Source organism: Dryas octopetala, chromosome 1 (assembly GCF_963921425.1).
Source record: "Dryas octopetala chromosome 1, drDryOcto1.1, whole genome shotgun sequence".
NCBI lineage: Eukaryota > Viridiplantae > Streptophyta > Magnoliopsida > Rosales > Rosaceae > Dryas > Dryas octopetala.
This window is the reverse complement of record NC_141366.1, coordinates 28,738,494-28,805,197: the sequence shown is the minus strand read 5'-3', so window position 1 is coordinate 28,805,197 and position 66,704 is coordinate 28,738,494. Positions and strand designations below refer to the sequence as shown.

At 34.7% G+C, this 66,704-nt stretch overlaps 3 protein-coding genes and 1 pseudogene across 5 annotated transcripts; all 4 read right to left on the bottom strand.

Moving 5' to 3' along the window:
* Nucleotides 1-6,245: 6,245 nt before the first annotated feature.
* On the bottom strand, nt 6,246-16,266 carry LOC147299556 (uncharacterized; annotated as a pseudogene).
* A 5,622-nt stretch (nt 16,267-21,888) lies between these two features.
* NADK1 (NAD kinase 1) lies at nt 21,889-47,975 on the bottom strand. 3 transcript variants are annotated; one of them, XM_086230243.1, is made up of 12 exons: nt 47,777-47,975; nt 46,512-46,724; nt 46,274-46,393; nt 41,190-41,349; nt 40,078-40,253; nt 39,146-39,259; nt 32,074-32,168; nt 31,286-31,392; nt 28,497-28,570; nt 25,880-25,958; nt 24,152-24,459; nt 21,889-22,564 (listed from the first exon to the last, which is right to left on the bottom strand). In XM_086230243.1, the coding sequence occupies exons 3-12, from the start codon at nt 46,313-46,315 to the stop codon at nt 22,256-22,258; spliced, it is 1,464 nt and encodes a 487-aa protein (XP_086086369.1). In that variant the 5' UTR covers nt 46,316-46,393; nt 46,512-46,724; nt 47,777-47,975; the 3' UTR covers nt 21,889-22,255. The 3 variants fall into 3 exon arrangements, with proteins under 3 accessions (XP_086086369.1, XP_086086367.1, XP_086086368.1); XM_086230241.1 differs by having other exon boundaries at nt 41,190-41,327; nt 46,512-46,665; XM_086230242.1 differs by lacking the exon at nt 41,190-41,349 and having other exon boundaries at nt 46,512-46,665; nt 47,777-47,973.
* A 1,083-nt stretch (nt 47,976-49,058) lies between these two features.
* LOC147299553 (uncharacterized) lies at nt 49,059-52,175 on the bottom strand. The gene is made up of 2 exons (XM_086229257.1): nt 52,059-52,175; nt 49,059-51,938 (listed from the first exon to the last, which is right to left on the bottom strand). Exon 2 carries the CDS (start codon nt 50,614-50,616, stop codon nt 49,189-49,191), a length of 1,428 nt encoding a protein of 475 aa, XP_086085383.1. The 5' UTR covers nt 50,617-51,938; nt 52,059-52,175; the 3' UTR covers nt 49,059-49,188.
* On the bottom strand, nt 50,788-51,681 carry LOC147299554 (uncharacterized). The gene has a single exon (XM_086231103.1). It carries the CDS (start codon nt 51,679-51,681, stop codon nt 50,788-50,790), a length of 894 nt encoding a protein of 297 aa, XP_086087229.1.
* Nucleotides 52,176-66,704: the final 14,529 nt, after the last annotated feature.

Genomic DNA, 66,704 nt, shown 5'->3' with positions numbered 1-66,704 from the left:
TTGGGTGCAAAAGATGAATTTGCAGAGCCAATATCAAAGGAATTAGGCGTGCTCTTCTTTAGTCACTTCGCCTTCAGTCTTGGTAAAGGTATTTATTCATGATTCATAACTTAGAGTTTTGTCGTGGGCATACTTCAGTGCCACATCATACTCATAGTCGTTAACTCTGATATCAGCAATGTTGCCGTATGCACGAAGGCCAAAAATCGCGACCATATAGAGAACAATTGAGGTCATTTGCCCAAATATGAGGTTAAGAGTTTTGGTCATCGAGGATGAGAAACATAATGCCGCCAAAAGCAAGGCGCGATCAACGGGCATTTATCCTGTTCACATCATGATCAAGTCCCTGATTCCAAGTCTGCCCCACAAGTCGCCGTGAGCAGACTCCATCCTTAAGACCCATTTCTGTTAGTCAGTCTTGATTGTAGGCCATTGTTGTTGTGGCTGTGATACGCTCCACCCAGACTAGTCAGCATACTTGAAAAATCAGGAGTCATCGGGCCAGAGTCTGGTAAGAACATCCTTTACGCCTTCAGGAAGGTTCCCGGCGAAGATTGTGCCAAGACAGCGTGTCTCACCTTTGTTAACATGCATCTTACTGTTTTTGTAACGTTTAGTTAAGAAATTATGTGTTTCAGTTTTCTGGGAGGGCATCTACGGCGTTGGACAAAGCTTCCTCAAATTTGGCAAAACGGGCAGCGATAGTTTTCTGGAGTGACTTAGGCATACTCTCCATAATCACAACAGAGCCCACCATTAAGGGGATAGGTGTAGAGGCGGTGGTTCCGCTGATGGTAGGAGCAGTTTAGGTAACCTCAGGGGAGGCGATTGTAGTGGACACAGAAGTGGAAGAGGTGACAGAAGATGAAGATGCCATTGACGATTGATCACAGAGAGAAAGTCGAAAGGAAAGATAAAAGTTTTTAGAAATCGCAAGATTGCAGAGAGAAAAGCTTGAGAGTTCTTTGGGTTTTCTGAATGTTTGGAAGTGTAAATGAAGAAAGTGAGAGAGAATGGCTTTTATATGGTCTGAAGATAGGGAGTTTCTGAGTGAGGTTTGGTGGTATTTTGCATTTTTGAATTTTAATTGAATTTTTGAAGATTAAGGAATATTAATCACAGTTATTGAGGCATTTTTGGTGGCTGGTTTCAGTTTGATGATTATAGTTTACCTAGGGTTTTGTGAAGAGATGCGTCGTCAAGTCATTCATGTGATGGTGGTGGTTGAGCCCATTTAATGCCAAGATTTTAGGCATATTCGCGTCAATGCCCTCTGAAAGTAACTTCGATTTTCAATTTGCCCTCTGAAATTTCATTCCTCCTACTTTGCCCCTCAAACTTTACAAAATACCATATTTCGTTAAGTCTGTCTATGAGTCCCTCAAAAAAGCCTACGTGGCGCTTATGTGGAAGGGGCAATAAATTGCCACGTAAGCTTATTTGACGGAGCTTGTAACGGACTTGACGAAATATGATATTTTGTAAAGTTCGTGGGGTAAAGTGGGAAGAATGAAGTTTCAAGGGGCAAATTGAAAATCAAAGTTACTTTCAGGGGGCATTGGCGTGAATAAGCCTAAATTGTCGTGTGGAAAATCTTATCCTTTGATCTTTTGAGTAAATCACGGCTGAAAGATGAATGTTTCTAGAAAATTGGCAAGTGTTGAAAGTTTGGCGGATTCGCCGAGCCCGACTTAAATTATAAATAAGTGTTCAGAAGAGAATTATTGATAAGCATTGACATTTCCTTAACCAACTCGGCGATTATTACCGAAAATCAAGGAAATGAAGGGGATATGCTTACACCCTAAATTAGATTTGGGCCGAATGCACGGCCGAGCCCAGGAGTAAACCATAAGAACTCAAGTGAAGGTCCAAGTTCTAGCCTTGGAAAAGCCTAAACCCACATCCAAAAGTCCAATTTTGTCGCGGCTCAGGCCGAGTTCAAGTTCATGGCCCATGGCAAGAAGGTTCCAGGAGCTAACCAAAATCAACAAGTGCTTTTAAAAAAAGAATCCAATTGTGCCGAGAGTCCTTGGTAAGCTAGGAATTCAATTTAGGTAAGTCTTGGGAGGAAAGAAAGAAGAGTCCTAGTGCAACTTGAAGAAAGTTTTCCTGAAAAACCGAGGGTCTTCATCATTATAAATAGGAGGCATCATATGAAGAAAGGCTCTCTCAACACATATATTCAACACAACCTAACAGAAGTCTCAGATCAAGCATCTTGATTTCTCAAGTTCTTCAAGCCCTCAAGCAAACTTTTTCCTTTGTTTTAGCTCTGCTAGAATTTCATTGTTCTTAGTATCGATTTATTGGTTTAATCCTTGTTTTTCATGACTTTTCATTATGAGATTTTTTGTTAGTACTACGATTGTTACCTAATTTCGTGATAATAAGATTACTCACACCTTTTTCATCAAAATCCATTATTTTTCTTTGCACCCAATTTCACAAGTTGTTATTCATCACATCTTTAACTTTGAACATACAGTCATCGTTTCACCAAGTGAGTAAAGTCCTTGAGGATCAAGGCAATTGAACCTAGCTAGGCGAGGTAGTTGTTCCTTACTCGCCGCGCAATTGTTTGGTAAGAAGTAAGTTAGTTCACAGCGTAAAATAAGAAATTCAATACAAAGTAATTAACCAACATCACATTCTACGAACCGGCCATCTCGGCCGTGCAGTGGCACTCCCGCAACCACTTAAAAGGACTAACAGTGTTCTAAGAAAATTTCCCTGTCAATCTTGTCGTGATTTTTATAGGCAACAGTTCTACACTTGTTTTTAGGGCATACCAGTCATTTGGAGCCAGACTGTGAGACCCTGTATTTTTCAAAGATTTATTCTAAATATTTTGATAATTTATTTTGATCATTTTGGAAATTTATTTGGAAAATAAAAAAGTTTTAGATTTATTTTTAATTTAAGTTTTAAATTTGGGTTTGACTAAAAGGTTGACTTTTTATTTAACGGGCTTTTGACTTCGAGTTTATGCTTGTTAGAAAGTTCTCGAGTCCACGAATTCGTAGACACGTAGTAGGCGTCGATCCGAGTTATGGTTTGAACGATACGGGTTTTTGAAAGGAGGGGTAATTTTGTAATTTTGCATGAATGGGTTTTAATTTCCCAAAAATCCATTTTTTTCTCTCATTCTCTCTCCTATCTCTGGTTCTCTCTCTCTCTCTCTCTCTTGCCCGTTCTGCACCATCGCCTGTTGCCGGTGCGTGGGCGCCCGTCCGGCGGCAGATGGAGGCAGACAAAAGCTCCCCGAGCTCGCCGTCTCTCCCTCTTCCTCCCCTTGGTCTCCGTTTAACCCAGAAAAGCCCCAGAACTCGAAAACCCAATTCAAGGCCAGTTTGAAGCTCCGGCGTTGACCCGACTTTTTTGGCGGATTCGAGGACGGCGACCAACCTCATCTTCTTCTTCTCGTCGAGCCGAGCACGGTGGTGTGCTCCAATCATCAACCCGACACTCCTTGACAGCGGATCGAGGCTAAGAAGGTTGGCGGCTTCTCCGGCCAGTTTCGAGCTTTTTCGGCAATAATTGACCGTCGACCTAGGTTGACCACCACGGATCATCGCGGATTCTGCCGTGTTTGGACGTGCCGATGACTTGAATTGTTGGTTTTTGGCCTCTGGCCAGTCACCCACGGGCTCGGGAAATCTTATTCTCGATGCCGTTATGCTGCTGGATTTGATATCCGAGCAATGGCGCCGTGAAGGGCATTTCGGTCATTTCACGTGTTTGCACTGTGAGTGAAATTTATTAGATTACAATATAGAGTACCGTTAGTGAATTGTCTGTTTTGTGTGTTTGTAGTTATATGTTAAAGAATGCTAAGTGTAGGATTTTGAATCATGAGAATGAATTGACGAGAATTTGAGGCTAAAGAATTAATTGAGAATTATAGAGTTGCCCTGAGAATAATTGCTGAATTAGAGAAGAAATGCTTATTATCGAGGATTAATGAATGATGATTAGGCAATTATTTTATAGAATAATCAAATTACTTATTGAGGAAGTGTTGGTATGATTTAAGTGGCAAACAAGTGAGGGGTTGTAAGTAGGAATCAACTTCGGAAAAGATTCGGCATAGTTCGGAGTAAACAGTGAGTGGACATTGTTTTAGAATTGTTTTAAGAATAAATTTTCTCACAGCATGTGTTGATGATGATGCATGTGTAGAGATGAATCTGAAAAGAAATACAAGGGGTATTAATCTATTGTTAAACAATGATAGTTATGAGTTAGTTTTGAGAATGTTGTGATTGAGGTTGTGCGAGAATACTTGTCTGCCTGTGCATCGATTTGCTCTGCACGAGAAGTGACGAGCCTAGTTATCTGTCTGCTCGTGTATAGATTCGCTCTGCACGAGAAGTGGTGAGCATTCCTGCCTGCTCGTGCATCGATTCGCACTGCACGAGAAGTGGTGAGCATCTCGGCCTACCCGTGCATTGATTCGCTCTGCACGGGAAGTGGCGAGTATACTTGCCTGCCCGTGCATCGATTCACTCTGCACGGGAAGTGGCGAACCTAGTTATCTGTCTGCTCGTGTATATGCACGGGATTTGGCAAGCTTAATCAATTCACTTTGCTCAGTGTATGACCAGCAGTTCCCCGGGTACTAGTGTGACATGAGATTTACAGTTTTGGAGATGATTTAGAAAGGTTTTACAAAAGGGTTTTAAAACTGGGTGATTTTCAAAGAGCGATGTGAGTGAAATTAGATAGTTGAATTGTTGCTTTGCTTGCGTGTATGCATTTGTTTGCTAGGACTTGGTTTGGCTAGGACTTGGTAAAGTCTAGGCTTGAATATTTGAGAATGGAAATGAGGATGATTATGCATTGAGATTATGGGTTAGGATGTGAATGGTTGAGGTTGAGGTTAATAGTTGACGTTTAGGCATTTGAATCGCCGAATTGATTTATTATTGGTGGATTTTATGTGAATTGAGGAATTATGATTATGTTGATGGTTGGATGTTTGGTGATGAAATTATTTTGTGATTGAGGAATTATGGATTTTATTGTCGATTATTTTTTAGCATGAAAATTGAGGAAATTATTGAGGTTAATTGTTTAAGTTATTTCACTCATAGGAGCTCTAGTGAGCTTACCGGGTTGTTTGTTTGAATGACCCGGTGTACCATGGATATAGTGCAGTGTGGTTATTTGTGTTTTGCAGGTTAAGCAGTCTGAGAAGGCAGTGAGGAGAAAACGAGGCAGTGGGACCCACTTTGATTTGTTTAATTGTTTTTATACAGAGGTTTTACATAAATATTTTATTTGAAAAGAATTTATTTATTTATATTATGTTCATGACTCAAAGAAAAGAGAAAACAGATTTAAAATGTTGATGTTTCAATGTTTTTATGGGCCCGAGGTTCGGGGTGTTACACCGACCGTAGTTTAAAATTTTGTTCATCCATTGGAACAAGCTTCTATTCTAGAAGTAGTTTCTAGTTTAATTTTTGGTTGGGTTGTCCTATAAGTGCCTATTAAGTTTTTTGCACTAAGAACATAACGACTAAACATTAGGCTAAACGTTGGGAATTTCTATCAGTTTTTCAATCACAAATTCTTTTTGCAGGATGTTCATTCTTTAACTAAAAAATAGACATGGGTATTTTTATGACATTTTGTCATTTTATGCCATTTTTTACAAGGTGTTCAACATGTTAGAGTATAAGGTTCTATATGTCAGAGTATAAAATTATTGTTCGAGGAACGGGAAGAGTTAAAACCCAAAATCTAACTGAGGAACGAGAACTCAAAATCATGAGAGTTAAAACCACATAATAGGTCTCGATTGATGATTTATATCCTAAATAATTAAATCATGCCAAGTTTAAGATCAAATGGTAAAAAAAAAAAAAAGTCAAAAAACATATGCATCTGTACTTAGTTAAAAACCAGATGTCCTGCAGTGAGAATTTCTATATATATGACTATCCACTAGTTTATATTTATTATAAATACTTAAAGTAATGTCGAAGAAAATTTGTAGTCCCCAAATTTTAAGGGTAACCTCCAAGTCATATTAGTGTTTGCCTATAAATAGGCATATTATTGAAGAAATGAAGTACCATCTTTCATTCATTCTCTCTTAGTCTAAGTATTCCTTAATTGCATCGATCCTCCCTCTCTTTATTTAGTTCTAAACTATCCAAATTTTCCAACAGAAGGTAAATTGTCAACAATTTTTCCTTACTTTTTCTTCTATTTTTGGGTGGGATGAACATCGATCAATTTGTGCGAAGTTGTATATGACTTGAGTAGTGTTGATTAATCTCAGTTTCATGTAATATATCGCAACAATCTTTCCCTCTGCCCTGAAAAAAAAAAAAAAAAAAAAAGAACTTATACCCTAAATAAATAATTAAATTAATATATACATACATAAATAAATATTGTTTTTCTAGATAGTCTAATGTTTTACTTTGTCAACATGCCAATCTAATTAATAATTATAATTCAACAACATAACATATATATTAGACTATCCAACAAGAAAATATTTTATATACATACACATATAAAAATTAGTTATGAATTAATTCTGATAGATTTTTGTTTTAATTGGAGCAATAAAATGAACGCATGCATGCATGGCAGTGACTAAGAAACTAACCTCCAAGGGTATTGCAGACCATGAGTGGACCTGAATTTTGGTGATGGAATCCGCAGAATGGTTTCCGGTCGAAGAACCAAGGTGGCAAACCACGCAGAGCTGCTCTAGAATAAGTTGTAACAGTTTGGTTGCCTTCAACACTTGGATCAATAGAACTAAAGAAAAACACGTGAGGGGATTCACATAAATCATTGGACGGCCTCCTGGTGTTGAACATGTAGTGTGGTACGTGGCCCAAATGTCTCGAAGGGTCTCCGTAAAACACTCCGAGGCATGATCGATGAGATGGAGAAAGACCAGTTTCTTGGTCTGTGGTAGCATATCGTCTGTTGAAGGAGACGAGAATGGCCGAGTTTTGCAGGCTTCATGAGGTGGTTGATGGAGTCTATACGGTGTCAAGGTGGTGGAGGAAAAGGAGAGGAGACTGTGGATGAGCTGATAGAAGACCTGATATGTCACCATGGAGATCGATCTGTAATTACAAACACCAAAGCAAGGCCTCATAATTTTTAATAGAAGAGGAAAATTTTTTAAGTTAAACATTTCTCTCGAGCTAATTTCTCTTGCCACAATAAATTACAGAAAGATTTTTGAAAAAGAATATTAAAGATGTCATGAACTCTTCTTTACAATTTTTTTTTTATCTAGATTTGAATTTTTATAATAAACATATAATGGTTGGAAATTAAAGACCATAATTAATTAAAGGCTTAATTATTGATTTACCACTCAATACTGTAACTCATTCTCACATTGCCACTTGAAAGATTTTTTGTCCCAGATTACCACCTGTAACTTACATCCGTGTCCCATTTTACCTTGTTCCGTCAACAACTCTGTTAAAAATGCTGACATGGCCATTAATACTGATGTGGGACGCTGGATGTGTACCACATGTCACATCTTTGCTTTTATTTTTGGATTTTTTTATTTTTCTATTTTTATAAACTTTAAAAATTAATTAAAAATAGCTGCAAACTTAGAAAAATACACGAAAAATTTCTACAGACTCGTCTTGACTAGCACTAATTTATTATAGGGTTAAATTACCAATTTGCCCTCTAAAATTTCCAAAAAAAATTGGAAAGTCTAAATTTATTTATAAAAAATTAAAATAAATTTCCCTCTATTAAATAAATTCTAGAATTTTCGTAACTCTTGGACGAATTCTCAAAAATATTACCAAAAGCCTATTTTAGAGAATTATTTCGAGACTTTACATAAATTCAAGAATTTTTCTAGAATTTATTTTATAGAGGGAAATTTTTTTTCCTCTAAGACCGAGGGGTCTTTTGGGTAGCAAGTGTTCATAAGAAAGGTATGGTTAGTTTTTAGAAGACTAATGGTGTAGACCTCGTATTTTTTAGAGTTCTGGAGATTATCTTATGAATTTCTAAAGAGTCTAAAGTATTTTAATTTTCTAGAAATAAGTTTGGACTTCCTAAATTTTCTTGAAATTTTTAGAGGAAAAATTGGTATTTTTACTTCATATTAAATTAGTACTAGTCAAGACGAGTTCGTAGGAATTTTCTGTGTATTTTTTTTTAGTTCGGAGCTATTTTTAATTAATTTTCAAAGTTTATAAAAATAGGAAAATCAAAAAATCAAAAAATACAAGAACATATGTGACACGTGGCGCACATCCAAAGCGTCACGTCAGCATTAACAGCCAAGTCAGCATTTTTAACAGTGTTGTTGACGGAACAAGGTAAAATGTGACACGAATGTAAGTTATAGGTAGTAATCTAGGACAAAAAAACTTTCATGTGGCAATGTGGGAATGAGTTACAGTTTTGGGTAGTAAACCAATAATTAAGCCTTGATTAAAATACAACATTCTATATATAATTGAATTGAGAGGAAATCTTCTATAAGTATAAGAAAGATGAAATTGCAAGATTTTAATAGGTATTTTGGAATCCAATGACTTATATTTTTCATGTTTTATTTATACTCACATTTCTCATATTTATAAGAATATTTTTTTTATTGAATTTAAAGAATTTTCTTATAAGCATGAGACATGTGAGCATGCATAAACTTTAAAAAGATAAGCAACTGCACCTCTTAATTACTCCCTTTACCTAAGATTATTTTGGCCCAATTCTTGTTCTTTAGTTAATATATAGTATTAAATATTAATTAAAGTTTTGTTCGGACCTATAAAATTGGTTTTATATAATTAATTTGTTCCATAATGACGTATTCACGAGCAGTGACGAATCCAGTTATCATGCCAATTTTTTTTTTTATTTAACAACCCATCCCAAATTAATATAACTTCATCTCATACTAGTTTCAAAACCTAGATTCTCCGTGTAACACGAGAAAGGTGTGAATCATGACATGCATAGCAAACCACATACATAATGAAATATAAAAACGGAAATTGCAAAAGTTGGAAGTGGCTTGGTATAGCATATATATTTTTTTTTTCTATAAGTTAATATTAATTAATTAGTATCCTGAATATGTATATATATATATATATTTTTTTTTTTTGTGTCTAGTAGTGAAAAAGAAATTCAAGTTAAGTACTGCTTGTACAAAATGTTCTCACAAAACAGCAAAAAGATTATTTTTTTCAATAAACAAACCAGTTAGTATTTTGTTGTAGAAATTAAGGTGATAATTACCTGGTGAAACCCTTTTTCTTGAGTTAGAGGAACTCCCAAATCAGCTAAATATGAGTGTAAAATAAAATCGCTGACCCACAAGCGTGGATATCTATCAATACACCCATCCCACTTTGTTGCCAATGCTGCATGCCATGCACTAATGGGTAGCTCAAAGCATAACCAGCACCACCAAATGCCATGTCAAACGAAAATTCACACTACTACAAAATGGGCTATTTTTGGCGGACAATGCTGGCTAATTAACTCCGTTCGCTATAAATGCTCAAGAAGTCTTGGCGGAGCCTTTAGTCCGCTAGGTTTGCTCTAATGTGGCAGATTAAACTACCATAAAAAAGATGCCATGGCGGTTTTATCGGACAAGAATAGTTAAGTGGGATAGGTCCTAGCCTAATTCCATGTAACTAGGAGTGGGCACGGTGCGGTTCGGCTTGGTTCACCCCCGAAACCGTGCGCCGCACCGGACGTTCCTATACGGTGCAGTTCGGTGCTAAAAACCGGAAAGGAAGGAGAAAAACCAAACCAAACCAAACCATTAAAGTGCGGTGCGGTTTGGTTCGGTTTGGTTCTCTACTACGGTTCTGGGTTTAATAAGTTATTATTTATATTGGCATTTTTGGGGAGATTGAGATTTCGTTTGGGGTTTGGGCAAATTTGGGTTAGAAATTATAACTATATATAAGATTATATATAGCTATTATAGAGTAATGAGTATAGTATATATATAACTATATACTACTATAGTATATATTAGTATACTACTATAATTATATATTACTTATATAGTTATATATAACTATTGTAGTATGTATACAACTATATACTAAGTTACTAACTATATAGTTATATATAACTAACTATACTAAGTTTATATATAACTCTATATGTATAAAACATTATTATATAGACTATAGACTATAGAGTATATAGCAATAGAATATACTAATTTTATTATATAAGATATAACTAAAATTATATACTAAAACATTATTATATATATAATATTAAACTCATAGGGTTATATAAAATATATTTTAGGGTCAAAAATAAAAATGTATAAAATGTGTTTAAAAATGTATAAAATGTGTACAAAAATGTATAAAATGTGCATAAAAATATATAATTATATTTTTTAAAAATTACACGGTTTGGTTTGGTTTGGTTCAGGTAAAATGAGCATGAAACCAAAACCGGAACCATCCATATACGGTTTGGTTCGGTTTTCTCTTACGGTGTTGACTTTTTGGTCAACTCGGTGTTTTTTCGATTTTTTTACGGTTGGTTTGGTTCGGTGTTTCGGTGCGCCGGTTATTATGCCCACCCCTACATGTAACTCTATGCCACTTCCCCTCATTTCATTTCTTCTTCTTCTTCTTTCCTTGCCGCGAATACAGGTGTGCATCTTCTTCTTCAATCTTCTGTTTTTCTTCTTTTCTTCTTCTTCTTTTTTCCGCGCGTCTTCTTATTCTACTCCTTCTCAGCCACAACTCTTTCATTATTCTTCCTCTTATTTTTTTTTACTTCTGTTCTTGGTGTAATTTGCAAATAGGGTGCAGTAGCTAGGTTGATTTTTCAGCCTTGGGACTTGATGTCAGCCTTTGGAACTCAATTTTGTTCAACAGCTAGGTTGATTTTTCAGTTCAAAATGTTTGGGTCTAATCTGATTTCTCATTTTTTATTTAAATTTAAAATTTGGTTTGTGTTTTATTTTTGCAAGCCAACCCACGGATTTCTTTTGGTGTAGCAGATCTGATTCTCGAAAATTTGATTTGGTTGAGGATTTTGATTTGGCAACTAGCTAGGTTTTTCTATAACCATGGTTGTTTTTAATTTTTTCTTTTTGGTGTTTGTATGTTAATGTGTTGATATATTATAGTTAGAAATTTGTAGATATTTGTCAGAGAAATATGTTAAAATATGTTAGTTATGTTAGATATGTTAGAAATTATTTATGCTTGATTTAATTGATATATATATATATATGTATATCTTAGATTTGCGTTCATTTCGTGCATTGCATGTTAGTAGTAGCGGGACCACCATAAATGAGGTGTTTTGTAGTAGTGGTGGTTGGAAAAAGTTATGGGTTCTTTTGTTTTAGCTTGCCGAGAGGGTGCAGGGTTCTTGGTATTTTTGGTGTTTTTCAAATATAATTGTATTTAATTTATTTTTTGAAGATATTATATGATTATGGCGGATATATTCATCATGAATTAGTATTTTCAGATATTATATTACTTTTCATATCGGTTTGGTCCGATGCGGATAGTAAATGCGCTGGCGGTTTCATCCGATGCAAATACTTTTTCTGTTGGATTTAAATCCTCATGCCTTGTCAGCACAATTTCCTGGCAGATTTAGTGACCTATCCACCAAGAATATAGTCTTTTCCTTGTGCCTTCAAACCCGTTGGACACCTTTTCGCCAGTGCTAAGCAATCTTGGCGGATTTTGCATTTTTTCTGCCAGGAACCCCATTTTGTTGGCGAATTGGGACCTCCATAAATGAAGTGTTTTGTAGTAGTATCGTCCCTAACTCAATCTGTTTATAATCGTGTCGTATTCAAGTTAACCCATAAATCTCGTGAACTAAAACTTAAACAAAATTTCTTTTATTTTTAAACTAAAGTAATTACTTATGCATTACCTTAAAAAAAAATATTTAATCATAATACTAAAAGAACCATATACAAATAAGTCATGATTATACGTACAATAGATCATATAATACATATTACAAAATGAGAAAAACTATTCATTAATTTTCTTCATATAATACTAGTTATACGTGTTTAGTGTGTCATAATTGTGTTACAATGCATGACACTAACTCGACCCTTTTATTATTCGTGTTTAGCGGGTAGTGTCATATTCGTGTTCGTATCAATAAATGGCCAACTTAAACCCACTAACTTTGTGTCAGGCTCGAATCATGTTATCGTGTCGTATCAAAATTTTCCAACCCTACTAAAAAATACATGTAGCTTATATAAGTTGGATTAATGGAGAGTCAAGCAGAATATTGGATATTCCCATTTTTCACCACTTCCCCACAGGGCTGGCCTAAGCATGGGCGGTAGGGGCGACCGCCTAGGGCCCGGCTTCTAGGGGGCCCAATATTTTTTTTATATATATATTATATAAAAAAATTATTAAAATAAAAATCTGATAGAAACCTATAGAAGTATCTGCATTAATAAAAGGCCTAACTTCTTTAAAGGCCCAATTTAACTAAATCAAAAAAATTATTTATATTTTAATTTTTAAATAGAATATCAAAATTCAGATAATTAACTTTTTTGTTAAACAAAATACAATGCTTTAGTTCTAGAAAGTAGGAAAATATCGTTTTTGTGATCTCTCTCTCTCTCTCTCTCTCTCTCTCTCTCTCTCTCTCTCTCTCTCTCTCTCTCTCTCTTCTCTTTCAGTCCCTTGTGTAGTCGCCTACTCCATCTTCTATCTTCAAGCTTTGATTCTTTCTCTCAAATCTCAATTTGGGAGTTCGCTTTCTCACATCCTCTCCAAGTCTTCATTCATTCCTCTCCCTCATTCTGGAAATCTCAATTCTCAAATTAGGTTTTCAAAGAAATTAGGGTTTAAAGTTTAAAAAAAAAATCCAAAGGGTACTTTTTTTTCCCCTTTTGTGTACTGCTATTTGTATTTGTGATATGTTTGGTTAATTGGTTGCCATAAATTGAAATTTATGATTATGTGTTGAAAATGATATGGATTGGCAATCTTATGTATTGAAAAGAATATCTTTGAAAATCTTGAAGTTGAAAAGGTTAATTGAGGATTTTGCTTCTAAACATGCTAGAAAAAGGCATTTTCATTGAATTTTTGGTACTCATTACCCCGTTGTATTGTTTTCCAGGGGTGCATAGCTGCTTTTTTGACATGGTTGCTCACATTGGTAAAGAATCTGGAGATGATTGATGAGCTACATTGTTTGACAAGTCCAAAGGCCTTCCACTTTTATTACTTTTTGTTCAAAGCTTGTAAGTCCAAAAAGGCAAAGACCCTACAACTTTAATTGATTTTTGTTTCAGCTTGTACAAACTCTGATATTGTTTCATATATAATGAAAGTATCATTTTCATGCAAAAATAAATGAAAAAGACTTCTATAAAATTTTATAATTTTTCTTTTGTAAAATTAAGATTATATACAAAAGGGCCCATTTTTTCCCTAAGCCTCCCAAAAGTCAGGGCTGGCCTTGCTTTCCCATAATCCGAACAGAGGATAAAATTGTATTAGGATGGGTAGAGTGAAAGTGAATTAAGAACTTAGGTTCAAATATTTATATAATTAAGTATATCCCATAATTGATGTTCTTAAAGTCAACCAGATATTGATTAGATAAAAGTCAACATGTTGATAATTACCCTTTTCCCACATATATTTAATGGGTTTTGACTTATTATAATCTTAATTAATTTGTGCATTACAGCCTTAACTTTAAACTGTTCTTAAAATTTAAAATAATTGAAAAAAAAAAACCCCATTAGGATGGAAAGTCACATGAATTTAGCTTTTTTACTTGAGAGCAGTTTTGCTCACCTCCTTTAACTCAGGTGTATGCTTACCTCCCATCTAAAATGCTGCCATGTGTTTAAAAAATTAACCATGAGTATAATCTATTGTATTTAATGATTTATGATATTATAATGATGAGAGACAAAAATAAGTTGACAACTCTTTTCTACTTTTATCCTTATATTTTATTACTCAACTTTTTCCCACTTTTTTATTACCTATTAATTTTTATTTTCTCTTTTATTTAATTATTTCTAATAATTTTTGCTTCTTTTGATTTTTTGCTCTTCTCCAGTATGCCTCTAGTATCTAAAAAACCACATGCATTTAATATTTTTTGCTTTTTTTTTTTTCTCTTTTCTAGTATGCCTCCAGTACCCAAAAAACCACATCCAATTTTTTTGGGTCTTCTCATGTATACACCTTTTATCTACTTTTCTAATTAATTAAAAAAAATAATCCAACAACACATTTTTTTTTTGGCCTAAGAATTCTCCTTTCTTGTCTCATACATGACCTTTTCAGATCAAACAAATTCTTAGGTCAATCCAAGGTGTTGCAGCATTTGAAGAGAGAAGAATAGTTGCAACAACATTTTTTTTTTTTTTTGAACTCATGTAACTTTTTTATTGGATTTTCTATGTATGTAAATGAGTTGTTTTAGATTTTTGTTTGGCCAACATTTTAGATTAAACTTTGCAAATGAGTTTTTTGTTCGAATTGCAAATGTGTTGTTAGAATATTTTTATTTTTTAATTAATTAAAAAAATAGATAAATGTGTATACATGAGAAGACCCAAAAAAATGGATGTGATTTTTTGAATACTAGAGGCCTACTGGAGAAGAGCAAAAAAACAAAAGAAGTAAAAATTATTAGAAATAATTAAATAAAAGAGAAAAGAGAAATTAACAGGTGATAAAAAAAAGTTGAGTAATAAAAGATAAGGATAAAATAAGAAAGGAGTTGTCAAATTATTTTTCTCTCTCATTATTATAACATCATAAATAATTAAATACAATAGTTAACTCATGGTTAGTTTTTTAAACACGTGGCAGTATTTTAGATGGGAGGTGAGCATACACCTGAGTTAAAGGAGGTGAGCAAAACTGCTCTCTTTTTACTTCACAGAAATCACACAAAGATGCATATACTTGCATTGGAATGGGACAAAGGAAGCTGTTTTGACTCGTGCGACGTACGAAACCTATCTCGTTGAAATGAAACTTCCTCAAACAGTTCAAAACATACATAGAGTAATAGTTTACTTCTTTTCAAGGATTTTTTTTTGTTTAAAGGGAAAATTAGACTGAAGGGTCATTTATACCCGTATGTTGGTCAAAAGGCCATGTATTGTGCCAAATGACCGTTTGTCCATGTATTCTTCCTTAATAACCAAAGATCCCTTTAGGTGGTCCAGCCCATTTGTCTTTTCTGAAATTGAAGAGTTTGGCTTTATTGCTCAGATGATAAGTTTTGTACTGAAAGTAGTGCTCATCCATTGTCCACCAGTGTTTGTTTTCAGTGTTATTCATTGCTATCTAATCCTCCATCCTATCCATAATTCCTTCATATTCTTCCTCTGTTAAGTTATCCCACCATCTGGCATCTTCTTCACATCTGCTTCTTTGGTTGTCTCTATCTTGGTGATCCAGTCAAGGAAGATTTTCTATATGATTATTCATACGAAGTATGGGTGTTGGAGGAATTGTCTTTACACGCGTTCTTGTGTAGAAGTTCATGGTAGAGATTTGACAGATAAAGTTGAGCTATCTATCATCATACTTATCTTGTTGTGCAATATGTGCTCCTCTGTAGGCTTCAAGGTACGTACTTTGGACTGAATCTAATAAAATGAGGAAGTGGAGGTTGTATATACACTTTAAAAAGTTCGCCTGACTATCTTGCATATTGCTAGGTCTTCATGTATATTATCTAAAAACCATGTTGGTGGAATGCTGTGAAAATCTCACTAACAGTTCCATGTTCAAATTTGAAAGTCCATTCTTTAAAATCTTGCATGTTCAGTCTAACTACTACTACATTGAAATGTACTTCAGTTTGGTCACAAGTGCATTCTTCTTGTGTCTGATGAGTGCATATTAAAGACTTGTATATGACTATTATAACTCCTGGTTTAGGATTATTAATAGCATGAAATAACTACTATTGAATAGCTAGCTGTCTATGAATTTCTGCTAAGTTGTTCTGATTTATCATTTGCTGCTGGATATCTGGTGTCATCAGCTTCATTCGTTACTTTGCAAGTTCTTTCAAGAAAAATTTGTTTGTAGTAGTTCTTTCTATATCTTCTAAAGATATATTTATTCTTGGCTCATTAGTCAATTGACTAGTAGTTACCTCATCAAGTTCTTCAAAACTAAGTAGAACACCAAGTTCTATAGGCTTATTAGCCTCTTGTAAAGGCGTTATACTGCCTTTAATTATTTCATCTATAGATATCATTAGCTCAATAGCCTTTTGTTTAGTTCACTCAAAAGAGTTATTGCTCATGCTCATAAATGCTTGATTCTGCAAATTCAACATATGGAAATGTCTTAAAAGTTCTTTGTGGCTATTATCTAGCCCAAAAAGGTTTGTTTGTAAGGTTGAAAACTGGTTTTGTAACTGTTTTATAAAAAAGTTTTTTTGCAAAAAATATTGTTCTAATTCTCTTTCTAATTTTCTTGAATAGCTTTTACTAGACCAGTTTGAGAGTTACTCAAGCTCCAAAAATTGTCCAATAAAACATTTTCTTTTTTCATCTACTAAAGAATTTGTTGGATATTAAAACTTCGGATTTCTAACTACTTGAATACGAATAGTATTAAACATAAAATTTCTATTCTCTGGAAATCCAGCTATTGCTCTTACTATAATATTGTTATATGGATAACCACCAAACGCTCTTTAACTCGAGAATGATCCAAAGAAATCCATACCCTGTTGGATAATGCGTAAAAAAATATTAGCTAATTAATATGTTGTTTGAACCTTTAGTATCACATAAACCCTCTTCCTCTAATAGTATCAACAAATAAAACTTATCTTCGAGTTGCTTGTTTATTAGTCTTAATTTTATTATAATGAGAAAAAATATTTTGACAATTAGTTCTAATTGTAAATACTTCATTATGTAAAAATAAGGAAAATGATTCAATTTAATTAATTATTCCTAATATTTCTAAGTCAGTTGCTAGTAATCTAGTTTGTTGTTCTCCAAATTTACTCGAAACATATCTATAGATTTGTTCTTCAGATTTTGGGGATTTCGTATTATTCTTTTGATATACTATTCATGTCCATCCTATAGTTGAGTTATCTGTTTAAACTATTTTATAACTATTTTCTAAAGATAATGTTAAAGACTGTAATTTTATTATTTCATTTTTTATTTTTTGTACTAATTTATTATGTTCACTATTAAAACACCTTTGTCCAGTTTTACTATGAAGTACAACTATTTTTCTACCTAAGTTAGGAATATAATTTATAGCAGAATTTAATAATCCTAAGAATGCTTGTAACTGTTTTTTATCTTCTAATTTATCTTGAAATTCTAACATTTTCTTAGCTATATGCTCTTGTAATTGGATTGTTCCTAATTTAATATACATTTCTAAAAAATTTATGTCTTGTTTTCCTAATTCAATTTTGTTTTTACTAATGATAATACCATTATCAATAAATGTTTTCAAAATGATTCCTAGATGTTTCATATGTTCATTTTTTTTTTAACTATGTATAATAATATCATCTACATATACAATACAAAAAGATCGAATAACATTTCTTAAATGTTTGATCCATCTTTCTTTAAAAAATAGATGGAGTATTCTTTAATCCAAAGGGCATGACAAGTCATTCAAAATGTCCTTCTAGACAAGTATAAGTTGTCCACTCAATTGATTCTAGTGCTAATCTAATTTTGCCAAAATCCTGATTTACAGTCAAATTTGCTAAAATATTTATTATCTTGTATTTGATACTAATTATTTAGAGCAAAGTTTCTTATCGAGAGTGCCTCGAAAATTGTCGGTCTGAATACTGTGTAGAGTATGGTACAACAAGTATGGAACATCGCACACATCTCCTAAAGCTATAATGGCGGCTAGAACTCATGGACCTTTTTTTATAGCAGCAGAGTAACAAATAGAGAGACTCTATGAGAGAAAATAAACTCTAAAGATTAATATAAGGACTCGACTTAACAAGATAATCGTATATTTAACAGAAGTTTTTTCTCTGTTTTGGACTAAAAGTATTTTAGTTAAATCAGAAAATAAAAGCTTAAAAGAGAATGGAAACGGAGCTGCTTGGAATGATGCTTTGGTAATTGCTAGTCTTCACGTGATGCTTCTTGGAATATAGTTGATGTAGATAGTCAAAGGGCCTTATGGGGTTTTAAAACATTTTTGGCCTTTAGACCAAGTATGGCCATGTATAGGCGTTTAGACTAAGTATCCCAAAAAAAATTAGGTGTTGTACATGCCGTTTCAATTTTCTCTCAACTCTTAGACTAATACCTTAATGCTTTTGATTTTTGACTAAGGTCCAAAAATATTGTCCATATGTTTTTATTTAAAAAATGTCTAATATTATCTGAAAATTAATGATATTTAAATCTTAATATTATCCTAGTTTTATATTATCTTAATATTATAATATTATATTATCATAATATTATGATATTATCCTAAAATTAATTGTGGGATTTAAATTATATAAATATAATAAAAATGCATCAGTTCACAAAATATAAAATAATCAAACAAGGAGAAAAAAATTCTTTATTGTTACATTTCAATTGTACCAATCGATCGATGGTTTGTCGGCATTTATGTTATGGTTAACATCGGGATCTAGGCGTGAATGAGGTGAAAAGATAAGGATTTACCCTCAAAACTTGGGGAAGGAAGTAGCATGGCCGAGCGATCAGCGGCAGGAACCTAGCGTTTCGGATCAGGTATGCAATGCGCACCTGATCGAATACATACATACATATATATATATATATACCAACCCAGGTATTGGTACAATTAAAATGTACTTATATATATAAACCTAGGTATTGGTACAATTGAAATGTACCTATATATATACTTTTTTGATATTTGTATAATTTAAACGAATATTATATTTTATTATTTTAAATTATAAAACATAAAAACTAGATAATCTTGAATGTTTTAATTAAAAAATAGGCTAACAGATATTATCTTTTATAATTTTTAAAATTAATTCATATTAATTATCTTAATTTTAAGAGATAATATGAGTTAGAATTTTTAAAAAGTCTATTTTTTGGACCTTAGCCGAAAAAATTGGATTTAATTAATCTAAATTCTTATATGATTTTAGTCTGAATAACCCTTCAAAATTAGAACTACTTTTAATCAAGGAATAAAATTTCGAGTTTCGAGGAAATTTCAAAGATTTTTAAATTTCGACAAAATTAGACGGAAATGACTGAAATTGCTATCAAAATACGAAAATTTTGAATGAAATTTTACCATATGTTTATTTAACATATTATCTACTAAATTGATAAAAAAATATTGAATAAATCAAATTATATAGTAGGTTTCATGTGATATAAGGTGAATAAATGCGCGCTGAAACAAATACTGTTAAATAAAATTAGTATATTCTTTATATTCTATAATCTATACATTAAATTCTATATACTCTATATATCCTAATACTATTTATACTCTGTAATCTATATACTAAACTCATATACTTTATAATTTATACTCTATATTGTTTATGATATGGTATAAGATATTAGGGTTTAGGTCTTTTAGGTTATTTTTAATTATTTTTTATATAGAAATATATTAGAGTTTAGAGTTTAAAAATAACTAAACGAAATCTCAAAAGAGTCAAACGAAACCCTAAACTTTTTTTTTCTTTCCAATTGCCCAAACGCCCCAAATTCCAATAAACCCTTAACCTTTTATTTTTTTTCTTAACAATTGTTCGATTTAAAAATATAATATAATTTTTATAAGTTGGATTATAACTTTTTCTAATCTTTAAATGAAAAGATAAGGAATATTATTATTTGTTCATATTACTAACTTACTATATACTTTTATGTTGACCAAATATGGCCATAACCTATGTGCTGCCAAAACTGTCAAAGATCAACACACACCAATTTTGGCCATCACCTCTAGTGGATCAACACGTACCACCAACTTTGGCTATCTGAAGTGTTGGTCAAAGATTACCAACTCTTTTTTTTCTTTCCTTCCTTTTCCTTCCCTTCCCGTGACTCTCTCTTCTCTCTTCTTCTCCCAGCCCATCTCTTTTCTTCCCTCAGCCCATCTCTCTTCTTCCCTCTCTTTTCTCTCTCCTAACCCAGTCGTGCTCATCTCTTCCTCCTGCTTCCTTCCTCCTCCTTTTCCTCCTCTCCTCCCCGATCGCTTCTCCCTCCCTCCCTGTTGGTTGGGTTTATTATGAACTGTTTTTTACAGTTTTGCTGGGTTTGGACAGAGAAGGAGAAAACAGACAGAGCAACAGTGAGCGAAATTTCTGAAATTTCGACAAATTTCGGCGAAATTTTTATGAAATCTGAATGAATACTTGTTAAAATTTCTACACCTCTTAAAAACAAAATTTTATTCCTTGCTTCTAATTAGCTCAAAAAAATTTGGCCACCCTTATTTGGGTTCTAAACAGCACATTCCACATGGCAAGAATCAGTTAGAATCGTCTAGGCCAATTAAGATCTCTCAGCCCAAATTGGTAATAAGTCCACAAGCCCCTAAGGGCTAGAACACCAAGGTTCTAGAATCAGTTAAAATCGTCTAGGCCCATTAGACTTTCCATCCCAAATTGGTAATACTATTAGGTGCTAGAACATATGTCAACAAGATAAGAAAGATAAACAAATTGAGGACACCAAGTTGAACTCTCCTTTTAAACTCTAAAAGGAAAACAAAAGAAAAAACGAGTGTTTTTATAGGAAATGCTTTTGTAAATTTTTTTTTTATTTTTTTTTTGCTGTGTCAAAAGTACAAGTTCTTTTTACAAACTCTTGAAAGTGCGTCTTTACCTATTAAGTACTTCTTTAGGAACCACAAAAAATGACCTAGAAAATAACCTAAAGGGAAAAATTTACAAACATGACACATATTTTGATGGTTGTTTCATTTCAGGACATTAATTTTGTTTTGTGTTAATGAAGGACATGTACTTTCATTTTGTGTCAATTAAGAACCATATTTTTTTTTTCAGTTTTTATCTCAACTTTGGCCCGATGTTGAATCCATCAAAATTCCACCAAATTTAGAAAAATTATACTGGATTTAAAGATATTCATCTCCTCTTTACAAAGATATAAAGATTACTCAAATTGGATTTCTACAACTCCAGATAATCGGCTCCAAAGTAGGGTACCCGAAATTGTCCGATTTTCTAAAATTTTTTCCAAAGGTCCAATTGGACAGTTTCAAGTATCCTACTTTTGGACCAATTATCTGGATTTGTAGATGTCCGATTTGAGTGATCTTTATATGGTTGTAAAGAGGAGATGCATAACTTTAAAGCAAGTATAAGTTTGTTAAATTTGATGGAGTTTTGATGGGTCCAATGTCGAACCAAAGTTGAGATAAAACAAAGTTCTTAATTGACACAAAATAAAAGTATGTGCCCTTCATTAATACGAATCAAAATTAATGTCTTGAAATGAAATAACCATCAAAATATGTCATGTTTGTAAATTTTCCCTAACCTCAAAGGTTGTTTCTGCCAAAAGCTACCTAAAAAACATCTTTAATTATCTGAACACCCTTGTAAGCCTTTTAGAATCACCTCCAAATAGGCCCTAAACGTGCCCCACATTGTCCCACATAAGTACAAGCAGCAATGGAAAAATTATTATGTATAACCTCCGAAGCTTGAGAGGAATTTTTAAGAGAGCCAGCCTGTACAGAGCAATGCCAAATAAGAGACCCATTATCCAAAGTCTTTTTAGGTAAGAATTATCAAAAGTTTTGGAAGTAATAGACTAAAATGAATCATAAACCATTACTCAACAGTAGTGCTATAACACTGTCCAGCAATAAAATGCATGGCCTGTGAGAGCAAAGTATAAATTTGTGCATTTGACAATTTTTGAATGTCTTGTGTATTCATTCAGTAATCATGGTCCAGTTTACAAGTCCCTAAGGCAACAGTAACATTAATCTTTACGTCATCCATTTAACAAGTGCTATGCTTCAGCTTATTGGAGGAGAAAGCATATATGCTCCTCGTTAGAGGGGAAGCTAGTAAACATGAAAAATAAATAATTACAAGGAATTCATAATTTTCTTTTCTTCCACCCTCGACTCCACCAACCCCCCTCCCCCTTTTTTCCCCTTCTTCATGGCTTTAAGTTACATTTAGATTCTAATGAGATCTGCTGAACTAGAAACAGTAATATACAAAAGAAAACATATGTATTTTATATTTCCCGAGGGCCATCAAAAGACTGGGTCTTCCTCACATTCCAGTGGAGGCCGTCATGGATGCTGTTCAAGAAGTCGGTTGTGGAATCAACTTGACATGCAGTGGGGACCGGCCAAGTAGCCATGCTGCACACGAGTGCATCACCAGCAGCCAACCGTTTCCTGTCCTTGCCATCAAACGATGCCCATGCGTGGCTTCTGCTATTGAAAGGGACTTGTACTCGCAATGTCACATGCTCAGGTAATATCAAAGGCCGAAATGATAAGGAATGCGGACAAATAGGAGTAAACAAGATGCCGGGAACCTGCAATTATTTAGAACAAATCAAGGACCTTCTATAAATCATACCAGGTAAATCTCTTCCCTATAAAACAGCAATTATGGCAACATCTTTCGTCAAAGGTGAAAGGGACGTAAGTTAGGCAATGAAATCCTTAAATATACTTGCAAAACTTCGAGTAAATAATTTTCAAAATGTGCAGAACTTTTTTCAGATAGGTCAACACTTTCTTTCCCTTAAATTTTCATTAGTATTTATTATGGCTAAGTTGATAATATTTCTAGGTGAATCATTTATGGCCTAAATTCAATTTCATAGGTATTGGGCACTTATCTTTGCACGTTCCAAGGTATCATGTAATACATATGTTGGGCAGGCTCACACACGCATCACAAATTTTTAAAACAATTTTAATGGATTCATTGCAAATTTCTCTTTTGAAATGTTAATTATCTTTTTTTTTTTTTTCTTATAAGTTTATTTATCTTAATTTTTAATCTAATATCAACTGGATTACCTTTTTCGAGGGTAATCCTTTTATTTCATGAAAGATTACTTTTGAATAATATGCAACTACGGATTTATTGCAAGCCTCTCTACTTTAAGACGTGAGTTTTCTTTTTTTAGTATAAATTTCTTATTCTTATTTTTTTTTTTTCTATCAACGGGATTACTAATGTACTTATGAAGTCTAAATTTAATAATTTTTAAAAATAAATCATATAAATTAGAGAAAAATTATTTATGATACAGTAAACAATGTTTGTTTTTACTAGAAATCTATTTTGTGCTTCACACCTACTTGGTGTTTGTTATAGAGTAATATTTAATTAATTAGAAAAAAGAAACTATACTTTCCTAATGTTCACCCAAATGATGGATAGTTAACATAGAGCAAGTAAATTACATTAGAAGGCTTGTAATGCCGAAAAGGAGAAATAGGACAAGTGTCAATAGGATGGCTAGAAGAAATGTTTTGGGGAGGTACAGGTGGCCAAGATGTGTGCCTATGTAATTATTTTTGTACATAATTTATATTTATGATGTCAACTATAATTAAAGGATTGTTTTCACCATGAACTTAAATGGTTTCCTACTAATTTCTTGATACAATTTTATTCTCCTTAGCATATTTTCATATCACATATATTTAATAAAAATAGAAACTTCCCAGAACATGCAGCAGGTGCAGAGAGCCAAGTATATCATTTCTTCTGAGTTTAGAGACTATTCTTTTACTGTCACTATGTCTGATTGGAAGGCTGTAGTGTTTTAGATTCTTGATGGCTTATGATCTGTCTATTTCTTTTCTGTAAGATTTTAGCTTTTGATCTTGTCGATATCTTATCCACTATATTGTACCTTTTTTTTCCTATTAATAGAAGTATGTTTCTTATAATAAAAATATTGAACACATTTTTGGCAAACATTTGCTTTTCCAAGTGGGGTCTCCAATGCAAAAAGTAGTGTCAAGACTATGAGCATTACATGTGTTAGTCAACATATATACCACTTAACCAAAAAAGAGGCATTACAGGCCCTATTATACCATATAATATCTCTGGTACCAGCTGTAAACAAGAGCTAACAAAAGATGGTATAAAAACATACCTGGGGATGCACCATCGATCCTCCAGCTGCTAATGAATACGCAGTACTGCCAGATGTTGTTGATAATATTAGCCCATCTCCTTGCACACATGTGACGAAAGAGTTGTCACAATAGCATTCCAAATTTGTGAGGTATGATGATATCCCACGGTCAATAGTAACCTCATTTAATACAAGTATTGGTCCTTCAGTTTCATATTCATTTTTAGCTGCTTCTCTTATAACATGGCACTGCAACCGGTGTCGCAACGTGATACTAATGGGACCCCTTAAAACTGAATCCAGATAGTCTCGGTAATGTTCACAGTCTGAAATATGTTAAAGATCACTTCTGAATGAGACACAGGAACAGTAACAAGTATTATAAGATATTGCATAAGAGACAAGCAAGCATTTAGAGTATTTATAAAACCAAAATTACAGTACTCTGTTTTAGCAAAGAGTTCTTATCCGAAGGGCTGGGTATTTTCTCGCAGTGCTGTTAATTGATGGTAGGTAATGGGGAAACTATCAGATTCTGGGATGATGTTTGGTTGAGGGATCAGACCATGGTATCTCGTTTCCCTCCGCTTTTCAGGCCAACTAGATATCACAATTTAGTCATTTCCAGGTTTGCTTTTTTGCCTTTTTCTTTGGGGAGCTGGTTGTTTGGTTTTAGAAGAAACTTGAGAGAAGCGGAGGTAGAGGAGCTTTCAGCTTTGCTGGCATTACTCGAAAGTCTGCGCATATTTGAAGGAAGAGCGGATTCAAGGTGGTGGAATTTAGAGAAGCCCAGAGACTTTTTATGTAAATATTTTTTCATATTTCTGATTAACTCAGGAGCTGCTTGCCTTTGATAGAGCTGAAGCAATTTGGGATGCAAAGGTTCCAGCCAAGGTGAAGATTTTGGGCTGGTTAGTGGCTCATAAGAGGGTAAACACGTGTGATTTACTGCAAAGGAGACCCAATTGTTGTTTTTCTCCTAGCTGGTGCATCACGTGCAAAATGAAAAGGAAGAATGCAGATCATTTGTTTGTTCATTGCCCTTTAACCATTCAATTACGGCACACTGTTTAGGGAAGCTGGAGTGAGTTGGGTGATCTAAGCTGGGTGCCATTCTATCCTTAGCAAAATAAATGTTGCTTTTGCTAGAGGAAAGAGAGCCAGAGTTTTTTTGGGATGCTGTAGGGGGACTGTTCTTTGGGCGGTCTGGATAGAAAGGAATAGAAGGATTTTTGATCATTATAAAGGGGTGAGAGTGGAGGAACTACGGCACACTGTTTAGGGAAGCTGGAGTGAGTTGGGTGATCTAAGCTGGGTGCCATTCTATCCTTAGCGAAATAAATGTTGCTTTTGGTAGAGGAAAGAGAGCCAGAGTTTTTTGGGGATGCTGTAGGGGGACTGTTCTTTGGGCGGTCTGGATAGAAAGGAATAGAAGGATTTTTGATAATTATAAAGGAGTGGGAGTGGAGGAACTTTGGAAGGGTGAGGTTTATGTCCTCTCTTTGGGTTTTGGTCTCGATAGAATTCAAGGATCTATGCCTTTCAACTATTTTGCTATAATGGAAAGATAATTTCTTTGTTACAGCCTTATAGCTTAAATCTTATGTAGGAAGATTTCTTTCTTTTAGTGGATTTCTTGTCTACTGTTTGTGTACCTTTCCTTTGAAAAGATCCATAAATTCTGTTTCTTTTCCAATAAAATTAAAAAAAAAAAAAAACGAGTATCAGAAAATGATGAGAGGATACGAAAAGGGGTCATAAATCCCAGAGACCCTAAAGAAAACGGCACAACAGGAGGAACTGGTCCTTTGAACATTGATGCTGCCTGAAAATTTAAAGTAAATGGTTGTTACCGCCCACAATATAAGTGCTAAAAAGATATTTAATCAATTAAATTAAACAACCATCAATAACAGAGCCTGGGTTCAGTTCCAAAGGTTCTAGAGTTCATACCCAGAAGTGAATTAACTCCATTGGGATTGAGATTGTAGAATAAGTAGCTTACCCAAAGAAATTATTAAAATAATAGTTTTAACCAAAAAAAAAAGCTTCCACTTATTAATGATTGGTTAGCCCAACAAAAATAAATTCAGACAAAAAAAAAAGCTTTCAATTATCACATAGTAAACAACTCAAATAAGGAGTTGGGCCTAATAAATACTAACCATTGTTTCAATTTCATATTAACCTCTCTCCATAATAAATGGGTCCTTCCCCACCCATCCCCCCCCCCCCCCCCCAAAAAAAAAAACCTTCACTCTCATAGGTGCTTGTTCCATTTACTCAGTCTGTTTTCATCAGTTTCCTTTCTCTTTGGTTCTTCTTGAGGTATTTACGTGCACTGTTGTTAATAATGATGTACATAATATGCAGAATGCTAGTTAACCACATGTCTGCTATTTCTATTAATTAATTGATCTCTCTAGTCCACATACTAATTACGTCTAATATATCCAACAGTGGCATAGCAATTCATAAATAATTTTATGGAGGAAACTACCAATTTGGTCCACTTATTGTTCACTTTGTCTCGGTTTGGTCCACCAACCTTTTTTGCCATTATGATCCATGAACTTTCTGACGTTTGCCATTTTGGTCCATTTTGTTAAAATATCATAAACAGATGTTAAATGGAGGGGCAAAATGGTCCATTATGTCCCCTGTTTCCAGTTTTCTTCTTAATTTTGGCCCAACTTTTAACCTATCAAATCTCCACTAAATTCAGCAATCTTATACTAGTTTTGAAGCTATGAATCTCCTCTTTACAACCATATCAAAAGCATTTAAAACAGAGCTATAAAACTCAAGAAAAATGATCACAAAGTAGGCTACCCAAAACTGCCCCATTTTTTAAGAAAATTTCCAGATTTTTGAAATTTCTTCCAACTTCAAAAATTCAACACCTCAAATCAATTTCTTAGGCTACTAGAAACATGTTTAAACTCTCTTCTTCTTGTGACCCAAACAACCTAGGAAATGAATGAGAATTGAAGGAGAATTCGGGTTGGGGTGTACTCATCAATTTTTCAGTTTTGAGGTTTTATGTTCTTAATTGAGATTTTGATTTCTAGGTCCTTTTGAGGTTGTGTGATGGATTGAGAGACTTTAAACATGTTTCTAGTAGCCTAAAAAATTGATTTGAGGTGTTAAATTTGAAGAAAATTGAAGTTGGAAGACATTTCAAAAATATGGAAATTTTCTTAAAAAATGGGGCAGTTTCGGGTAGCCTACTTTGTGATCATTTATCTCAAGTTTTATAGCTCTGCTTTGAATGATTTTTATATGGTTGGGAAGAGGAGATTCATAGCTTCAAAACTAGTATAAGATTGATGAATTTTGTGGATATTTGATAGGTTAAAAGTTGGGTCAAAATTGAGAAAAAAAACTGGAAAACAGGGGATATTTTATAGCCCCTCCATTTAACGTCTGTTTATGATGTTTTGACGGAATAAACCAAAATGGCAAACGTCAAAAAGTTCGTGGATCATAATGGTTAAAAAAAAAAAATTGGTGGACCAAACCAGTGAACAATAAGTGTTCCAAATTGGTAATTTCCTCTAGTTTTATGACAATTTCTTGCAGTGAACTGCATTAATTTTGAGCTTTTTACATTGACTCGACACCATGAATCAATATTCACATTTTTTTTTATTAGGACACAGAACGAGTATATTAATAAAACATAAAACTGTGGGGGACAATCAAGGTGCCAGTAGTCCACAAAAAAGCAACCCTCAATCTACAGGGCAACCAAAACTGACATATGAAGATGTAGATCTTGGATAACTGACAAATATAGGGTAAGACAGCAACAACTTAAGATATTAAAATTAAGTATGATAAATGTTCATAGTTATGGCAATCCAAACACTAGCGATATGACTAATGTTTAGCTCCCACCTACATTGCATCTTGTTGTTTTTTTCCCCTGATGAGAGCATCATTTATATGTTTACACTTTTTTTTTTTTTTTTCATTTGACTAGACCTCGGGGGTACATGTTATTAGGAGGTAGGACCTGAGGCACACAACTCGCTTTGCTGGGCAAGTTATCAACATCTATGAAAATTCTTTCACAAACAAATAACAACCATCTTGAAATATTCTTTCACTAAAAATATCAGTCAACAAGGAATAACATATATGGATCAGAACTCAGCTATTAGTTCATTGACAGGGAAAATTATCTATTAAAAAGGCACCAAAAGATGGCACAACTCATTTTCTAGTAATAGTATAGAATCACTGACATGCGATGACTTTATATCATTCAAAAAAAAAAAAACTTTAATGTTCTTTTTTTTGGCCAAAGTAAACTAAAGTGAAGCTTAAGTAAATTTATTTACACATTATTTGTACATACCCAGAGGACAGTTCCATCACCACCAAGAGTTACCACCAGGTCAACTTTTGTGTGCAGGAGCATAATTTCAGTCTCTGTCAAGCAAAACATGAAACTCTAAACAGTAAAGAGCAAAATCATGAACATAATTACTATGTAAGTAAATCATTACATATAATCATATTTATTTATTAATTTACAAGTCACAAAGACCTGAAATCATTGATTATGAAAATGTATTTCCATGTAAGCCCATGCAAATTGTTATCACTCAAACCATAAACGGAAATTAAAGTAAAAAACATATGCGTGTGGCTAGATGTTGTATAAGGTCAACACTTGAACACAACAAAAACACACAAAAGTGCAGTTACAGATACATAACCCTGGCCAACATGACAAAATCAATGAGACACACATACAGGAATGAAGACAAGATCTTTGTAGCACACTGTAATAAAAAGCATGTTTGGTTTGGATGAAACGTTTGGGTTCTTTAAAGGCTGGTGGGGTGACTTCTAAGGGCCCCTAGAAGGCCATATTTGTGAAAGATATGGCGACTTTATCTCTAATATGAGTTTGGTTTAGTATTAGTGAAAGGATTGGATTTCGGGAGGACGTGTGGTGGAATACTGTTCCTTTCCTGATCTATTTTCCTAGACTTTATTGTTTGTCTAATTCTAGGTGGTTTTATCCATGAATTGTAGTGTCTTCCTCTTGAAATTCTATTGATTGAGGTTTTCGTTTTTCCTAAAATCTTGATGATACAGATGTGGAGGAATTCTCTTCTTTGATTTCAATCATTGATCTTATCTCCCTATCTTACATGGAAAAGGATAACCGATCTTGGTCCCTTAATTCTTCAGGAATTGTTTCTTGGGAGTCTTTATCTGAGAGGTTGATTGATGATTGTCATTGATGTAGGCTGATTATTAGGCATTTAGCTTAATGGCTGATTAGGTTGTTAGCTTAGATTAAGGTCTAACTTATAGAGCTGATTACCAGAACAATTTATGTCTTGGAATCCTATATAAATCAATATGCCCCTTTCATTTGAAATATGGAGCACAACAATTCTTCCTTTCTCAATTTTTCTTTTCAACATGTTATCAAAGCTATATATATATGCTTCTGAGACCTAAACCCACTGCTACACTTATCCTACTTTGAGCACACAAAAAAAAGAAAAGAATGGGAGCAACTTCTCTCACGTTACCATGTCATAGATTCCACTAAATCTTGTCCAGATCCCATCTCAATCTTGTCTCCCTCATATCTCATCTCCGTTCTCATCTCGCTCCAGTCCCATCTCAGTTCTCGGCTTGATTTACTTCAGTCCCTATGGGTGACAAACAGACAGCAAGACTCCCTCTTCTTCGGCTTTATGAGTAGCACAAGATTGAAGGGCCCTAATTACCTTCATTCGGCCCAAGCAGTCCAAGTTTTTCTGAAAGCTCGCAAACATGCTTTGATTCTATTTGTAGCAAGCTGTAGTTGTCGATAGGCTATGCTCCAGCTTAAAGGGGAGTGTCATTGATATAGGCTCATTAGAAGCCATTTAACCAAACTTTAGGTTGTTAGCTTAAATTAAGTATCGTAGGTGTAGGCCGCTGATCAGCCGATTTCTTAAATTAAGAGATCTTATTGTTTGTAATTACCAATCAGCTTAAACTAAGAGAACTGATTGTTTGGAGTTACGAATTAGCTTAAATTAAGTGCACACCATTAGGACAGATTTGTCGGAAAATTTATGTACTGGTGTTCTATATAAACCACTATATTTTCCCTTTTTCTTTCTTTCGTTTTTTTTTTTTCAACATTAAGGACTAATTTAAAAGGCTGATTACCAAAGCAATTTATGTCCTGGAATTCTATATAAATCAGTGTAGTCCTTTTATTTGAATATGCAATACAATGATCTTCTTGCTTCATAAATTTTCTTTTCAACAATGGTCATCTTTTATCAATTTTTCATCTTTACGCTTTTATTTGGAAATCTCCAGCTTCCTGAAAAGCTAAACTTTTAGCTTGGTCTTTGGCTCATGGAAAATTGAACACTATAGATTTGGTTCAATGAAGCCAGTCAAACCCTTCTTTATGTCCACAAGGGGAGTCAATGCACCATTTGTTTTGGCAATGTGGGTCAAGGGGAGCCAATACATCATTTGTTTTGGGAATGTGGGTTGACTTATGGGTTATGTAGTAGATTTTTATTCTTAGTGGAGATACTCTGGGTTTTTGCCTCAACCAGCTTCACATATTTTCAGCATATATTTTGGAGCATTTAGGAAGACGAAAAGGGTAAAATCATTGTGTAGATGTACAGTGAAATAATTTTTATAGGTCATTTGGAGTGAAAGAAAGCATACTATGGTTGGTCTTTTGGAGAAAAAAAAAATAACAGCAAAAATTTCTTGTAGATAATAAAGAATTTAAAATACTTAGGAGGAGAATAGCATAGTTCGCTTCATTATGGGCTTCGGTTTCAACCCCCTATTGGAAGAGTGTTGTTAAGGACTAATTTTTTTCTTTCCTTGATGTGTTGTATTGTTTTCTTTAATATAGTTCTGAGGATGGACTACTGGTCCTCCTTTCCATACTTTGTACTATTCCTCTAATTTCTTACTTCTTCCAAAATAAAATAAAATAAAATAAACAATGAGAGAAACAAGTACATATGTCAAAAATGTATACGTAAATGAAAACAAGAAAGTTTAATAAAGAGCATCATGAAATTTATTGCTTGTAGTCTAAAAGAGAAGTCTCTTCCAATATATAATAGAAAATAAGCAATCTTTCGTGGTCCTCACCGTCTTTCCACGTATGGATGAAGTTGAAGTAAGATGATTCTGTTAGAAGTTCAGCTCTCACTCGTGGTTCCACATAAATATCTAATTTTTTCTGCTCTCTCAACCATCTGGAAATAGAAATGAAGACTAAGGAAATAATAACATTTGTCAACAGTCAACAATAAAAGTATAGAGGCATGCAAAAAGGGTAAGGTTAGGCAAGTATAAGGTCCTACTAAACTGGCATGAGAGACTTAACATGAATGACAGTGAATTTCAGAATATAGATGCATATCAGGGCTATTTTGAAAAACTATATGACAAAAAATTGCTAATAGATGACTGATTTTGCTACACTTTTCTTCAAGGAAATCCTTCAAACCTTAGACAAATTCTACATTTACCCAACCACTCTTAATATCACGCATACTTTGTTACCCCCCACGGTCCCACCCCAATGTTCAGCAACATCATTTTTCTTTTTGATAGGAAACAAAATCTTTTATTACGAAGAAAGATGAAATACAAGGCAAAGCAACATATTTTTTGTTTGCTTACAAAAAGCAACATATTTTTTGTTTGCTTACAAAAAGCAACATCATTTGTAAGACAACTTAGTTATTTATAAGTACAGCTAACCCAGATAATTGCAATAAATGAGAAAGATGTTGCAGCATAGTGGGTACATACGATTCATCTATAAGCCAATTCTTGAATCATATGATATCTGGAGGTCACAGAGCTCAAGCCTAACATAATATCAAAAACAACTAATGCCAAAGACTTTAAGAATATCTTGAGATCCATACCTGACCATTTCTGAACACAGAATTCGAACAGAAGTTGAATTTGGTTTGGCCAATATAAGCACAGTCTGTGGCTGAGATTCCCACTTCAAAGAAATCTGAAATGAAAATGAGTTTTTAATTAGACAAATAGATGGGAGACGCCAATAAACTAAAATCAACAGTTGACTATCAAACATGCTTCCATCAGGACTTGCTAAGCTTTTTGCAGCCTTTCCACATTAGAAACACCCACATGTCAATTGCTAAATTCAGTTAACCGTTCCTGAGAAGTATTTGAGAAGCAGCACAATGTCAAAGCTTCTGCACACTTGCTTATTGAATTCATTAACTTCATGATATTGCCATCGCAGGGATAATTATATTTAGTAATGGTAAGAGAAATGAGGAGGGAGGGTCTCAAGCACATTTCCAGAGTCTTTAGGATAGAATTCAAAAGCATTTTCATTGAAATTGATAGGAAGTCCAGGGGTGAATTCATTTTCATTACAGAGAGGAATCGGCTGAAGAGTTACCAAATTGCAATCGGTTTGGGTGGAGCTGCGTGGATCATTAATCAAGTAAGAGAAGCCAGAGAGGTAGAGGGGAAAGAGTTCTTCAAAAACTACAGAGGAGGTAGTTATCAACTGTGGATAGAGAAGTACAGCAACAAGAATGGGTCTTTTTTGAGAATTTCTCAGTGCGGAACAGAGGGTCAGGTGAAGAGTATTATAATTCCAAAAGGTCAGGATGCAACCGGATGGAGGAAGCTGCAAGAAAACTTATATGCTTTTTTGTATGGAGAACAAAGTTCAAAGACAGAGAAATGGCAGAGCAGAGAGGCCTTGACTAATAAAAGTCTAAGGGTTAATCCACAGATCACATACAGAGAAATAGTGTCAAGGAGCTCAGAAACACAGGGTAAAAGATTAAGAGGGGTTAGCAGTAGTTGCAGTTCTCTTCAGACAGCACTTTCAAAAGTTAAGCTACCTACGAAAGTAGATATCACATGGGAACGCATGATGGTCTGTGAAAGACAAGCAGTACATTTGCCATGGCCTTTGATTGAGAAGACAGTTGCGGCGGTGTTGGGGTTTAAAATCTGCCTTAATCCTTTCCAAATCGACAAGGCGTTTTTCGCATGCGCAAATGAAGAACAGGAGATAAAGGCAGAAACGATTGGAAAGATATGCATTGACGGTGAATATGGCTTTGTTCTTTCAAGGTGGAGTCTGAGTTGTCATATGATTGGGAAAAGAAAGATTGTTAGTTATGGAGGCTGGATCGCTGTCGAAGGATTACCCTTGAATTTGTGGACCAAGGAAATCTTTACCTTAATTGGGGATGTTTGCGGCGGTCTGGCTGAAATCGATCGAAGAACGGAGACTTTTGAGAATTTGTTTGAAGCAAGAATCAAAGTAAGAAGGAACAATCATGGTCTTTTGCCAGAATTTTTCCAGATGAATGGAGACTTTGGAGCTCTCGCGGTCAAAATACGGCCTATCTCAGCCGCCGTGAGGCAGGAGGGTGAAGGTGGTCAGAACCAGCAACAGTATGGCACCAATCCGGCGAAGCAACGAGCAGGAGACGAGAAGACACGGCAAAGTCAGTCAGCAGTTCAGAAGATTACACGTGGAAGAATGAGATGGCAAAAGAAGTTGAATAGGCTGGGTAGTAAAGAAGAGTTATTGAGACACAGCGAGCCGTCATTGGGAATCGAAGACAGGATGGGGAGATGCAACGTTCGCAATGATGAGGATTTGCCTAGGGGTAAAGGGCTCTCTGATTCAAGGCTGAATTTATGTGGAAGAGATGAGGGGTTGCCTTGTCCCGAGGGCTGCAGAAATATGGAGACAAAAGGTCTTTTGGAATCTAATTGTAGAAGGGAAGGAGATATTAATGACAGTGATCCAGTAAAACACGTTTCTGGAGGAGATAAGGATGGTGGGGTAAAAATCAAAAGTGGGCCAGATTTAGGTTTGGGCCAAAGGGTATTGGATTTTGAAGGCCCACATATGGAAAAGTTCTTTCAGAATAATAAACAAAGAAGACACAGTATAAATGGGCCAGTAGTGGAGACAGCTAGAAGCCCAAATTCAATGAGTTTTGGGCTTCACAATTCAGAGCCCAGATTTCTAAAAAAATTTGGGTCTAAAAACCTTACAAAATTTAGGTTTATAAGCCCAGCAGCCTTTGGGGCAGAAACTCACAGGAAGAAACGATCTAACGAAGAAAAAGAAAAAAAGGAAGGAAAGGGGCAACCAATACTGCAAGATCTAGAAGAAGGGGAGCCGAGTGAGACAGAAGATGAATCAGATTTTGACCTAGAGGAAGAACGACATGTACAAAGAGACTCGATGGAGAAGGAAGAAAAGGAGTCAGCCAGTTGCAAAGATGATGAGGAAAGATCTGACAATAGGATGATGGCTGAATTGATGATAGACAAGATCGAAGATTTAGGGGAAATAAGAGACCAAGCTGGTGATGGCGAGGTGTGGAGAGAGGCGAAAGAGATGGGGGGAGATGACCTAGATATGGAATTGGGGGTTGACGGCAGCAGGAATGAGGAGGGATACTTCCGGGCTGGCCTATCATCAGAAGAAAGTGACTCTACGGGGGTGTCGGAAGCATTAGAAGGGGAAGACGATTTCTCTTCAGATGAGGAGGAAAACAGACGTCACATACTGGATAAAGAGGATCTGAACCTAACAGGCTTCTTTAGCGAAAATTGGGGAGACGACTTTGAAAATGGACAAAAGATCCCTGATGCAGAAGAAACTATCGCAGAAAGAGGGGAAGATATGGAGCAACAAGTGTTAGAATCAGAGAGAAAAGATGGCAGGGCCTTGGACTCAGAGGAGAAATTACTTTGTTATAAAAGAAGAAGTGAAGGCTTTTTCCATCAACAAAAAAGTGAGGGTACTAATGTGGAAAATAAGATTACAGGAAGGGTTGATGCTGAAGAAAAGTCTGCCTCTGTGGAAAAAATGAGAGAGTTGCTGGCAAAGATGGATGTCTCAATTACATATGTAGAGGAAAAAAGGGGGCCATCAGACTTAAGCAAAAATTGCAAAGGGGTTAAAGGGAGACGGGAGTTGAAAAATTTGAAATGTGAGATTAATTATGACAAGAAGGTATTGGGGAGTGACAAGGGGAAAGGAAAGAGTATCCATGAAGATTGTTAGCTGGAATGTAAGGGGTTTGGGTAGTAGCAATAAAAGGAGAGTGGTGAAAGATCAATTGATTCGAAGTGGGGCTGATATTATTATGTTACAAGAAACAAAGAAGTCTGAAATCGATAGGAAAATGTTGAGTAGCATTTGGGGGTCAAGGTACAAGGATTGGGTTTTTTTGCCGGCATGGGGCAGAAAGGGAGGGGTGGTAGTGATGTGGAACACGAGGACCGTCTCAGTATTGGAATCGGTGATAGGAATTTTCACGGTTTCAATTAAAATACAGGGCGTCCAAGGACAAAATTGGTGGCTGTCTGGAATTTATGGGCCAAACAAGGCAAGGGAAAGGAACGCTTTTTGGGAGGAGTTAGCTGGGCTCTTTGGTCTTTGCGGACCCCTCTGGTGTTTAGGAGGTGATTTTAATATAGTGAGGTTTCCCTCCGAAAAATCAAATGAGGGAAGGCAAACCAAGAGTATGAGGGATTTTAATGATTTTATTCGGGAGGCAGAGTTATGTGATTTGGACTTGATGAATGCAAAGTTTACTTGGTCGAACATGAGGGAGGAGGCAGTGTGCTGCAGATTAGATCGATTCCTTTTCTCAAAGGAGTGGGGAGAGATGTTTCCAAATGCTAGGCAATCCGTTATGCCTAGAGTCATTTCAGATCATTGCCCCATTGTACTAGATACAATTTCTGTGAAATGGGGTCCAGCTCCTTTTCGATTTGAGAATATGTGGATGGAGCATCCATCATTGACTAAGAACATAAAGGATTGGTGGGGTGAGCAGACTTTCCAGGGGGGAGAAGGTTATAAATTTATGCAGAAAATGAAATTTTTGAAACAAAAAATGAAAGTGTGGAGCAAGGAGGGGTTTGGGGATGTGGGACTTGAGAAAAGAGCAGCAGAGGAGAAAATAAAGGAGCTGGATGGCATCGAGGAAAGAGAAGGGTTAAACCCTGTACAAAGAGAAGAAAGGGTATCTCTCAGAAACAAGCTGGGGCAGCTAATTTTTAGAGAGGAGATTCGTTGGAGGCAAAGGGCAAAAGTGCAATGGGCAAAGGAAGGAGACAGTAATACTAAATTTTTTCATGCAATTGCAAATGGAAGGAAGAAGAGGAACTACATTGAAAAATTAGAAGTAGGAGAAGGAGTGATAGTGGAAGACAGGAAGTTGATTGAGCATGAAATTATCGGATTTTTTACAAATCTGTATAATAATTCTAAAAGGCGAACTAGTAGAATTCATGGGCTGAACTGGAGTCCAATAGAAGATCAGCAAGCAAGGTGGCTAGAAAGACCTTTTGAGGAAGAGGAGATAAGAAGAGCTATCATGGACTGCTGTCAGGACAAGTCACCAGGACCAGATGGTTTCACGATGTTAATATTTCAAAGATGTTGGGATGTGGTGAAAGAGGAGCTGCTCAAGGTGTTTGAAGAATTCTACAGAACCGGAGTGGTTAATGCTACTACAAACGAGACATATATTTGCCTCATTCCGAAAAAGGTGGAATCATTAAGAATTGGGGATTATAGACCAATCAGTTTAGTATCGAGTCTCTACAAGATTTTAGCAAAAGTATTGGCAGCCAGATTACGGGAGGTTTTAAGTGCAACAATATCATCTGCACAAAGTGCTTTTGTGAAAAATAGACAGATTTTGGATGCTGTTTTGGTGGCCAATGAGTTAGTTGAGGAGGTGAGAACGAAGAAAATTGAAGGTCTGGTATTCAAAATTGATTTTGAAAAGGCATATGATCATGTAGATTGGGATTTTTTGGACTTTATGATGGAAAAGAAGGGCTTTGGGGCAAGATGGAGAAGGTGGATAGTGGGCTGTTTGAGGTCTGCAAATTTTTCAATAATGATAAATGGAAGACCATGTGGAAAATTTGGGGCTTCTAGAGGTTTGAGACAGGGAGATCCTCTATCGCCATTCCTATTCACAATTGTGGTAGACGGGCTTAGTCGATTGATTGAAAAAGCAAGGGAGAGACAGTTGATCGAGGGGTTGAAAGTGGGACGGGAAAGAGTGCAAGTGTCTCATCTCCAATTTGCTGATGATACCATCTTTTTTGTCACTGGAGATGAGCAAATGTGGCAGAATTTATTAGATGTTCTTGACTGTTTTTGTGTAGTCTCAGGATTAAAAATTAATCGTTCAAAGTGTGCTATAGCGGGTATTAATTCAGCAGAGAGTAAAGTGCAGAGGTTAGCAGCTGATTGGGGTTGTGAGGTGGGTGCCTGGCCTATGAAGTATCTGGGTTTGCCTCTGGGGGGTAATCCGAGAGCATCAAATTTCTGGAATCCGGTGATGGAAAAGATAGAGAAAAGACTGGAAAATTGGAAGAAAGCGTTCTTATCAAGGGGAGGAAGACTGACATTGATTCAGGCTGTTTTGGGGAGTATCCCAACTTATTACTTATCACTTTTTAAAATACCAAAGGGGGTAGCTAAAAGGGTGGAGAAACTAATGAGAAACTTCCTGTGGAAAGGAGTTGGGGAAGGGAGAAAGTTTAATCTGGTTAGATGGGATATTGTTTCTCAGTCAAAGCAATCAGGGGGATTGGGCATAGGGAATCTGGAAGCAAAAAATATGGCCTTATTGGGGAAATGGCTTTGGAGATATCCTTTGGAAAGAGAATCCTTATGGCATGAAGTGATTAGAAGTAAATATGGAAACCACGAGAATGGTTGGGATTCAAAAGAGGTAAGGAAAGGGTCAAGTCGCAGCCCTTGGAAAGATATATCAAAAGGCTTTAATAAGTTTATAGGGTGCTGTAAGCTGGTTGTAGGGAACGGCGAAAGGGCTAGATTTTGGGAGGATGTTTGGGGAGGAGAGGAGGCTTTTAAAACCTGTTTTCCAAGGCTGTATAATCTGTCAGATCATCATGGCTTAACAGTGGCAGAAATGGCAGGGGGAGTTAATTTTCAGCCAATTTGGAACCTGGGCTTTCGAAGGAATTTAAATGACTTAGAAGTGGAGGAGTTGTCATCCTTGCTCTTAGTGCTTGAGAAAGTTCATTTGTCGTCCACTAGAGATTCAAGAATTTGGAAATTGGACTCAAAAGGGTTTTTCTCTTCAAAGTCTTTTTTTACCTTTCTTTGTGGGCATGGCGATGGTAGTCTTTTTCTACCGGCAGGCTTGATTTGGAAAGCAAAAGTTCCTCCAAAAGTCAGAGTTTTGGCTTGGTTAGTAGCTCTTGGAAAGATAAATACTTGTGATATTCTACAAAAAAAGAGGCCAAATGTTTGTTTATCTCCAAGCAGGTGTGTTATGTGTAAGATCCAAGGGGAGAGTGTTGATCATGTTTTCCTTCAGTGTTCTGTAGCAGCAAAGCTGTGGTCAAATTTATTCAAAGATGCAGGGGTAATGTGGGTAATGCCAGAAGGGTGCTATTCTTTGTTGAGTGAAAAGTTCTTTGGTTTTGGTGGGATCAAGAAGGCCAAGGTGTTTTGGAATTGCAGAATGCTGGCCATTTTCTGGGTTATTTGGATGGAGAGGAATCGAAGAATTTTTGAGGATTATAGAGGTGCAGATGTTGAAGAATTGTGGGATAGAGTAGTGTTTTGGTCATCCCTTTGGGCATCTGTTACTAGTGACTTCAGGGGGGTATATCTATTCGATATAATTTTAGATTGGAGGGCAGCACTTAGATAAATGGATTAGGCGTTATGAGACCTAATTCTATGTTTTTTCGTTTTTTGATCTTTTCTCTCAATAATGGACATCTTGTCCATTGTGTGTATTGTTCTGAGTTTTGATCAATAAAAAGTTTCTCTCTTTTCAAAAAAAAACAGTTGACTATCAGAAATATGCAAACATTTGGAAAAACATGAATAATAGCATCTTCCCCAATGACACAACCATAGTGGCAAAAACAAAACAAAAAAGCAACATGCATAGGCAGGATAGGTTATACCTGTTTACTGCTGCGCTCTGCAGTTGTTATGTTTCCTCTTTCAAAAGAGACAATGTCATGCTTGTGCTGGTCACTCCGGTCACCTTTGCAACACCATGACAGTTTAAATGACGCCTGACTCAAAAAACATGGATGTCATGATATAATCTGGGAAATTCATTGCACTGATAATGTTTCACAATGCATTACAACGGACAAAGAAATTTAGGAAATTACATACAATTAGTAGTAGCTACAGCAGTAGTAGAATAAATATAAGGTCAAATTTCACTTTTGGTCCCCGTAGTTTTGGCCAAGTTCACTTTCTTCCCTATAGTTTTAATTGTTCTAAAAATGGTCCTGTACTTTACAAACTGTTGCAATTCGAGGACGCGTTAGAATTTTCGTCCATTAAATTGGCAAATTTGTGCGCTTTTGGTCATGTACTTTACAAACCATTAGCAATTCAAGGGTGGACCAAGCAAATTAATGCACGAAAATGCTAATGTCTTGAATCACAACAATTTGTAAAGTACAAGACCAAAATTAGAACAATTGAAACTACTGGGACAAAAGTGGAACTTGGCCCAAACTGCAAGGACCAAAAATGAAATTTAGCCTAAATATAAAATATCATACTGTTAATCATGATAACCAAGAATATCTTACCAAAAAAACACTAAATTTTGACCATATGCTAAAATTCTCATTTAGGATTAAAAAAAAAACTAAATTCTATTCATAATAAATTGGTAATAAATGATACATGAACTCATGGGGTTAATAACCAAATGTAGTGATACTTTTTTCTTTATACGGAAATGTCGTGATACCTTAAACATAAATTAAATTAGATATAATGAAACTGACAGTATTCTATAACAAACAAGAGATTTGTTAAGTGCACAGATGGGGAAGGAGAACAAAAACAAAAAAAAACAAAAGACAGGTACCTTTCTTGTAAATTTGTTGGGAACCACCTTGGAACCACAATCACTTTCACCATCCCGAAGAACTTCATGGGAGCAAATCCCATTCCTCCCACAACACTGTTCAGTTTGCTCATTTGATCTGCTGTCCAAGTTCTCTGTCCTCTCCTCATCATTATTATCCTCTCTAAGTGATTGCTCTGTAATATAAGCCAGAAATCCCTAGCATTAAGGTATGAATAAAACTATAACTAGACAAAGAAACAGAGGGCAAAGTCACATAAGCTAGTACAAAGTGAAACAAAGTATACACTGAATTACTGGAATGACTACACAACTCTAAGTATCAAGCACAAAAGGACAAATATGAAATCCAAAGCCTATAACCACAATAGCTTTAAATCTTTGCATTTTAAAAGACCTCCACATCAAGCACCACCTTAGGCTTCTCAATTTAATCATTTAGGAGAAAATACAATCAATCCAAGAACTACACAATTTTAACCAACAAAATGATGAACCTAACCACGACAATCAGTGACTCCAAGCCACCTTCCACTTATGATTCTTCCTATTATAGGAGTTGAGATTTCTTTTCCTTTTAGCCAGATAGGAGGTAAGGTTATCCAAAGGGAAAACTTTTGACATCAGAGGGAATGTAGTAAAGTTAATGGTGTTTACAAAATATAATATGAGCCTGTGTAATTGGTTTGATTACATTATATTGTAATAAAGGCAAACTAATCACATGAATACACTATGGAAAAGTATTCACAAATAGAACTATATTATTGCTATTCAACCCCTAAAACCTTAGTTGAAATTACTCTGGGACAGTTAATATTAATTCCCTTGCTGTATATTTGGCCTTCACCTGGTCCTTGCAGTACTTCAACTTGATTTAAACAATACCTCCTTAATTGCGCAGTCAGTAATTTTCGTTGTACTAGAACAAATGACCTTAAACAACAGTCTCCTGTCTTCGCCTCACTCAAGGAAAGTTATATTTTTCTTTTTCTTTTCGATATTGACTCCAAAAAGGAGTAGAAAGGGAATTGCCTTCTGTTAGAGAAGGTGCACAACTCCTTTATGGAAGTATCGGAATGACTTTATTTTGAATAAGACAAAGCAAGTACCTTCAGAAATTTTCCTGTCCTGTTCCTTGCAAATTTCCAAGCAGGTAAAACATGGAAGCATAAATCCTATCGTTCCCATTGCATTACATAGAGAACTTTGAGTCCACCAACTTTGAAGCTTTTCATAAAAGTTGTAGCCTGATAGTGGAATACCCACAATCTGATGATAATGAGTCCAAATTTGATTAGCAAGACTAGCAATACCAAGCAATTGATCCAAGCTTTCACTATTTGCAGAACTATCAGGGAGTCAACACAAAACTGTGGCCAATAAGATCGTCAACCATAAGAAGCAATTCTGGGTTTCTATTTATCTTTTATATGAAGAAAATTTTCTTTTGCATATAAACATAATGAACAGAAAATGGAGAACCCGTCCAAAAGGAAAGAGAACAAAAAAAACCAAGATGTTTGCAGAAATTGCATAATGCAAACATATGTAAAAGAGATCTTTCCTCAAAGCCTAAAAACGACTTCTTATATCAGAAAGGCAGGCAAAGGTGTTGGAAGAAGGAATAAATTAATATGATCCATTTTTTGTGGGGAAACAAAGATTTTATTAATACTAGAAGGATTATCATGTGCAAGAGTGTGCAGAGAGTTAGTGTAAGAAGAGAAAGGAGTAAAAACAGAAAAACCATAACCAACCAGCTGTTATAACCATCAAAAACTGTCAGAAAATAACTCAAATACATTGTAGAACAACCTGAGCAAAAGTAAAATTAAGAGACGGCCGCCTTCCAATCTGCATGAAAGGGTATGGGGCTGGGCAGAATCTGTTAAATCATCTATACAACCTAGCTCTTTTCTTTTTTTTTTTCTTTCTTTTGTTCTTTGACAGAATCTGTGCAGTCTAGCTAATTACATGAGAAAATAAATGAATAAACTACACCAACATGATGTTTCCTACCAAGGCAGAAATGCATGGAAATACATAGCAATGGTTTGGTTAATTAAAGGCTTAATTGTGTTTTTACCACCCAAAGTTTGACTTGATTCCTACTTTATCACCCAGATGTTTATTTGCCCCACTTTATCACCTACAACTATTATCCGTGTCCCACTTTACATTTTTCCGTCCATTCCGTCATTCAAACCATAAAAAAATATTGACGTGGCAGGGGCAGATTTTCCTCTCTTCATTCAATTTCGTATACTTGGACAAAAAAATCTACTAAAATTTCTTATATTTTATAAAATATTAAATTTAATTACAATAATTAAAAACTAAAAATATGAGAACTTTTTTTGGGGTGGGGGAGGGGAGGGAGGAAGGAGATGGGTTTTGTTTTGTTTTTTTATTAAGTTTTAGAATATTATATTTTTAATTAATTTTTTTTACACATGGCATCTTACATAAGAAAAAAAGGTCTACAATGGACATGTAGGTGCCACATCACCAATCTTTAGGGTTTAGGAGAATTTTTTATTTATTTTTTTGTCCAAGTGGACGAAATGACAAGAATCCTTGCCACATTAGCATTTTTAACGGTTTGGATGATGGAATGGACGGAGAAAGGTAAAGTGGGACACGGGGCATAGTTGTAGGTGGTAAAGTGGGACAAATAAACATCTGGGTGGTAAAGTGAGAATCAACACAAACTTTGGGTGGTAAAACCACAATTAAGCCTTAATTAAATGCTTAATGAGATGGTAAAGAGTGGAAAAATTATGCATGAATGAACTAAAGGCACTCTATAAACCATGAAAATGAACAAAACCCAAATATTGGATGATTGCAAAGTTAAAACTTTTAATTAAATATTTTAACATAGATCCTAAAGGGAGAGTCAAAGCAAAGCTTATCAATTCAGGTAGAATCCACTTGCAATTCATCATGCAGGCGCACCTTTTTATGTAATGAAGAAGTTAGGCATTTATTTATGCAAGTATTTTTGGATAGGTGCTCGCATGTTCCTTTCTGTATTCTCACATTTTCTACGAAGATCGGAAAATTATATGTGAATGGACTAAAGGCACCCTATAAGCAATGAAGAAGAATAAAATCCATATCCAAAATATTGGATGATTTCGAGGTTAAAACATTTAGTTACATATTGTGATAAAGATCCTAAAGAAAGAGATGGAGCAAGGAACATCACTTCGAGGAGAGTCTACTTGCAATTCATCATCATGCAAGTACACCTTATTTTGGCAGTGTGGAAAAGTGTAAGGGTTTATCATTGGATGGATGTTGCACATGTTCTTTTATTGTATTCTCATGTTTTCCATCTGTTCTGCCTAAATAGTGCTCCTAGAGGTCTGGCCATTTTGAAACACAGCAGTTTAGTTTATTGGAGTTACATCTTAAGAAGAAACTTTAACAGACTTTTCAGAATAGAAGTTAGTTCAGAATGAAATTTACATGACAACGAACAAGATAATCTTCCATTTTTCTTTATCTCGTGACCAAAGTATCTATAGTTCATTATACTGAAAGCAGTAGATCCATTTTCTCCAACTATCTATCTTGTACCATTTCTGGGCCATCATTCATCCACAGACTATCGACCACAATTTCAACATTCCATTCATTTGAATTGTGCTTAAAGAAAATCTAATTAAATAGAATATATATATATATATACATCGAATTAAATATGATTAAAAATATAGATATATGATTAAGATATAGATAGAAAAATATGATTAAATATGATTAAAAATACAGATATAAAAATGAAAATATATGATTAAATATAGATAGAATAAAAATATTATTTTGTTTATAGATCAGGCTCAAGGGACACATATAAAAATACATATTTTACACAAGCTATCAACCTTTAGACAATTCAACATCTTACGATTAAGATGCATTTGAAGTTTTAAAAGAAACAAATAATTTAATGCTTTCTTGGAAACATAATTAAATTTCACTTTCTTCTCCTATTATTAAGCATTTGTATTCTTTGGAAACAAATTGATTTATAAAAATGAGAATAAATATCTTCTAATTGTTGAGCAAATTAAATCACCCTAGTTGGTGTATTGTGATCTAGTTACTTTTTGGTCCTGCATTGTCCCAAGGAAATAAGGAAAGAAGGTATTTTCCTTTATGATGGAACCGTAAATATATGTTGCTCATAGCCACCAGCTTGCTTTTATTGATTTGGGTATATATGGTAAGTTTGCGAAGAAGATTCTTATGCCTCCTTCAAATTATGAAAAAAGATGGTAATAAGGGTAAGCTTGCAGAATTGATGAAATGAGGAAAAAAAATTTGGAAATGATCAGAGATGCAGAATATTGAAAAGTGAGGATATAAAAAAGAAAATGAAAAAAGAGAAGAGATCACGTTAACATTGAAAATCATTAATTAATTTGTGCATTTAAAATAGATTCGTTAATGATATGTAGCCTTATGAGGAGAGAGAAAAATATGTTCTCAAAAAAGTATTAAATTTTTTTTATAAGAAACATACTTTTATTAAAAGAAAACAGAATGTACATCATAGTGGACAAGCTATCCACTATCGCAGAAACTGTAAAAGTGTAAAACTCAAAGTAAAGAAAAACTAAACAGAACAGAAACAGAGCGTAAACCATCAAGAATCTAAGACACTACAGCCTTCCAATCCAGCAAAATGATAGCAAAAGAAAAGTCTCTGAACTCCAAAGTAACCAAAGCCCAAAAAAGTATTAAATGAATTTGTTTCTTCCAAAATTCAAATGCATCTTAACCGTTAGAGGTTGAATTATCTAAAGGTTGAAAAATTGTATAAAGATATGTGTTTTTATATGAGTCCCTTGAACCTGACCTGTTGTTCATAATATATAAATATTATATATACATATATATATTTATATGCATGTCTGTCTAAGGTACCCCCCATATATAGTGCAATATTATGGTTATAGTGGACTGTAGATGGCAGAAAGTTTGGTAATCAGGTGAACTATTAAGGCTGCTGTAATTGCAAAAAAGATAGCAAGATGTGATGAAATGAGGAGAAGAGTTGAGACAGTAGATAGAGGATACAAGGCTCAAAGCCTTAAATGAACAATCATAGTTTTCTTCCATTCCAATCTTCCTTTGACTTACAAGAGTGAGCCTTATTTAGAGGCTTTTGAATGAACGCCAAAAAGACTTACAAAATACCATAGTCATTAAGGACTAGAAAACTCTTAAAGAACTCAAAACAGATTGATTCATTCTAAGACCCAAATACATAAACTCTCAATAACTCGACATTAACTCATAGAGAGACTCTGACTTTTTTCACTTTTTTTTACTAACTATCAAACTACCATGGACATTTCTCTTTGGACCAAAAAGGTTTTATCGTCAAACTTTGGCCAATCAGCTTGGTCCTCGGTTACCAAAGAGGAAAGAGGATATTTCTTTTCTGACTAATCTATTGCAACCAAATTGCCACTTTTGCTATCTTTTATCAATAAGGAGAAATTGAGGGATATTATCTGTAAAATTGAAATAGCATGTTTTTACACTGTCTGTTAGTTATGGATATCTACCAGAGTAAACACACACATAAATATTCATTTATTGCTAGACTAATGTCAAAGAAGACATTCCAAAAAGTCATCTTTTACTAAATGGACTTCTAATTGTGATCTTGTAGAGTACCAATTACTAAAGAAACAAAATCTACACCAAATGCAGACTTTGATAAGAATATAGGATATGACAAGCAAAGAAAACGCTTACAAGAAGCTAAAGACCAAATTAGTGAAGACTAAAATATGAACTAAAATAGTTAAGCAAGTCAAGTGCAATGAAGACCAACAACATAGCACTGAGAAGGATTGCTTTTGCACTAATAAAGACCTACAAGGCATGAAGAAAGGTCAAAAAAAAAAAGAAGCATAACCTGAACAGGGAACAATGGAAGAAGCATACAGATAACATGGCTTTGACTAGTTGACTAGGAGTGAAGGAAAAACAAGAACTTTTCTGGATGAATTCAAGCACTTGTTTAAGGCTTTTATGAGTTGAGCTAGAATAATATCATCAAATACTTGAAAAAGTGTGTTTTACATCCTCATGAATTACATTATCAAATATGTGAAAGAACGAAACTAGCATATAACAATTAATGCATGTTGTTCAATCATTCAAAAACCTTTATGTTGCAAATGCAGATTGCGCGCCCTCTCAAGTTCATATTTACGTTTCCATTCAGCTGCCTCAGCTTGAGCAGAAGCCTTTCCTTCAGCGGCTCGTCTCAGGGCTTTTGCAACAGCTAGAGAAAGTTCAAAGTAAGATAAGCATTGTATCCCATGATAAAGATATGCATGGTTAGTACAAAAGATAGTTTCACTGACTATTATAAGCAATTAAAGCTTAAAAAACGACCGTACTTCTCATAGCCTCTGAGAACTCTATGAGGTGGTCATCTGTTCCCTGAGCAGGAGGTTGTTGGAGAAGTTCCTGCACTGCCCTCTCTGAACTTAAGAGAGACAATGAATTGAGAAATCCATTCTCTGGCTGTGAGCATGAAACACTTGCGTCACCCTGTCCACAGGAAGCATATCAGATAACAAGCACAGCTTGATCTGAGATGAGATATCTTGCTAACAAGATAGAGCAAGCAGGGTTATTTATTGTATGATACAGAAATAAGTAGAGTTTAATAAAAGCAGAGAAGAACAAGAGCACATCAGTTGATAAATAGAAGAAAGTCAGTAGGACTTCCATGACAAATTCATTTCACTACAAATACGTCCTACTTTCCACACCATGAAAAAATAGGTAATAGACCAGCATAAATTAAGTCATCAATCAATGCAGAAAATCATGTTAGCACTACTCCAGACTTCATAGAAGAGGAAACTGTTAGATAGATGTCATGCCACCAATACGAATATCAGTATTCCCAATGGAGAAAGGGTACAATTGAATTTCCTTATCTAGATAAATTATATTGTTTTTCAAGAGTTACATAATTGGAGGAACACGAAAAAGAATAACATAATTAGAAGATTACATTATTACATTTTTTCATTCATATGTATAATTTATTTATGTTCTTATCTGCACAGTGGTTACTTTTTATACACTCAAATCTAGTCTCTTCAGATTTCAGCAAATTACATAAGCACCCCTGGGCTTGGCTCAGGCAGAATAAAGGTCAAGTGTCATGGGATTGGGATAGGTTTAGAATTCCAAAAAAAAAAAAAAAAAAAAAAACCCTATTAACCAATTTCCTTCAAAGATTGGATTGATCCCAAGTCGCCCAGATAACAATGACCAACATTTCAGTCAAAATTCCTTCAGTTAAAGGAGAATCACAAACACTCGAGCAAAATCGGTGCAATAGTAGTTAGCAAACAAAAGGGTACAATCGTTGGCATTGAGTGCAATAACAGATTAACAGATCATCCCAAAAAATTGAGGAGTAATATAAGCGTTAAATTTAAGAAAAATAAAAAAACTATTTCATATTAATTTCCACCTAAAAATACTAAATGCACCGAAAATAGCACTACAATTCGAAACTCAAGATTTCCCGAAAATTGTTTCACAGCGCTAATTACAAAAATAAAAAAGAACAAAAAAACCTGAAAATGAACAATATTTGATTGCAGTAGAATTGAGAGAGAGAGAGAGAGAGAGAGGTGATTACTGTAGAACTGGGCTTGCTAGGAGCCATGGCAGAGCTGGAGAAAATATCTAAGAAAAAGGAAGAGATCCCCCTCTTTTTCTCCTTCTTCAAGACCCCCCCAGAAGTGTTAAGAGGAGTATTCTCGGTATACCATCTTTGTCTTTTACACAGTGATACAGCGATTTTTCTCTTCTTTTTTTCTTTGTTTTTTTTTTCTTTTTTTGCTAAAAGAGATTCAAAGATTTGATTACAAGGCCACCTGCAGTCTGGTACTCTAGTTTGTCGTCTGGAGAGAGAGTGGGATTTAGGTGGGCCCCACGATTAACGCGTAGGCGTAGCAAGTCAAAGCTTTGTGTAGGCAAGGCATGCAAGTAAACTATTAAATAAAACTTGCATCTTCCACACCCACCCACTCTGCCCTTGCTCAGTCAACCAACCACCCAAACAGTACACACTAGAGACGTGTGGTAAGTACAGGTAATTTCATCTCCTACTTGATGGACCACCGTGGTCCGTCCTTTGTTCTCAGTCTCACTTTTTCAATTTTAGGCAACTATATAGGCAAATTATATTTTGATTTTTGTGATTCAATTGTGTCAATTTTGCCTATATAGTAAATTATCTTCTAATATCAAACCACTAATAAATTTGATGTAAAGAACCCTAACCTATTAAGTTGATGTAATGATAACTCTGCACATTTGCATTCCGCAGATGCAACTCTGTAAATGCTTTGTCTTTTTGAATTTTGTCCGCATTTTGCACATGCACCTCTGCAAATGCATCTGTCTTTTTGAATCTTGTCTTGGAACACAAGTGATTGAGCTGATTGTTTATCTTACCAACACTATTAGTGGTCTAACCCTAGAATCTAATGGAACATATTTTTTAATAATTGTAATTCAATGATATATTTTTTATTTTGTCAATTTATTCGACCAATATAGCACATGACACACATGAATGAGCGAATTTTATATTGTTTTTTGTGAATTAGATTCATTGCCACTTACACTTATCACATGCTATTTCTTACAACTAAATTAACAGAAATAAGCATGTGTCATTGGATTTCAACGTTAGAAAGCCGTTTGCCTCAAATTTTCTACGGCCACGTCAGTGCCGTTCCTGACATTTTAGAGGCCCGGGGCAAAAATTTGAAATGGGCCTTTGTACAAAATATATATAATTTTATAAATTAAAAAGAAAATAATACTTTCATTAAACATAAGATGATATCACAGTTTATACAAATTTTGAACAAGAAATAATTAAAGTTACATGGCCTCTGAACATACAAACTTTGAACAAAAAAGAATTAAAGTTGCAGCCCTTAGACTTGTCAAAAAGAGGTTCTTCAACAATTTGAGCAACCATGTGATCAAATGCACCACCTAACAAACACAATTACAATAAGATAAGGATCAAAACAGTCAATGAAAATGCCTTCTTCTAGCATTTCTAGAAGCAAACTCATCAATAACATTATCAACTTCAAGGTTTTCCAACATATTCTTTTCAATACATAAGATTGCCAATCCATTTAACCTTTCCTGTGACATAGATGACCGCAAGTATGTTTTTATTAATTTTAATTTTGAAAAACTCCTTTCAGCAGAAGCCACAGTCACAGGTACAGCCAATAGTACTCTATAAGCAATTGAAACATTTGGATAACAATCTGCAGCTTTTACAAACTCTAGAATTTCAATAGTTGACTTTAATTCTGTTGGCAAAGCTACTTGTAATACTCTCAATTCAGAAAATAAATCATTCGAATCAACATCAGACAAGTTATTATGTTTGAGAGCAGCCTCAAGATTAACACAACACTCTTTCAATTTATCATCATCTAATGAAGTTAATTTTATTGAATCAAACAAGAAACCAAAAATACCTTCATATGTTTTCAATTGATCAAATCTACTCTTTAATGAAGCAATAGCAATATCCACAACAACCAGAAAATAGTTAACTCTAAAAGATTCTTCCACTGATTGTGTTGTCTCATCATGTTCATTTTCATCAAACTGTTTTTTTCTACGAGTTTGACGTTTGTTAGGAAAAATAGGTTCAATCCCTATATCAGATGCAATGCTTTTGGCAGAAATCATGGCAGATACAAACCCATTATCCCTATATTTTTCAAAAAAACAAATCAGCCCTTTCAATTGTTCTATGGCAGCATCAATACACAAATCTTTAGATTGCAACTTTTTGCTAACCATGTTAATGCTAAACAAAATATCATGCCAAATAGTCATACCAAGTATAAACTCAAAATTTTCAAGTGCATTAGCTAAACTTTCAGCTTCACTCTTTGACTTGGCATCATCACTACTTTCATGTACTTCCAACAAAGCTTCTCTTATTTGGGGAGCTTGATATTTTATGGCTTTAACACTATTAATTCGACTCTCCCAACGTGTTGTAGACAATGGTTTTACAGTTAAACCATGCACATTATCTTGTAAAATTTGCCATCTTTTTGGAGAACTAGAAAATAGACAATATATGCGTTGAACTATTTCAAAAAAAGACACCGCTTTAACACAAGAGTGTGCCATATCACTAAGAGTTAAATTAAGACTATGACAAGCACATGGCATGTAGAAAGCTCTAGGATTTATATCAAGTAACCTCTTTTGTACCCCTTGGTGTTTCCCTTTCATATTAGACCCATTATCATAACCTTGTCCCCTCACATCATCAATATCAAGATTAAGAGATTCTAGTACAGCTTGTAATTCATTAAAAAGCCCCAATCCAGATGTATCATCCACTTTTAAAAACTCTAAAAAGTACTCGTGTACTTTTATTGGACTAGTAGATATGTCTACACATCGTATTATCAAAGTCATTTGTTCTTGGTGGCTTACATCTGGAGTACAATCAAGAATTACTGAAAAATATTTTGCCTCTTTGATTTTTTTAATAATTTCACTTTTGATATTTAAGGCGAACAAAGCAATCAACTCATTTTGAATTTTTGGACCAAGATAGTGATAATGAATCTTATGATCTAGAATGCGTCAAACATGATCTTTCATTACTAAATCAAATTCTGCAATCATTTCAATCAAACCCAAAAAATTACCATTATTATCTTCGTATATTTTAGCATTACTCCCATGAAAAGCCAAACTACATTTAGCAAGACATTTTACAGCAGCAATTATTCTTACTAAAACTTGTTTCCATCTTTGTTTCTCTTCTTTAATCTGCTCTTGTATGTCTTTATCAATTGTTTCATTCTTGTTCAATCTGATTCGCAATTCATTCCAAGTGTTCATGTTAGTAATATGCTCAATACTATTCTCATGTTGTTTGAGCCTTTCACTAAGATGTTTCCAATCTCTAACTCCTTCACTTGCTAAAAGACTTTTATTGTTACATGATTTAAACAACTTGCAGCAAAAACAATAGACTTTGTCCACATCTTTTGAGTACACTAGCCATTTCCTATCTTGATTCTCACCATTTGATAACTTTCTAACATAATATGCATAAGAAAAATGCCTAAAAGTATTATCCAAAGGAAATTGGAGATTATTTTCTCTTCTAGGACCTTTTTCTACTAAAAGATCCTTTGTATTGTTATCTAGGTTATCCCAAATTCTTGGATCATAAATGTCCAAAGGAGGAGTTGGTTGTTCAGTTTCGTTGCCCAAAATTTCAACATTTTCATTTTCACCTAAATCACCAACCTCCTCATTGAGTTGAATTTCATCATTTTCATTTTCTCTTAATTCTTCTAAGTGACTTGGTTCAGCAAGTTCTGGTGATTCATTGGCCGAACTTTCACCTAAAACTGTTTTGTTAGCAATAAATTTATCAAGAGCTCCTTTTTGGGATTGTGTTAATTCTTCTAATCTTTTTCTTTTTTTTCTTTTTTCATTTCCAGATAGATGTTTCTTAGACAACATGTTTATACTAGAGGCTAGACCCTAAAGATAACAAATAAACACACAACACAAGCAAACAAATGATAAAATTGAAAGAACAAAAAAAAAAAAAAAAACAAAGAACAATGACACCTGAATTTAAGTTCCAATAGAAGACTTGATCGTTTCTGTTCGGATAGATTTGGCAGCAACCCCCAAGTCGATGCTCAAGTTAGCTGTTACTAGTCGTTTCCCCTGAATTTGGCAGCTACCCCATGTTTATGGCTTTATGCTAGAGCCTAGAGATAACAAATAAATACACAAACGATGAAGCAAACAAATAATAAAATTGAAACAACAAAACAAAAAACAAACAAAGAACAATGACACCTAAATTTATGTTTCAATAGAAGACTTACCCCAATTTTGCAAATTCCCTAATTTCTTTGCCCTGTCTCCAAAGACTCTAAAATGTTAGGACTTAGGAACAGCACTGAAATGACTCAAGAAAAAATTGAAGAGGGCGAGCAGCGAGCTGAAAGATTAACTTAAGTCTTCAAAGACTTCAATTTGAATAAATTGATTTGAGATGAGGAGAGTCGAAGAGGGGGACTGGCAGTGGGCGAGATGAAAGAGAGAGAGACTGATAGAGAGTAAGATATTTGTTTAAGAAAAGGAAAACCTTTTCAACTTTCAGCTGCTTCTTTTTAATTCCCAAGATATATGCAATGATTATGCATTTTGGGCCACTAACTATGGGCCCCATTAACCAGCAATTATATATACTGATATACATACCCACGTTTTCATTTTTGTAACAACACACTCTCAGCAGCAAAATTTTATATATATATATTCTAATTTTAAATATTATAATATATATTATATATATAAAAAAAAAAAAATTTTGGGCCCCCCTTGAATTTGGGCCCTGGGCGGTCGCCCCTGGTGCCCTTGCTCAGGGACGGCTCTGGGCCACGTGTCGATTAGGCTGTGAATCTTGGGAACCTATGGCCTTCTCACATGCGTTAAGTGAGCTACTATGCGACCGTGGGCCAAGCGTATATTTGTTGATTCTATGCACGGATCATTCCTCGAATCAAGCAACTGTGGCTAGGGAAGGAATGCAATCCCAACCATAGGTTCCAATTGTCTTGGCTACAAGTACTTTAGGGTAGTGCTCTATTGATTAGGTGTAACGATGATGCGGTGTGTAAAAGTGAAAGTGTGAGTGATGAGCGTGAAATCAAAATCCAACAAATAACAATTAACTGTAAAGATGAAATCAAAGCAAAGGCAATCCTCGAAAATTGATACAAATAATACGAATGTGGATAGTAAAATGCATAATCTAATTAGCAAAGAAAAAAAAAAGTGCAAATAAAGTAAAAGTACAAGTAACTAAAATGCGGGAAAATAAAGTGGAATTAAATTAAATTGTATAAGAAAAACTAAAACTACTGAGGTAAATTAAAGATCACACTCATATTAATACTAGTATATCCAAAAGAAAACCAAATGGTTTGATTCCTAAGTTTGAGGGGAACCATGAGATTTCCTTAAGAATGATCTAAAAACACAAAAAGTAAAATAAAGAGAATCATAATAACAACCTAAAAACTTGAAAATTAGCGTCTTTGATGCTATTTGACTTGTCTTTCTTGTGTGCAAAAGTTGTCTCTCCTTTGTGTCGAAGCCTCTATTTATAGTGGCAAAACCCCTAGTAGATACCTTCGAGTCCAAGAGTCATAACTAAACAAGAATCCTTTCGCATATATGGTTGTTGATTTTATGGGGATTATTAACTACCTTTACATTCTAGATATGTCATTTCCCAATCTTAGTGTCGTGTTGGGCCTGGATGCGACTGTGGCCCATCTTCCTCTCATTCCTCTTCTATTCCAACTTGGGCCTTGGCCCATTTAAATTTAGGTTCAAACTTTGCCTTTCTACTTTCTCGAGCCTCGATCTAGGCGACCGAATGGTTAATTGAGAAATCATGATGGTGTTGCTTGAGCATTTATTACCCTTTTCCTTTTCAACAAGTCCCTTCGATTCTTAGCCGTTGTAGATCGAAACCCGAAGCGTTCGAAGAGTTGGTTCCTCATATCTCGCATCAAGTGATTGATTTGACTTAAATCAATTCTTATTGAGATGTGTTTTCATCTTTTTCAATTACCCTATCATTAATTTTGAAAAAGTTTAAAACCTTTTGACCTTCCTTTTGTTCCTTATATAAACCCTCATTTTCACTCTTTTTGAAACATTTCTCCCTCTGACTGCTCTTGTTTCCTCTATTTCTCTTTTTTGCTCTCAACCTCCGTTATTGTTTATTGTCAACTCTTCCTTTAACCCATCTTCATCCTTATTCAATGGCTAATCCTGACATCATCTTCGTTGTGTACCTCGAGAGGGTGTGCAATGTTCTTTCGACCTATCAGAATCTCATCAGCACTTCGACCATCTATGATGTCCCAATCGGCTATTGAGTCAAATTCTATACACATCTTTTAAATAATTATTCCCTCATTTAGTTGCTATAACTCTATAAGTTGTTAGGATTAAATTAGTTTTTACTTTTAGGTTAGATTTTGTAAGAATAATAATAATTGGGCTAACTAGGCTATTTTGAGGAAAGAAAAAATGAAAGAAATGAGAATGGGTTGTTTCCCAAGATTGATCAACTTAGGAATTGCATATAGAATTGTTGTGAAATTGTGTGAAATAGACAAAGACATAATTTCTGCATGCAACAAATGAATTAATGAATTAAAGGGATTAGGTTTTGTAGATTCATAGGGATCACGATCACCTATGGTTTATATGTTCATCATTTCATAGAACTTAATTAATGAACATAAAAATCTGCCTCGACGATACGAGGAAATTTCATTAATAAACATAAACAATATACCTAGTCAGGGGGGACATACCGAGCCTTACCCCTAAAAATGCATATCTATAAAAAAAACATAGACGAGAAAAAAAAGTACCACAATAAGAAAACAATGAAACATGCAATGCAAATACAAGATAAGTCTATGAAAATTGAACCATGCGCTTCTTCACAATATAGAAATCCTTAATAACTAAATCTGTATCTATACTATCAGAAAGTTCTCTTTCAATGTTAAGAATCATACAATCATCAAAAAACCCCTCATCTATCTTGTTTCGAAGCTGAGTTTTAATAATCTTCAAAGATCAAAATGATCATTCAGTTGTTGCAGTAGAAACATGAAGAGTCAATACTAAACAAATCAATCTATAAATCATGGGAAGTATGCAAACTTTCTTGTTTCAACTAATTGCCGACATAAATCAGAAACAGAAGATGTATTATGGAATTTGAGATCAGAACGCATGTCTATCTCATGAAATGCACATTTCATTCTTGAACCAAGTAACTCAGCTGGAGTGAAATCTTGAGGGTAGAAATTCGTAGCAAGATCACATATATGATCATTATTAAATGATTTGAAATTATCCCGAGGTTTCGATCATAAGCTAAGAGTAAGAAGTTCCACTGTAAGGGGTGTAAATCTAGTATCTAACTCCGCAAACTAAAAATCTATAACAGTATAAAATACATTTACACAATAATAGTGCTCAACTGTTATAGAATTCATTTGTTAGCAAGAATGACACGTACCCACCTATAAGAAGCACTTAAATCAGGCATAACAATGTCATGTAGTTCACAAAATGATTCCACACTTTTCAAAAAAGAATCTCATCCCTTTTCTCTCAACTCTTGGACAAATACTTTTATTGTTGAAACAAAATTCAAAGCATTTACGATGTCTTCAGATTTGTTCTGCAATGTTTGAGAAATGAAGTTTGTGATTTCCATAACCTTATTCAACAAAAGCAAGTTAAACACACAACCAAAAGAGGCCATCCTATTAAGAAGATTATTGGCTTCCCCACGCATATCTTCGTTGATTCTACTTATAAGCATTCTTTGAATCATTTTACTAGTTGAAGGAAATAACTCAATCAAGCTTCTACTAGAACGAAAATGAGACCCCCAACAAGTAGCCCCGGCTCTTGACAAAGCACACATTTGATTTTTTCCTGTACCTATCTCAAGCTTTCCAGCATTTAACAAATCTTGAATTTCATCTTGCCGAATAGCTTATAATTCACAATGACGCCTGGCAGAAGAATCAACAAAATTTACAATGGAAGTTAGCATAGAATAAAAAACTCAAACATCACGCACACCTTTAGCTGCAGTATTTAAAGCTAATTGAAGATGATGAGCAAAACAATGCACATAATATGCATATGGACAATTTTGAATAAATAATGATTGTAACCTGTTTCATGTCCCATGCATATTGCTAGCATGTACTATTATATCACTCGCCACACATATTTTGCACTTGAAGATTGTAACTAGTAAGAACCTTGGATATCTCATTTCTAGGATGTAGTGTTGGGAACATTCACAATAACAAAAAATCATTCTTAAATAAAGGTCATCACCATCAACAAACTTTAAAACAATAGCCATTTGTTCCTTACTATACATCAACCGATTCATCAACAAGAATATAATATGGTTTATCCCCAATTTCAATCATCACGAATCTTCGTCCTCACATTGTTAGCCATAACATGTAAGATTTCCTTTTGAATTTCGGCTGCAATATACATAGCATTTTGAGGAGCATTCTCTAAGACAACATTTGTAATACTAGTATTCAATTTTGCAAACATTTTAACAAGTTCAATGAAGTTGCCTCGATTGGATGAGCTACTAGATTCATCATCATCTCTAAAAGCACATCTTTGATTTGCTAGGTGCCTACAAGCCGAGCTCTATTGTGGTCCTAAGTCGCAACCGGTTTCGCTCCACTTGTTGTAATGATTCTCTATTCATTTGTACATCAATATGTGAGGAGGGGTTCTCAAGTGATCTCATTTTTGTATATTTCTATGATGAGTTGACTCTACAGACCCTATATGCTTAAGGACACCACATCTACTCCCGTCGTTAACCCTCTTCCAATTTTGATACCCCTCCATAGTAAATGTTGGATGAGAAGGTGGATTAGCATAAAAAGGAAGCAAGGAAAACAAAATGTCTTGTCACTATTAATTGAATACTCAAGCCAAGGCCACTGAGAATACCAATAAGCTTGAAATCGACGTATTCTTTTAATTTCGGTTGACATGGTCCTAAGTGCATATAGGCTCTTCGAACATTATCCTGTTTAATAATAGGATACTTCCATATTTCTTGATGTAATCCTAGATCACGTTCAAGAGCACTAGTAGTAATCTCAATATTTGGATCCAACTCGACTCTTTGAATTTCAACTCTTTCACTTTGAGACTCATAATCACAAATTGGTGGAGATGAAGAAGGGTTGGTTGTCTTCTTAAAATAAAAAAGAATATTTTTTCTTCGCTTCAAAATTTGTGGATAGTCCGACATTATAAACAAGAACATATTGGTTATATATTATACACACGACATGTAAGGATATTCTACGTACAAAACAAAATCACACAATAGCAACCTATTTTTCTAGTAATATGCAACTATAATATATTTAATATTGAAATTTAGAGTTTACTTGGTTTTCAAACTTGCACTTTCAATAATTGAGATTGAGCTTAAAAGTGATCTCACATCAACAAATTACACGAGTTTTCCTTGAGTTCCTGAACAATTTGGATAATCAAATATTAATTCTCATTTAATTTTACAAACATTTAAAAGTAAATTAGAAATACCACAACTATTGCATAAAAATTGAATCCCTAAATCCCTAAATAGTTAAGAGAATAAATATATATATTAGTACTATCTAAGAGAGAGAGAGAGAGAGAGAGAGAGAGAGAGAGAGAGCCGTAAGTGAGAGAGAGGGACCACTTACCAGCGATCGATGGAGAGAGGCAGAGCACTGAGCAACTACATGAGACTAGGAGCAGAGAACACTGCTATTTTTTTTTTCAAAGAAAATAGAGAGGAACGAAAAGGGGAGTAGGGACAAACTACAAAGGAAACTTATATATTTTTTTCATTGGGTGGGCTGGGCCAAATTAATAGGTGTATTTAAAAAAAATATAGGGTGGGCTTTAGAAATAGTGGGTTCGTCCCTCATCCAAGCCATTGGTGAAACCAATTGAAATAGTTAGAAATTTCAAGATTAACTATGGGTTGGATATCTCTTATGATCAAGTTTGGTACGACAAAGAGTTGGTGAAGAAAGTCATTCATGGTGATGAATCATTGTCATACAAACATCTCACTTGTGTGGAGGCTGTGAAGAAAACTAACCCTAACTCATATTGTGTGTTGAAATGCAACCCGAAAACCTCTCGTTTTATCAAAATTTTCATCTCGTTCCATGCGTGCATTGAGGGCTTCAGGTTTTGTAGGCCAATGCATTTCCTGGATGGTACATTTGTACGTCAAGAACAAATACAAAGGCCATTTACTTGGTGCTAGCTATAGGCAAAAATGGAAACCAAGGTAAATAATTATGCAGGCTAATTTTCAAATATGATACTAATTACTTTTGTATTTGCCATCCACTAAATCATGACCAATAATAACATCACCTATGTAGTTTCCTATATGACTGTCTTCCATATTTGTAGGTTCTTTAAGTATACATGCACATTCTAATTCGGGAATTTGATTAGACGTCATATAGCTTAGATCAGAAATGTCACATGTATATAAATAGTACGTCTATGCCATCATGTTCATATACTCTATTTTACTATGTTCTTTTTTCTTTTTTGAAGAATGAATATAAGAACTGTCATTTAAATTGAAATATATATATGTTCCTTATGAATGTTTTTCATATGTCAGATGCAAAATATTTCATATGAAAGATATGATAAGAACTATATATTTAAGATCTGCCATCACATTTTTACGTACCTTTACTTCAATTAGCTTGATATAAATTATAATATATCTATGCTCCCCATGTAGGTTCACTAACATAGCAGAAAAGGGATAAATGTGCAAGTGTGATGCCAAATATTGTTATTCTCAGAACTGTCAGGCGTATGTATGTGAATAGACTTGTATTATTAATGTATCAGTAATGTTACACTTACCACATTTTTATACCATAATTTCATATCATTTTACATAGCATTTATACATTGGATACTAAAAATTTAAAAATAAAACCTAAAAAAGAAAAAAGAAATACCATTTCAGTAAAGTAATGACACATCATGTGGGATACAAATGTGGGACAATTAGCATTACTGTTAATGTATCTACTCTAGGGGATGATGACATCTGTGTAAGTTAAAAAAACAAAAAATCATTAGGTCCCATTTTTAACTACTCCTATTTTGTCTCTGATCATGTCGTTTCGATCACTTAGATTTATGAAGGGTGAGATGTAGGTTGTTTAGCTCCACACATACTAATTTAGAAATCTATTGCAAAATATAGTTTATATAAGATATGTTTATATTATATATATATGCTATTTTCATCATTTATGTAGGTTACTGTACACTATTTTGTTGTGTTTTCTTTTTAAAATTAACATAAGATCAATTATTTAAATTGGTATACAAGGAGTAAAATTTCGGTTTCGAGGAAATTTTCGAGGAAATTTCGATTAAAATTTCGATTTCGACAAAATTAGACAAAAACGACGGAAATTATTATCAAAATACGAAAATTTTGAATGAAATTTGACCATATGCTTATTTAACATATTATCTACTACATTGATAAAAAAACATTAAAGAAACCAAATTATATAGTAGGTTTCATGTGATATAAGGTGAATATAATGCGCGCTGGAGACAAATACTGTTAAAAAAAGGGTCACTAATTAATAATTATATAAATAATATATACCTCTAATTTATTTATATTACAATATTAAATTATGAATTAAATAAGTATTCAATAGCACATAAAATTTCTAACAGGTTCAAAATTTTCGCTATCTTCAATATTATCATGTCCAGAGTAGGTGAACTGCGAAGAATAATTACCCCGAGATACATATCCAGCATAACTTTGAATATAATTCCCAACATATCAACCATATGGATCAAGAGGTGGTATTTATGATGGGATTTGTCCATAGCCATACTTATTTGAAGATTACTGTCAAACTCACCTAAGCAAAAGGGTGAGGCAACCCAAATTTAAACTCAAAATCATATTAAACATTTAAACCTTCCCCAAATATACACAATCACAATAAGTATTTGGATACCTATCTATTTCCAAATATACACAAATTACAATCACAGTCAATAACTATTTCCAAATTCCAAATAAGTATTAAAAAAATTGCATACCCCAAAGAACAAAAAAAAAAAAAAAAACCTATTTCCAAATTTAAACAATTAAACCCAAATATATTTGGGTACAGTTTAAGACTTTAAACAATTAAACAATTAAACCTAAATTTAAATAATTAAACACTTGAATCAAATCAATCAAGTAATCAACTAGAAAAAAGAAAATCTAATAAATATTAGATATTTTTTTAATATATTATAAATAAATATTAGATTATTTTTTAATATATTATAAATAAACATTAGATACTTCATATGACACAGTTATAGAGAATAAGAGAAAAAGAAGAAATTAATCCAAAAAAAAAAAGAGAAAAAGAAGAAAGATTTGTATTTTTGGAGAAAAAACCAAGAAAGAAAATACAAAACAAAATGGGAAAAGAGAAAAGGACAGAGTCTTTAACAGAGCAGAGAGAGAGTGAGCATAGATTAGCCACCTGCCCTTTCATTTGCCATTAGCCTCTTTGTTTTTTCTGCTTGCTGTCTCTGTCACATAGTTCATACTTAGATAGTGGAATGGAAAGTATCGAATAATTTATTGCCTACTAGTCTACTACTGCCTACAGGCTACAGCCCACTGATCTTTGTGACTCTATCCAAAGAAAATCATTTATTGTTTGCTGTGTAAATTTGGAAGAAGTGTAAACCCATAACTCCACAACACAAGGCCGTAACTCGCAAGTCTTTGACAGATTTGAGTATTTGGGTACAAGGTTGAAGATAACTGCTGGGTGCGCTGTGCTCGCAGGGGGAGGAGGTAGGGGGTCACGCAGTCACGCCGTCACGCTGGAGGCAGCTAGGTGCGCACAAGGGGAGAAGACAGAGAGAAAGATTTGAGATTTGAAATGGAAATGGGGCTGGGTACTTCTGAGATCTAACTATCTAAGTTAGTCACAGCGAAATTTCGTCGAAATTTCGCCAAATTTCGACGAAATTTTACAGAAACACATTGTGGGGGGGTTCGAAATTTCGGCGAAATTTTTGAAATTTTGGCAAAATTTTTGAAATTTTGGCGAAATATTAACGAAAATTAAGGGATATGTTATAAAATTTCGGAACCCCAAAAAAATGAAAATTTCAGCGAAATTTAGGCGAAATTTTTGAAATTTCACTCCTTGGGTATATATATTAATACATATATGTATATATGCTCCTTATGAAGTTTTTTCAACTGTCAGGTGCGAACTCTTGTAAAAAAAAAATTGTAAATTACATTGGGGTTCTTCAACCCTATAATATATAACCATCAGGTTCCCTATAAAATAGTTTAATAACAAGGTAACTTGATTTTAATGAGCACTCCTTGAGCTTGCCAACTGTGCATTTTATTCAAAGTTTAATTACCTTTTTGCTCTTTCATACGTGGAAGATCATTTAATTTGAAAAGTTGAGTTCATTGTTCTCGTTTCAGTTTGCTTTCGTTGAAAAGTTGTGTCTTCGTCATTGAGCTTCAGTTTACTCTCGTTTCGATGGCGAGAGCGATTTCTATATAGAATTTCAAGTTTATTGATTGACATATGTAGGTTCTTCTTCGTCTTTACGGATCACTAAAGTTTAATGATCGACATATGTAGGTCGTTCTTCATCTTTACGAATCGCAATTTGTTTAGGTTTGATTTCTTAATTTTCTTGATTAATTTTTAATTTTGGATTGCGATTTTGATTTTTCCATATCGATATAAATGTTGTTCTTTATAGAATGTTGGTTTGCTTCAGGTTTAGATTGTAACAACCCGACCCAAATTTTCACTAGAAATTTAAATTTTTATTTAACTATGTTTTTAAGAGGTTTATAAAAGATGTTGGATTGTATTTTAAAGATTTTGAGATTTATTTGGAAAATAAAAAGAGTTTTGATTTAAAGTTTTGATTTATTTATTTTTGTTTTAATTTAAGCATGACCAAAAGTTGACTTTTAAAATGAATGGGTTTTCGATTTTGACTTTGGGTCCGGTAGATAGGTTTCGATCTCACGATTTCATAGACACGCGACACGCGCCAATCCGAGTTACGGTTTGAAATATATAGGCGTTTAAAGTGGGGGGCAATGTTGTAAATTTATAAAAGTGGGTTTTAAAAATCAGATTTCCTTTCTCTCTCTCTAGATTTTTCCACAACTTTCTCTCTCTCTCTCTAGAATTTTCTCTCTCCCTCTATTTATTCTCTCTCCCCGCACTCTCTCTCTCTCTCGGTTTTCCCTCTCCTCCGCACCCTCTCCCCTGCGCGCACCACCCAGCCACCCCCACTCACCATCACCGGCCAGCCCCTGGCTCCGGCAAACACCCCCCAGCGCCGACCAGCTTCCCCGAGCCTATTCTCTCTCTCCTCGTGTTTTCTCTCTCTCCCCTTTCTCTTTGTGCACCCAACCTCTGCACCCAGCCACCCAAAACCCACGCCGCCGGCCATTCCGGTCACCTGAGACCTCCGGCGAGCCTTCCCGACGCCGACCATCTCTCCTGGCCACTCCTCCAGCCAACCCAGCCACCCCCTGCGCGCGATTGCTGTCAGAAGAGCTCCACTGGCCGCCGGCTTCTCTCCCTTCTCCGACCAGTTTTATGGCGCCAATCACCTCCATACCAGGTGGGTTTTCCTCCATTTTTTCTGGGCTTTAATTCTCCTTACTCTGTCTTGACCAATTTGAGCATTTGGAAATTGGATTTTTGGAGGATGGAAGGGCCATTTCGGGTTCCTATGTAGATTTCAAATTGATGGCTTTTCTCTTTGTTTTCTGAGATGATTTACATCCCTAAAGTACCCATTGGTCATCTAGAATCTGAAATTTAGAATAATTTAGAGACATTTGAGTTTTGGGAAGTTTGATTTACAAGTTGGAACCCATTTCGGGTTTGCTGAGGATTGGCTCAGTCTTGGGGTAATTTTGGTGTGGTTTGGACAATCTTATGTTTAGGAAAACCGAAATTGGATGTTAGATGTGAATGTATTTGAAGATTGAGAAATTTTTGGGCTTGAAACAGCCACATTGGGCAGCAACCTCTATGGTTTCGAAACCCCCACTGATAATTCATACTTTTAGAGTATTTATGATAATTGGTTGATTGGGTTATCGTTAATAGTCATAGTGATTGTGGTTAGGTGGAACCGGGAAACCTTAGGGGCGTTTGTGGAAGTGTTATTGGTCGATTTGTGTAGATCGTAACCAATCGCATAGGAACGAAGTCGAGTGGGAAGTTAGACTTTATGCACACATCCTTTAGAGGTCGTAAAACCGAGACTAATCTATATTTTGTTGTTTAATTATAGGCGAGACGACCGGGGTTCGCGACGATCCGGCGGATGATCGACATTAGATTTTCTCACTGTGAGTGGACTAACTTTTAAATTTTTCTGAAATGTTTTTACATGTTGATGATTAAATTCTATTACTTAGCTATATTGAGTTTGAAATTAAGCTAAAGGATTTTTGGGTTAAAATTGGGTTTTTAAATTCCTTTTTCCAAAATTTAAAATTGATATTTATGGTTTTTGCATTTCAAAGTTTCATGGATTTATGAATTTAGATATTTTGAGTTGAATAAATGTATATTCGATGAGTTTGGTTTGGTTAAGAAAAGTTTTGGAAGAAAAATGAAAGGATTGAGATTTGAATTATGTGTTTATGAGTTATTGGTTTTCAAACCACCTTTGCAGTACCCTCCAGGTTACCAGATTTAATAGGTCTTTGGGACCCATCACGGCACACACATAGGCTTTGGGCCGTGTGTCGGGATGCTTTGCCCTTTGGGGGCCGCTCTGCGTGCACGTACGACAGAATTTGTGGCTCTGCATGCGTATGACAGATTCTCGGCTCTGCGCATGTATGACAGATTATTTATGGCTCTGCATGCGTATGACAGATCCTCGGCTCTGCGCATGTATGACAGATTCTATGGGTATCTGACTGGTGTGTGTTTTTAACTGTTAAGTATTTTAAGTGATGAGTTTATGGCAGCAAAAGGTTTTTTTTTAAGTATGACGGTTTCAGTTGAACAGTTTTATAAATTTTTCAGTATGTTGAGAGTGGTTTGAGAAAGAAGTTTTCAGTTTAAATTATTTTATTATAAATGTATTACACAGTTTTATTTCGATATTTTATTTTAAATTTATAAACTACTCAGAATTTTTAATGTTTGAAGTTTTAAAGAGTTGGTGCTTTGGTTTAGTTTTTACAATACTCTTAAGCCTGAAAATGATTTTAAAACTGGGGGTGTTCAAAGAGCGACGTGAGGTTTTAGAGTTAAAAATATTTAGACTTGATTTCATTTCCAATTAAGTGTCCACTCACTGCCTATCTCACCGTTTTCTTGTTTTGTCTTAAATTGTCCCCCCAGGTAGTAGCGTTGGTGGAGGTCGAGCCAAACGCGTCGAGGCAAAGCATCCATTTTTCATTCTTGGTCCCTATAGGCGCTATGTTTATTTTTGTAAACTTATTGTAAATGATTAGTGGCTCTGATAACAACTCCTAAGGTTTAAGTGGGTCCGAGACCCTTTATTTGCTTGTGGTAGAGGTGGCTGAAAGACTTAGAAGTGCTTTTTAACAGGTTTAGAAGTTTCTGGGTTAGTCCATTTTCAGGGGAGGTTCTGCCGAATTTTCGGTAGGATTTTCCTTGAATTTGGATTCCCGCAGGACCTCTCCGGGTTTCAGGGTGGAATCTGGGGGCGGTCCTGTCAACTTGGTATCAGAGCATTAGGTTTTAAATTTCTGTAGACTAGGCACCTTGTGTGCATCCTTCGAGGAATGGAAAGGTTTTCCTCAGCTTGTGTGGACATGCCTCCTCGACGTGGCCGACCTCAAGGTAGATTGTGGTAAGTTTATGGGGGTAGATTTAATACAATTAACGTGAGTGTTACGTTTGCGGTATGCTTGTATTACAACTTGGGCCGTACCCGTGAGGAATTCTTTTTGATAATCAATAATTGCGGAATTGAGAGTGCGTTGTTTAAATGTTTCAGTACTTCGTTTGAAGCCCATTCGAGGAAATCAAGTTGGAATTTTATGAATTTAATGTTATTAGAATTATAGATTTCCCTAGAGATTAAGTATCGAAGATGTGACAGAGTGAAGCTTAGTTAAACTTTGATGGTTTACAATAAGGATGGCGAAGGATAGATGCTTGTGTATTAGGATAAAGATTTTATAATAATGATTAAGGAATAAATGAATTGTTTTGGAAATCTAGTGAGGACAATGAAGGAATTTGAGTAGAGAGATGTGACTTAAAGGAATGATAGGAGAAATTAGACGGTGGTAGGCATATGGAAAGCAAGAGATCCAAGTATTGGATTTAAGTAAGGGTTAATATTAGAAGAGGAGGGACATCACAAAGCGATGACGTATGAAGTGATGTTTTTATTTAAAAGAGTAAGCTTGAAATTGTTGTAATTCCACTAATCTAGCTTTCTTAACTTGGGGCATTGAGTACTTGATGGATTAACGATAACTTATGGATGGTGATGAGGAGCTAGACCATTTTGGAGACATAAGTATCTTGCGATGGAAGTCTGGGTAGTTGGAGTCGAGATAGACTTAAATACATCACACATTGCTAAGGAAATGATAGGAGCTTGAGGGTGACCCCTTAGTTCACGATCATAATTTATTTCTCATTTTCATGGATACGTAAGGAATGGTGTGGAAGACGTAGTAATTAACGATACTTGAAGTCGCGATCATATTTTATGTTGGATACATTTAGAGATCAAAGGGTTAATCAGAGTGGCGCAGCGGAAGCGTAGTGGTGCCCAGTCCATCCATGTCAGTTGAGGTGGAGAACAACAGAGGGATCAGCCAGGACGCCCCAGAGCCCAGGGCAGAGTCTTCGCCATGACGCAACAGGACGCTTTGACTTCACCAGATGTCATCATGGGTACGTTATCCATCTTTGGGCATAATGCAATATTTTTGATAGACTCTGGGACACACACACACACTCTTGCGTGTCACGTATTATCGTTTTGATTGTCGATAAGAGATAAACTTTCTCAATTTGTGGGTTAAGAGTGGTTTTCAAACGATTTGAAGGTTTTAAATTGATTTACTTCGTAATGATTTTATTCTTGAAAACTTTATCTAGAGTTTGGCGTTTCCACCAAATTTTCAAGTTTTTGTTTTTGAGGCTTACTAAATTTATTTAGGTTCGTTGTGGAGCGATTTCCTAAGTTTAAATATCCTTACTAAATTCACGCATATTTTAATATATGGTTGCTGAAAGGAGGTTTGATTTTTGGGCAATAAAAAGTTGCAACTACAATTCACTTAAATTAAAATTTTCTACTAAATTTCGAGGACGAAATTTTTTTAGGGGGGAAGGTTGTAACAACCCGACCCAAATTTTCACTAGAAATTTAAATTTTTATCTAACTATGTTTTTAAGAGGTTTATAAAAGATGTTGGATTGTATTTTAAAGATTTTGAGATTTATTTGGAAAATAAAAAGAGTTTTGATTTAAAGTTTTGATTTATTTATTTTTGTTTTAATTTAAGCATGACCAAAAGTTGACTTTTAAAATGAATGGGTTTTCGATTTTGACTTTGGGTCCGGTAGATAGGTTTCGATCTCACGATTTCATAGACACGCGGCACGCGCCAATCCGAGTTACGGTTTGAAATATATAGGCGTTTAAAGTGGGGGGCAATGTTGTAAATTTATAAAAGTGGGTTTTAAAAATCAGATTTCCTTTCTCTCTCTCTAGATTTTTCCACAACTTTCTCTCTCTCTCTAGAATTTTCTCTCTCCCTCTATTTATTCTCTCTC

Bases quoted from the DNA above. Each gene is read 5' to 3' on its own strand.
- NADK1 (XM_086230241.1), bottom strand. From the start codon at position 47,803: ATGGCTCCTAGCAAGCCCAGTTCTACA. The intron at 32,169-39,145 runs GTATAACCTATC...TTTTCATTTCAG, and splicing joins CAGAGCGCAGCAGTAAACAG to ATTTCTTTGAAGTGGGAATC. The intron at 24,460-25,879 runs GTATCCTCTCAT...AACATATTTCAG, and splicing joins GGGATTTATGACCCCTTTTC to ACTGTGAACATTACCGAGAC.
- LOC147299553 (XM_086229257.1), bottom strand. From the start codon at position 50,616: ATGACTTTGATAATACGATGTGTAGACATATCTACTAGTCCAATAAAA.
- LOC147299554 (XM_086231103.1), bottom strand. From the start codon at position 51,681: ATGTTGTCTAAGAAACATCTATCTGGAAATGAAAAAAGAAAAAAAAGA.